The following is a 68,840-nucleotide window of genomic DNA, read 5'->3' as shown; positions in this document are numbered from 1 at the left end:
GATTTGTGGTGATCTTAAATTCGAGGTTTGTAGTAATCCCAAGCTGGGAATCAGGGGATTTTAAGAACGTAAAACCCAAATGTAAAACCCAAGTATAAGGACATTTATTTTTTGGGGTTTCATCATGCTTGAGTTGAGTACATAGTTGCTCCAGTTTAGGTGCTATAGGGTTAGATTCCATATGTTCAATAAATTTGGGTATTACATGGCATGTAATTTCCTCTTAGAAAATATCAGTTGTGATTTTTCTCGCTTTTGTCTTGTAACTCCGTAAAATTTGCAACCCAAGATTTATCAGATTAATCTATAAGTATACTCCGGAGTGAGTATTGTAGAGTTTTGAAATTAGAATTTTAATCTCCCGAACAGTAAACACATGGTTAAAATTTGTGCCTTATACAAATGGTAATATTTTGCATCTCTTGGGTTTTGGGGATCTGGATTCATCCAACCAAAAGAAGAAGGTTCAGTCATTGTCTACTATGTCAAGTAGGATGCTGATCACAAGAGTGAATAGATGTGTCTCTTGACATGGATACTAGAGTTTTAAATTTGAACATGATGATTCAAAGAAAACTCCAAGTTTGGAGCTAATCTAGATATTAGAGGCAAACCATAGTACATTTGTGATTACACTATGTAGATCTTGATGTTGATGCTGGAGTGCTCAGTAGTTATCTTGATCATTTTATATTTGGGCAGGTTGTTGTTGTTGTGCGCACAATTTCCAACAATAATCGCCTTCCTCGTCAAAAGGGTGTGCTAATCCAAAGATATGATCTGAGGAAGAGTGAGTGTTGATTTGGAGTGATCGGACGAATCTCTTAGGTTATGTACTAAGACGGAGTGCTCAGGGGTGGACTCTTCATGCCCACTTGACCTTGTGCCGAATGGGGGTGATAAAACTTATCAAGGGAAAAGTGAGTATATTTTAACTCATATTATGTGTTGACTTCCAATGAGCTCAAATTTAATGGAAGTGTTGTGTATTTTGGGTAAGCGTGAAAGTGTTTTCATGCTATGCTCAAGCATGACAATTGGCTATGAGGTGGATCCACAAAATATTTGGGGCAAGTTCTTGAAGGACTTTGCTATTTTTATTCACACTAAAGTTGAGTCTACGGCTACTATCACGGCCTAGGAGGACTCATAGAGCTAGATACTGAATTGTAGAGTTCGGAGATTGACATTGTTGTTGATTATATTCCATTGAATCAACAAGGATTGGGTGTTGGAATGCCCCAAACTTTGTGTCGTAGTGCCGAAGGTTTTAGGTCAATCTAGATGAGCACTTCATATGAAGTGGTTCAAGCATCTTGTAAAAGATGGCTATATAAATAATCCAACTTGAGAAGAGTATATTCATGGGTACATAATTACTCATAGAGGAGTACAGAGTTAACCAAATCGAGGGAAAGATTTGGTGTTTTAATAGAAAGGGTAAAGTGGACATTGTTCCTCTTTACTTTGCTAGGAAAAAGAATAATTATACACATTTGTGTTTTGTAATATGTTTTGAAGTGCATACAATGACCCGTTATTTTTTGTTGTCGTAAGAGTTGGGTACTATATTGCCACCTATGGGTAGGTAGTGCATTGCCACTATAATGAGGAGGCAACAAAGATTTGTTATATGCCAAACTTCATATTGGTATTAAACATAGATTGGATATTGTGGTATTCATGTCAAAGTGGTCTCAAAGTACAAAGATTGATTTTGTTTGTCTATTAGTGTAAGGTGTGTTGGAGGCATATCTAATCCACATATTGTAGTATATGTATATATAGACTAGGTAAGCAAAGAATTTCTTATTAATAGTAACTTATTTCCCATAATTGAAATGGTTTGCGATATTGTTTCACCTAGCAGAGGTGTCTAGTGAGACCACACTTGTAGAGGTGTTTGGATAGTGCTATTAGCTTTTGGATGTGACCATAAATAGCCCATAAACATGTCCATAAAGACATACTTGGCCGTAGAGACACGGTTGGCCATAGAGACATAGATATGTATTGTCAAGCAACCAAAGTGGTTGGAGGAGTAGACATGTGGATAGGCATGTATCTACTCGTGCGTTGGGAGTGGTACTCTCATTGGTGCACATTACTCTTGATTTTCTAGTAGTGTGTAAACACTATACATCACATAGATGTTGTCTATGTGGAAATCATCTTCGTTGCATTATGTGTAAACTATTTTTGGAAGAACGCAAGAACTTTTGGAGGAGGAAAGTGTAGCTTTCCTGAGACTATGTGTAAGGTCAATTGAACTTTACCACATTATAGAATATTTTGCTAAAGACTTGTAATAGTTACAAAAATTTGTTGAATTAAATTCCATGTAGTTTCTAATCACAAGAGAAAAACTTCTTTGATGTCGTAGAACATATAAAGTAATTTCTTGAATGTTGGAGCACATTCGTTATGAAGTTCTTGAGGATTTGAGAACTTCTGGCATTTACTAAAGGCATGATGTTATTTGATACCTTAGTAATAATTTGTGTTTTATTGACATCTTTCATAGTTATAAGTGGCAACTATGGTTTGGTGTTCCAGATGAAACACGAGTGTTGCGTGTTTCCTTGGTTGTAGGACTTAAGGAAAATATGTTCTATGTGTCTTGCTTTCCTTATCGTAGTACTTAGGGAAGTTACAAGCGTAGATGACCATATGGTCTACACACAGACACTTGTTTACAACTTTTTGAACCATTTTCATGGATAAAAACTCTTCTTGAAGGGAAGAGTACAAAGTTTCTTCTAACTAAAAGATGTGAAATCATCTGAGCTCACTAGGCTCTTTAATATCAAACAATTCTATAAACTATATGGCTTGCCCATAGGAAATTGCCTGTAGGCAAATATAGTGTTGGGTAGAGATAGAAAGTTTGATAGTCATCTTGAAGGAAAATCTTCAAATGTTAAATATCACTCTAAGTAAGAGTGAGGTCAACCATCCATGGATTTTGATGGTGGTCAAACTGAAAACCCAATGAGATTCTAAAGCATACGCTTGTGCATAGATGAATAATCTAGTGAAGAGGAGTACCTCTCACCTTTGGAATCTATTTTTTGTTGTTCATGACTAGATTTACTCCATTTACGTTGTTTTATAAACTCTAGTCTAGATCTCCTATAGGTGTAGAGCTATGCAAGGAGAAGAGTCAACAAGTTGGTAGCGCAGTCTACAAATATTTAGTAGCGCAGTCTACAAATGGTTGGTAGCATAGTTTATAAACTTGAGTTTCAAGAGAGATCTCAAGTACATTTAACTTTTGTGTTAGTGGCATGCAAAAACAAGGGCACGTAGTTTGCCTTAAAGTTCTAGTTGAGAGATCCGAACACAAGGTTTATTGTGTATCAATAAACACTTGTTAAGTGAATAGACTAGAAAAGGTTTCAAGTGAGAAAAACTATATCTTCTTACCAACAACTTTACCCAGGTTGTTTTGCAGTCAAAAACTCTTTAGACGGGGGGGGGAATGTCATGTAGCCTGTAATGGCATGCGCGAGTTGCTCGTTAGCGCAACAGAGCTCGATTGGACACATAGTCCACACACGAAAGCCTATGTGCAAGTGTATCCGGGTTTCAGGGCGGCTGAGGCACCCGGGTCGGAGGACCGTGGGCAGTTGGGCTAGTGTGGGTAGACATGCCACTATGTAAGCTCAGCAGTGTGAACACTTATCTACATTCCTCTATGGTTGGGTGGTGACTAGAGATCTTTCCCCTCTCTGACTATGGTGGTGACTAGAGCTCTTTCCCCTCTTTGGCTATGGTGGTGGCTACGATGATGTAACATTCATCAAGACAAGGCATAGGAGGCCTATGCCATTTTTTAGAAGCCACAAACCCATAGATGAAGAAGATGACCTTGAAGAACCCTTAGAAGGCAAGCATTCTTGTGGTGGGTAAGCCTTACAGAGATTGATGATTCGGGTGACAAAGGAAAATCTTCTGGTAGTATGGTAGAAAAAGAATATCCAAAGGAGAAGGAACTAAACCCAACAATCCTCATCCACAACTACTAGGAATATCCACTTTCCACTCCTCATTATGGAGCTTCTCATCAAAACCAAATCCACCATGAACCCTTGGAATCCATGATCCCACATTCATTAAAACATTTGACAAGTGGCCCAACCTCAATGAGGTACCACTACCAACCACACTAAAAGAGTTCATCGAAGATGATGGGAAGGACCCACATGTGTCCTTGCCCAACTCCCACGTAGGTGAACCAACCACTACCAACCACACTAAAAGAGTTCATCGAAGATGATGGGAAGGACCCACATGTGTCCTTGCCCAACTCCCACGTAGGTGAACCAACCAAAGTGATAATCCATTTTCCCTTAACCACCCACACGACACACCAAAGGATGGTAATTTATTGATAAAAGGGACTACATATAGCTGCAGGTCATCTCGAATACAACCCAAGTGTAGCGTAAGCCTCCTAAATAATCATCAAATGTGGGAGAGTACATGGTTGCACCAAGAGAAGTCCACATCGACCCAAGGCTAATCCCTATCAGAAGGAGGTGGTCTAGGTGTAAGTTCTTGCAAATGGAAGAAAAAGGGCCCATCTATAACTTTCCTTACATTGATGAAACCACACCACACCACCATAGAGACGCGTCAAGGAAAGACTGCATCAACTCAAAGAAAAGGACCCATCTATAACTTTCCTTACATTGATGGACCCATGACTTTCACCACCATTGAGATGTGGCTCCACATGAAAATTTTAAATGATCTCTACTATAGCCATAGTTGCCACATGCTACTTCTTCCAACTTATTATCCCCATTCTTGAGGAGGTGTAGAAGGATCGATTGACAATGAAAGAATGCCTAATCTTTAACCTCAAAGAGAGGTGCCGCAAAAGCTTCATGATCTTGATTCCCCAAAATCAAGATAAATGGTAAATGCCAAAGAATGCAAAAATGAGAGTCGAATAAAGTAGGGAGTTGGAGTTTTCACATGTAGGATAACACACTTGGGTGCACCGGCCCTCATAGCCCATGCACTAATACATTCCTCACAAGGGCTTTGTACTTCACAAGCATATCTTGTATACATAGGCACTCACAATAGCTAGCATGTACACCAAGCCTCATCATCAATAGCAATCCAATGGGGGGCCATGGTGGGTGAAAGCCTCGTCCATGATACTACCCTCTCTTCGATCTTGCATACATAGGCACTCACAATAGCTCGCACATGCACTAAGCCTCATCAACAACCATCCAGGCATATCTCTACATGGGGGCCTTGGTGGACGAAAGTCTGGTCCATAGTACTATCCTCTTTAATTCTGTAGGAACCTCCAAAGATCTTGAAAGAAAACAACTCCTTGTGGTCCTTCACATGACCATTTGCCTCTTCTTTGACTACCCTTCACCATCACAACAAGAACCTCACCACCAAAGGTGTAACATGCAACGAAGTATCCCAATGTCTAGTACCACTATAAGATATGGGAACGAATCATACCTTGTCATGCCAAACAATTGTGGATTGCCAATCAAATGAAGGTGTTCTTGGCGCATGATTTCGCAAAGCAAGCCATGGCCCCTCTTTCGTTGTACAAGTCCAAACACCTCACATCAAGCATTTTTTCCCCACACATCACATGTAGCCTCTGTAGCCAATGCTTCCTAAATCAACGACCAACCAAACTCTATCTCTAGCAGCCCTAGAGTATGTGGGTTGGTCTCTTGACCACTACATCTTTGAGTATCCAACCTCTCTTGAACTGGAAGTATCTTCACCACCCGAGCTTAGTAATGTGAGGATGTGGTCACCATTATGAAGGGGGCTATGTTTACCACTTGTTCAGTTAACATAGCTTTGTCGACCCTTACATAAGGTGCTTTCCCATTTATGCACATGTAACGGAAGCCCATTCCTTGTAAGATGGTGCTCGAATCTATAATGCCTTTGGACATAAGTCATTTTTGACATTATGTAATAGAATACTTGTGAGCTCTTCCTTGCTCGTGTTTTATTCGATTCTTGCATAACTTGATGGATAGGATTCAGTGTAGGCTTCTCCCCCTCACCATGACCTTCCTCTCTACCCTCTTCTTGTGAGAGAGAACCATCGCGGGCAAAGGCTATCCGCTTCTTACCTCCATCTACACAAAGAGAGCTCTACCTTCACTCCCATGGCCATGGAGTCTCCTCCATCTGATATAACAAGGAGAGGATGTGAACGACGGGCTAACACACCCATAAGGGAAGTTGCATTTGCAGCTCTATAGCAAAGTACCAAACGAGACTTGTTTTGGTATAGACTAAGGTAAGCTATTGTCTTAAACAAAACAAAATAATAAACACACCAAACGAGACTGATTTTTGGTATCGGCTAAGGTAAGCTATTATCTGAAACAAAACAAAACAATAAACACACCAAATGAGACTTAATTTTAGCAAAGGCTAAGGTAAGTTATTATCTTAAACAAAACAAAACAATAAATACACCTAATAAATACACACACCACTCTAACCCACACATTGAAACACGCACTTTTGGTGTACACATTAACACACATTCTTGGTGCACACACACCCCCTGCTATTAACAACCCTTCCTATTCAAGCTTATTTCTTAATAACACATAAAAATAAAACAGTATTATAAGTTATAATGTGTGTGTGTGCCCAAAATTTTAACCACCTCTCTTGACATATTAGCATGTTTCTACTCATGTATTAATAATAAAGGAATGGAGACATGCCACACATGCTAATAAGTGGCATGGATCCATTTCCCTATAAGTAGTATAGTTGTGAATTGTGCATATTTTAAGCATAATGATACTTGAATCGGCACAGATCCATTTCCCATTAAGTAGTATAGTTATTAATTATGTGTATTTTAAGCATAATGATACTTAAAGTGGAAGTATCTTACAATGTCTCTGAATGTATTTAAACTTAAGTATCTTGTTTTATACACGACTCTTTTTCCTTTTTTAAAGGTTGTGAGGTAAATGAAATAATTGATGTTACTATGCAAATCCGATGTAGAATGATTTCTTCACTTCTTTGAGCATGATAATATTTGACATCTTCTCAAGACATACAAGAGGGATCAATGCAAAATGATTGATCTCACAATTCATTGTAAATTTACCTGCAACAAAGTACCTTGAGAATCTATAAACAATAATATTACTAGAACTTCTCTAAAAAGAAATTATTTATAAAGTAAGAATTAATATAGCTTTTTAGTATGCTTTAGTAGAGAAATATACATTTAAAGAAATAATATCTGTTATGCAAGCTTACTTGTATAATGGTCATGTGCTCATTTTTATAGCATTACTTATTTTGAGTGTGCTTGTAAAGATGTGCCATTGAAAGTTTACACTATCATGTAAGCTTAAAAAGGAAAAGGACAATAAATTTTGCTAATGTGCTATTAGAGAAAGCTTTTTGTGAAAAAATACCCATAAAAGGAATTGATTGCATGCACTAATATTCACTAGAGAAGAGGGCCAACAGCTGCTCAACTGATATACATTGACATTTACATGCATTATTGTCATTTCTTAAAAAAATATGTTAAAGCAGGCATCATTTGGCTTCCCTTCATGACTATACAATTCATATCTCTTCATTCACAAGCTATCTACATGAAACTCGACCACCTTGACTAGATTGCATTGTTCCATGCATTTGTAGTCTTACCATGAATGACATATAAAAAATTTATTACCAAAGAATTAACGAGTCTCCCTTCTCCCCTCTCTCATGTGAAGATCAAAATAATATTAATACCCCATAGATTTCTATTCCTTGAATAATGACACTTTGATGTAAAAGTGTTTAGTCCCAATCCTGCTATAGTTCCTTCCCACCTACCACTATTATGATCTATATTATTGAAACTCTATGCCCGCTTGACAAGTCACTCTAACAATGAGTAACACTAGCTATACTTGGATTTTTTATTCTACTATATTTTTGTTTTTGTTTTTTTTTGTATGCATATCTTCCATTACATGTTCAAGTGTCCAAATTCTCACAATCTCATTCCATACTTTTGTAATATCTTTAAATCTCATTCCATACTTTTGTAATATCTTTAAATCTCAACAAGATATCTCCCCATTGAAAATGGTGCAAGGTTAGGAAATACGAGATTTCCATTACATGTTCAAGTGCCCAACTTATTCACAATCTCATGCCCATCCTTTTGAGATATTGTTAAATTCTCACCAACTAGATCTCTTTAATGAAAAGGGCAAAACTTATGCTTAAAGGGGTAGAGACTACTATAAAAAGCCATTTCATAATTTATATAGATTTGGGAATTGAGAGACTAAGGTTTCACAAAGACATTTTTCACAATTGTTATTTCATAAGCTAGGCTAGAGAAGGAGGGGGAGGCTTTGTTCTTAGTGATATAACACATTACTTTTCATTATATGATATTTCTAGAAAATGTGTATTGCACACCTAAAGACTTAAGTTTTTTTTGTTGTTGGTGAAAACTTGATATAGCAAAGGGTTTTAATTCCAGGCTATACATGTATCATCACCATCCAATGAGTGAGACTCGTGGTGAATAAGAATTCAAACACACTTTTCCCATCCACTATTTCATTGGATACTTAATCAATTTTAAGAAGTAAGATCACATGCTAATTTTAACCCTTTAAATCAATCATATCAAGTATTCTCGAGAAACCCAAATTTTGGCTCAAAAAGGGAGTCCACACTAGTAATTAAAAATGTAACAAGGATATTCAATGTTGTTACACCTCAAACAAACACAGTCTTATTTTATAAAAAAGAATTACAATAAAATGCAAAAATGTATGTAAATACAATCTTGATTTTAGAAGAAAGAATTACACTACAAGAAGAAATCTAAATTCATATATTAAGGCAAAATATTCATTGGTAAAGCTCTATAAACTACCATTATTATGTAGGGCTATCACATATAACAAATAAAGGATTTTTACTTCATGGCTATGCTAATTTGAAAGATTATAGTTTAGATCGATAGAATATTATTACTTTTTTTAATACATTTTTGAGTATGTGCAAATGATACTTATTGTATTCTATTCTATCAGCTACACAATGACTTGTAAAATTTAGAACACAATTGTCTTTATCAAAAGCTTTGCTGAATCCATAACTAATAGTTTGTGTTTTGGTAAGAGGATAAGGATGGGGATAATGCTCATCGCTTAGTCGATAGGAAATGTAACACTCCAAGAAGTATGAGGAAATATTTCATGAATATGATTAGTATATCTATAAAAAACAAACTTGATGTCTTGATATATAACCATATAGCAGATTTCCTTTCTTCAAATTTGTAAAAAAATTAGGCATATTCTTTTTGCAATTTTGTAAAGTATTGTCATCGTAGTCATGCGTTTTATGTAAGGGCCTGCCAACAAACTAAAAGAGGAAGGAGATCCCAAGCATTGGTGTCTAAGAATAGACATTCACATACAAACATTCATGAAATTCAAAATAGCTGGACATCACTTCAAAGAAATATAATGTGTAAAATGACATCGTTTTGAGAAATAACGTGTGGCTCACTTTTAGAGTTTATAAAACTACTACACTTTTGATGTTGTAGAGAGGTGAAGATTTGAAAGTGGTAAGGAGGATCCAAGATTCTAAAGCTTTGGAAGTTCCTCTCAAACAACTATCCTAACATGAGATCGTTATTTATCATTGTTCGTACTTGGATTGCAAAGGTTTAAGATGTCTTTTAAATGAGCATATTTGGATGGGCCTATGCTTAGGTTTGAAAATTAAAGATGTTTAGGGTAAGAAGCCTGAGAGCATGTTGACGAGAGCATGTTAATGGGTTCCAAAAACAATCCACACCATACCCCATTAATGTTTCAAGAAAAAAAAGCCCAAGAGCATGTTGATGGGTAAGAAGCCTGAGAGCATGTTGATGGGTAAGAAGCACGAGAGCATGCTGATGGGTTCCAAAAACAATACACACCATACCCCATTAATGTTTCAAGAAAAAAAGTATATTCTAGGAATTTTTCATGTGTGTGCATTCTTGATTTGCTAAAAAGCGACACACATTTGGACCTTCTCCATTTTGTTCCCTTCATATGTTACTAAGATAGTTCTCCTTCGATGCAATCAATTGAGGGTCATCGAGGGCCAAAAGCTTAGCTGCCCCACTACGTTGGCCCCTCTACCCTAAAAAGCTTTTGATGAGGTGTACACCTTTCTTTTTTCCTAAGCTATGTAGACCAGGTAACAGATAACTTTGAGACAACAATTGGGATGGAATCTCATGTGATGTAGACTAGGGTAACAGATAACTTTGAGACTACAATTGGGATGGAGTCTCATGTGATGGTATGGTTTGACGCAAAGTCAAGTGGATGGGTTTGGAGACTTCCACAGCACAAAGTTGACTTGCAAGTCAATGAATCTCATGTCTCTTGGGCTACAAGCTTAGCGGTAGCGCCCGCATGACCTTGCAAATCAATGAATCTCATGCCTCTTGGGCTACAAGCTTAGCGATAGCGCCCGCATGACCTTGCAAGTCAATGAAGCTCATGTGATGCCGCCCCAAGGGGGGGGAGAGGAGGTGCGAAGCTCGTGTACATGTAGGCTCATTGTTAATGTCAGATGAAGGGGGGTTGTGTGGCTGGCTTAGGCTGGCTTAGGTGACGCGTGGACAAGTCTGAATTCACACTGGGACTCGTCTGATTTCTGGAAGCCAGCTGCGAGACGCTAATTCACATCTCATTGTCTGACTTGTCGGCCCCCTCCTCCCATCGTTTTGCCTGTGCTGCCTCAATGACGTGCGGGTCCTCCTTGCCCGGTGGAACTCGCGTCCCGCTTTCTATGTGCGAATGTTCTCTCATGCCACAGATCAGCTGCTTCGTACAGTTACAGCGTTGTGCTCTGTATCGGCGAAGCAGACAAACAGCAGCGGGAAAGGAAGCCAAGTGCAGAAGTAGTAGCTTCTGGATATGGTGTTATAGAGTTAACGCAGCCAAACTGAAGCCAACGCGAAGGAGAGAGCATAAAAAATCTTCCGGCTATGGTGTGATTGTGAGCCGGCCATGAAATGGAATAGGTGAAATCGGACGAACTTTCTGGCCATGGCAGACTCGAGGTAGCTTCTTCTGCATCAGTCTCCTGGCTTGTCATCATTCTTTTGAAGCTAGGGTTTCGTCTGGTTGGCCTTCTATAGGATTCCTCTGCTTTGCCATCTCTTTGCACAGTTGATTTTAGGCTTTCATATCCTTTCCCATGATCTCTACATTTCAATCTATATTTCATTTGTGCAAGGATTATTACGTTCGCTTGTTCATTTTACATCCGCTTCGGAGCTGCCACATCTCTTCCCAATCATTCCCTTAAATCATGAACTATATCCTTTGAGATCGCAGTATTTGGCTTGTGTTTCTACTTGCATGTATACCTAGGATGCAATGAGTTTTTTGCAGTAAACAGCACATAACAATGTTTAAGTCGGCACCATTGAAGCAACAATAGCTCCCGTTTCTATCTATCTACTTCATTATGCATGGGCAGCTCCTCCAGGTCCCGTGAGAGGTGAGGTTGCCTCTGAGATGGATGCGGCTGCCGCAGGCTGGGCCTTTAGATGGAAACTGCTGCAAAGCAAACAATTCATGGATGCATTCTAACCTAGTCTCATCAATAAGCACCTCAACAGAAGATTTTGAGGATGAAGAAAGAGGTAATCATGGACAGCCCAGCGCAAACCATTGCTGCTCGGATGAAGCTGGGGAACTAAGTCACGGCTTCATAATTTCCATGAGTGATGGAACAGAACCAGTAAACGGGACACCTTCACACACTCACATGGAAAATAGAGGCAAAGTGCAGGTTTCTGGCACAAATAGTGGCAGCTTCAAGGGGAGATGTTGTGGTAATAGTTGCCACTCAGAATTAGGAGGGCGGGCCTTGCAGTGCACAGATCAAAGCATGAGAAAGGAGCAGAATTCTCATCACGACAGCACCCAAGAGCATTTTAGTGAATATTGCATTTCACTTGTTACCCGGGAAAGTGTGGAAGCTTTAGAATTTGATGTCAGCCAGTGCTATTCACCTGATGAATGGGGCTCTCATGCATCTACAGCTTCTACAGTCTCAGCTTCAGAGTCACCTCTATCATCAGCTTGGCCATCTCCAGGTGTGCTATACTAAGACCTTCTCTTGACTGTGCCTGTTCATTCATATTTATCTTTGAGGATTGAATGTGGTGATCTGAAGCTCTTTTCAGGATCCCATTTAACCACCAATGTTTCCTTCTGATGGATGGACTTTTCTTTTATGTAGTGTTTAGCAGGTGTAGGACAGCACCCGTAGGTGCTTTTAGTAAGCTGGATATGAGTTCTCAAAATTTGTCAAAGTCTCAAATAGAAAAGGGAAAAGGAAAGAAGCTCAATGAAAGTTTGTATCACACACCAAGTCCAGCTGAGAAGTTATCTGAACGCAAAAGGGTAGACATGCTTTGAAGCTGAATTTTTCATCATGCCTCCTCTTTTTCTAATAACTAGTAGGGTTATCAAGTGTATGATGTTTTTACTGGTCATGATGCACTCTATCTACTGCTTATCTGTGTGTTTTCTGAACCTGTTAACAGAAACAGATTATTGAAAATTTTATCAAAATAAAAAATGATGGCACTGTGGAGGTGGATGTTGATCGGAGCACTGAAATTTCACCAACTCTCTTTGATCTGGATGTATCAGATCAAGTAGCTTCCAGCCTAGAGGAAGATTACGAGCACCCCAGGAAGGTCATTCCATCACACTTGAACATCGCCATGCTTATTGTAGGCACAAGAGGGGATGTTCAGCCTTTTGTGGCCATAGGGAAGCGATTACAAGTAAGCATCTTTTCTGTGTAAGCTGTTTTGCTGTAAAAACTGACTTCAGGACTACTTTATGTGAATAATGATTCCTCTTTAACTTGACCACACGTCAATGCCAGTGATCAATGTCCTAAAGTAAGCAGATCTTTTTACTCCTTTACTCACCTTTGATTCCATAAACAATTTCTGTGCAAACATAGTCGCAATCTATCTTTCCCCTGCCTCTTAAGAAAATTCCAATCCAAGTCATAGATAGATACTGGGAAGGGTGATGCAATTTTGATGGTGCAGGCCAGGAGCTACGGCCAGTTGCCAGTGAAGGAAAAACACAAGGCTTTGAGGGTAAAGGCGAAACGCTGCAATGTGGTTGGAGACACTTTACGTGGGGATAAGCCATGAAGAAAAACAGGTTGAGTAGTTCAGTCTTGGTATGAGTGGAGGGATGTAAAGTTTGTGTGATCAATGAAAGTAAGGTATGAGATGCAACCACACCTCCATATGGTTGGCAAGCAGAGCCAAATGATTAATGGTTTCTGGGCGTTTGCTGTAGACAAGGAGGCGGTGAGCTATATTCAATTCTAGTGAATAATGTCACATGCATGAGGTTATAGAAATGTAAGATGCATTTTAGACATTTGGGAGCTAGAATGGGTAGAGGTTTAAAAACTATCTGAGCCTACCAGACTCCAGAGTAATGCACACAAAAGTAGCAATGTGATGCAGTGCCAAGGATGGGGATGTGTCGCTCCAAGGCAACCATTTGGCTTATGAGAGTGTGGGGCTACAGGCAACAGAAAGAGCAAAGGAAGGAGATAAGGCCGATGGGTAGAAACAACCAGTGGAAAACATCAGGTTTGGAATCAGTTTATATTAATGTTCAGTCACACAATAAAGCCAAAACAGGGCCCACCAACCAGGCAGCAGGAGGGAAAATTTGGCATACATAAAAGGCCACCTCACACATTTGGGGAACAATTTTCCCCTGCATTCAGCCCCACAAACAAGTGCACAAAAGCAGATGACATCCTCATGGAACATGCAGGTTTGTATTGCAATCAAATCAGTTCGGAATAAGTACAAGCTGAAAAACGTTTTTTTTCATCATTTTTTAATGGAATGTTTCTTATCCAGTTACAAAGAAGTTGAGGCTAGATGCCGTGACACATGCAATGCTCACAATCGCATTAATAAAATAGTTTCAACAAGAATGATCATTGACAAGAAGAAGATCAAGTAGCAAGTGGCAATCAATCAAGAGGAGAAGATCGACAACAAGATCAGAGATCCGTGATCAGATAATAATGGATCATCATTATTATCATTGACAGTTCTGAAGTTTTTTGAAGATCAAGATTTCCTATGATTTCTGATCATTGATTTTTGAATCTCTGAAAAGGGGAGAATGGAGGCTCTTTGGAGTTGCAAGTGCAAGTGCAAGTGAGAGTAAGAATGCGATAAGCCCTTGAGGAGGCAGATTTGAGACCCCTGGTGGTTGCGATTGGGTCTCTTCAAAGATGGAAGTGTGAGAGAGAGTGAGAGTGAGAGTGAGAGTAAGTCTCCTCTATGGAGGCATATGTGAGTCTCCTCTAAAGACGTGATTGAGGCCCTTTGTGGTTGTGAGATATGCTTGGAGGTGGCTGGGAGGTTCGAGCTCTTCCAAGAGCATAGTTGCATTCGGTACTCGTATGGATTTGAATGATCCGCACAGTACGTTGAGTACCGTCCCATAAGTTCCGTTCAGGTATGGATATAGGTAGCGTGGCATTAATGTTTTTTAAAATTAAAAATCGCTTTAATCCAAGCACCCCATATGCATCATGTTCTGCCCTTTTGTTTCTTGGGTTTCATACTTTTGTGCCATTCGACCTCATGTGTGACGCTGCCCGCTGCAGCGTGCCTGTACCTGCAGATCCTACTCCGTACAGGCATGTGAATCTCTCTCTCTCTCATGGACTTCACTATGCTATAGCCTCTATCTCTCTTGGAATTTTTTTTTCTTTCCTTCAGGACCCTAATTCCCCCAGTTTTCCTAGGACCCTAATTCCCCAAATTTTCCCAGTTTTCCTATTCTCTCAATTTCCCTATTGCCTCAATTTTACCTGATTTCTTCCAATTTTCCTATTCCCCCAATTTCTCATACTCCAAATTTTCCACAATTTTACGGAATGTCCTCCAATTTCCCTACTTCCTCAATTTCCCTCAAATTCCTATGCTCTCAATCTCCCCCAATTTCACTTGATTTCCCCCCGTTTTCCTATTCCTCCCATTTCTCCCAAATGGGCTCCCAATTTTCCTATTCCCCCAATTTCTCCCAAATTCCCAATGCCCTCGATTTTTTTTCAACTTTTTCCAATTATTGTTAAATAATTTATGTTTTATATTTTTTGTTATATATATAATTCCTGGATTCATCTAGGTATATAATTCAGCCGTTTTAGCGGACATGCAGATTTCACATTTTGAATTTTTTGTCTGAGTTGCGACCAGTTGATATTGTGCTTATTCTTTCTATCTTTGGTGGTGCATTTGCCCTATCAACTACTTATTTGCTGTACTAATTCTTTCTATTTGCTACTTCCCTTAGTGCTAGGCTTCATTATGGCCGAGTGTGCCCTGCATTTTCGGAGGTTTGACAAAAACTCAGTACGAAGGCCTTTGTGTGAATATATGCTCATGTGTGTGTGTGTGTGTGGAGTGCGTGTGTGAGAGCATATCTTGATACAGAGTTCTACACCCACTATTGGGCACTGATGACGTTAGTGGGGATGTCGTAGTATCTAGTCCATGCTATGCGTAATGGAGTTGATAGTAATATAGTCTTGTGGGTTGACTACCATGAGTATATAACATGCATATTCTGGGCATGTTCCTGGATTCATCTAGGTATATAATTCAGCCGTATTAGCGGACATGCAGATTTCACATTGTGAATTTTTCGTCCGAGTTGTGGCCAGTTGATATTGTGCTTATTCTTTCTATCTTTGGCGGTGCATTTGCCCTATCAACTACTTACTTATTGTACTAATTCTTTCTATTTGCTACTTCCCTTAGTGCTAGGCTTCATTATGGCTGAGTCTGCCTTGCATCTCCGGAGGTTTGACAGAAACTCAGTACGAAGGCCTATGTGTGAATATATGCTCATGTGTGTGTGTGTGTGTGTGGAGTGCGTGTGTGAGCATATCTTGATACAGAGTTCTACATCCACTATTGGGCACTGATGACGTTAGTGGGGATTTCGTAGTATCTAGTCCATGCTATGCATAATGGAGTTGATAGTTATATAGTCTTGTGGGCTGACTACCATGAGTATATAACATGCACATTCCTAAAAGGTGAATTTGGGCATATTACTGGATTCATCTTTTATATAATTCAGCCATATTAGCGGACATGCAAATTTCACATTGTGAATTTTTCGTCTGAGTTGCGGCTAGTTGATATTGTGCTTATTCTTTCTATCTTTGGCAGTGCATTTGCCCTATCAACTACTTACTTGTTGCACTAATTCTTTCTATTTGCTACTTCCCTTAGTGCTAGGCTTCATTATGGCTGAGTCTGCCTTGCATCTCCGGAGGTTTGATAGAAACTTAGTACGAAGGCCTTTGTGTGAATATATGCTCTTATGTGTGTGTGTGTGTGTGTGTGTGTGTGGAGTGCGTATGTGAGAGCATATCTTGATACAGAGTTCTACACCCAGTATTGGGCACTGATGACGTTAGTGGGGATGTCGTATCTAGTCCATGCTATGTATCATGGAGTTGATAGTTATATAGCCTTGTGGGTTGACTACCATGAGTATATAACATGCACATTCCTAAAAGGTGAATTTGGACATGTCCCTGGATTCATCTAGGTATATAATTCAGCTGTATAAGCGGACATGTAGATTTCACATTGTGAATTTTTCGTCCGAGTTGCGGCCAGTTGATATTGTGCTTATTCTTTCTATCTTTGGCGGTGCATTTGCCCTATTAACTACTTACTTGTTGCACTAATTCTTTCTATTTGCTACTTCCCTTAGTGCTAGGCTTCATTATGGCTGAGTCTGCCTTGCATCTCCGGAGGTTTGATAGAAACTCAGTACGAAGGCCTTTGTGTGAATATATGCTCTTACGTGTGTGTGTGTGTGAGAGAGAGAGCATATCTTGATACAGAGTTCTACACCTAGTATTGGGCATTGACATAGTCACAGGGGACGGAGGGGACGGAGGCTTGGAACGCCGGGACGGCGAAACGGGACGGCGCAGGGACGGGGACGGCAGGGGACGGACGGACGTCCCCCTGGAGGCGTCCCTCACAAGGGACGGTGAAGGGGACGGCAGTAGGAACGGGGACGGCTGTGGGGGACGGCCCTGTGGGGGGACGGCAGGGAGCTATTCCGTGGTTTTTTTTGCCCGTTTCTAGCCGTTTGCGGGGCTGTTTCTAGCCGTTTGGCTTGGCCGTTTGGGGAGGCTTTGAGGCTTGGGCCTTGAGGCTTGGGCCTTGGGCCTTGGGCCTTGGCCCTTGCTCTCTTGCCTTGAGGTTTGGCCTTTAGGCTTGAGCCTTGGGGCCTTGGGCCTTGGCCCTTGAGGCTTGGCCCTTGCCTCTCTCTCTCTCACTTGCCTATCTAATATCTATATAAGAACAAGGCTACAAGGCTACAAGCATGGAGTTTAGGCTTTAGCGTAAACGGCCCTTCGGGCCGGGGGGGAGTGACTCCCCCCCGGACCCCCTGCAGAGAGGGGCTCACGCCCCCCTCCGCACCTTCCCCCAAGTAGGCTGGTGTGAAACTGCGCGCCGCAACGGACCCAAAATTTACAGCCCATATGCAGTAGGTGTATAATAACTCACCGCATATGCATGTAGCCTGGTTGGCAGTGTGCCAACCTTCTCCAGAATCGTCTCAGACTCTCATGCTATCTGGCCACAATCGGCCACCATCCGGTGTTAATATGACTCAAAAGCTTACCATTTTATGTAAATTTGTGCTCATTTTGATGTACTTCCAAAGTAGAATAAGTGTAGAGTAGAAAAACTTTTAAAAAAAGTATTTTTTGAGTGCCGTTCCCTACCCCGTCCCCGTTCCCTACTTATGGCCGTCCCCCGTCCCGTCCCCGTCCCCGTCCCCCGTTACCGTCCCCCGTTCCTTGTGACTATGGGCATTGATGACGTTAGTGGGGATGTCGTAGTATCTAGTCCTTGCTATGCATAATGGAGTTGATAGTTATATAGTCGTGTGTGTTGACTACCATAAGTATATAACATGCACATTCCTAAAAGGTGAATTTGGGCATGTTCCTGGATTCATCTAGGTGTATAATTTAGCCGTATTAGCGGACATGCAGATTTTACATTGTGAATTTTTCGTTTGAGTTGCGGCCAGTTGATATTACGCTTATTCTTTCTATCTTTGGCAGTGCATTTGCCCTATCAACTACTTATTTGTTGTACTAATTCTTTCTATTTGCTACTTTCCTTAGTGCTAGGCTTCATTATGGCTGAGTGCCTTCTTGCATCTCCGGAGGTTTGACAGAAACTCAGTACGAAGGCCTTTGTGTGAATATATGCTCTTATGTGTGTGTGTGTGTATGTGGAGTGTGTGTGTAAGAGCATATCTTGATACAGAGTTCTACAGCCACTATTGGGCACTGATGACGTTAGTGGGGATGTTGTAGTATCTAGTCCATGCTATGCATAATGGAGTTGATAGTTATATAGTCTTGTGGGTTGACTATCATGAGTATATAACATGCACATTCCTAAAAGGTGAATTTGGACATGTTTCTGGATTCATCTAGGTGTGTGTATATATATATGGCTTTGGCGGGACTTTAATGATAAAGGCTTTGGCGAAGTCCTTCGCCATCCTTACAGCTTTAGCCATGGAAACTGGCTTGGCATTCTTGACTAGGGTGTCTAAAGGTTCGTTCATTCCCTAAACGAACCTAGCCATGAGTTGCTCTTTGTCTAGCAGTGGTGAGTACTTGAGGAGAAGAGCAAACGCCTGGTGATATTCTTCAATAGATTTGCTCCCCTGGTTTAACTCTAAGAATTCATTCATCTTGGTTTCTAAAAATCCGAGGGGACAAAATCTCTTCCTTAGATAAGCTTTGAGATCATTCCAGGACGACTGTGTTGGGGTAAAGGCATTATGCCCACCCTTATAGTGTGTACTAGCCCATAAGTTTTATAGTACATAGTACACTTAGTACTTTTAATGTACTAAGTACACTATGTGTACTAGAGCAACAAATATACATGTGTGATAGGGGAGTCACACACTCATCCTGTGAGTTGACTTATCCCCACATGTCTCTCTCTCTCTCTCTCTTCTTCTCTGTGTATGTCTCCCACATGAAACCCTAACTTTGCTGGGCATACAAGTCCTGCAATCTTTGCCACATTCCCCAAGCTGTTTTCTCTTCACGTATGCTGAAAAGTAAAGAGTCTGACACAGACATGATGGTGGATCTTGCCAGCTCATCCATATCTTTCCATTCTTCAGCAGTAAGAGAGTCAGGCATTGACTGTGGCTGCCTATTGCTATGGCAACCACAGGTGAGAGCTCCTCATTGCCTCACATCAAAAAGCTTGAAGGCTTACATAATTATGACATTTGGCAAACCCAGTGCTATAATGTGTTGCTCCAGAAGAAGCAGTACAAGCCCATCAAAGAAAGGGGTGTAATGCCTGCTTCTCTTACTGCTGAAGAATGGGAAGATATGGATGAGCTGGCAAGATCCACCATCATGTTGTCTGTGTTAGAGTCTTTACTTTTCAGCATACGTGAAGAGAAGACAGCTTGGGGAATGTGGCAAAGATTGCAGGACTTGTATGCCCAGCAAAGTGCCTCAAGCAAAGTGTATTGGTTGAAGAAACTCATAGGTCTTCAAATGAAGGAAGGGGCGTCTATGACAGCCCATCTAAATGAGTTTAATGGTGTTGTCAGCTAGGTCATCAATCAAAAGTTGGCAATGGACGATGAGTTCAAAGCCACCTTTCTCTTATGCACTTTGCCAGAGAGTTGGGACACATTCAGGACAGCCACTAGCAATTCAAATGCTATGCTGTCATATGCAGATGTGGAGGGTGCTCTCCTTCAAGAGGAGATGAACAGGAAGAACAACTCTGTTAGAAAGTCCAATGCAATGAATGCACGTGGGAGATCCCAGCAAAGGGATAAAAGCCAAGAACGGGGAAGGAGCAAGTCTTGCTCCAAAAAGGACTTGGAATGCCATTATTGTGGCAAGAAGGGACATATCAAAAAGCAATGCTACAAATGGAAGAATGATCAAAAGGAAAAGGGCAAAGGAAAAGACAAAGCCAAAGATGCAAAGCCAAAGGGCAAAAGTGGAGTCAAGATTGAAGAAGTCAATGTGTCACATGCAGGTGACAGTGAGGATGAAGTCCTATTCACGTCTTCACTTGATGCCCATTCACTCCTTGCAGGAGATGGTCATGGTATGCACTCATGGATCATTGATTCAGGTGCCTCCTTTCATGTCACAGGTTGCAGAGTCTTGTTTGTCAGGTATACTGCTGGCAATGAAGGAGTAGTTTATTTGGGTGGCAACCATGCATGCAAGATTCTTGGCAGCAGAGGTGATGTGAGGCTTGTGTTTTCAGATGGCTCACTGCTTATGCTCCATGATGTCAGGCATGTGCCTGAGATCAAGAAGAACCTGCTTTCTACTGGACAGCTTGATGATGCTGATTATGTTACCACATTTGGTCGTGGAAAGTGGAAGATTAGGAAGGGCTAACTGGTTGTTGCCATAGGCTCTAAGGTGGACACTCTTTACTTCATGCATGCTGGTGTTTGTCACCATGTTAATGTAAATGCAACCGAGCTGTCGGAAATCTCTATGTGGCATAGCCGGTTGGGACACATGAGTGTCAAAGGAATGGAGCAATTGTCTCGTTTTGGTTACTTGCCTTATCTAAAGTTCTCAAGTTTTTAGTTTTGTGAGCATTGTATATATGGCAGGCAACTCCACTGCCCCCACAAGAAAGCTCTTGGACAGAAAGATGCTCAGTTAGAGCTTGTGCATACAGATGTATGTGAGATGTCTCAGCTTTCTTTGGGAGGGGCAAAATATTTTGTGTCCTTTATTGATGATGCCACACGCAAGGTGTGGGTTTATCCTCTTCGTTTGAAGAGTGATACATTCTCAGTGTTTGAGAAGTTTGTTGCTCATGTTGAGAATCAAACTGGCAAAACACTGAAGACTTTGCGTTCCGACAATGGTGGAGAGTATATGTCCAAACAGTTTCAGGACTTTTGTGATGCTAAAGGCATCAAGAGGGAGCTCTCTACTCCTTATGATCCTCCACAAAACGGGACAACAGAGAGGATGAACAGGACCATTCAGGAGAAGGTCCGTTCTATGTTGTCACATGCTGCGTTACCTCATGGTTTTTGGGCTGAAGCTGTTATGACAGCCGTTCATCTTATAAACAGGTCACCTAACACGAGGCTTGGTGGGAAAGTGCCAGAGGAAGTATGGACAGGGAAGCCTCCGTCCTACAAGCACTTGAGAGTGTTTGGCTGCGTTGCGTACGTGCACATACGCAGGGAAATACGCACCAAATTTGATCCTAAGTCTCACAAATGCATATTCCTAGGATATGGTGACAGAGGTGAAATGGGGTATAGACTTTGGGATCCAGTGAATAGAAAGATTATACGCAGCAATGATGTCATTTTTGATGAAACATGCATGTATAAGAAGCCTGCAAGGCAACAGGAGCCTGGCAGAGTCATCTTTGATGATGATGGACATCATGGACAACAACCAAGGGCTGTAAATCAGCCATTACAGCAACAAAACCAGCCCTTAAATGGTGCTGAAAATGGTCCAAATGGACAGTCAGAGATGGCAGAAGATATCCCTATGGATATCCCACAATTAGAGGAGATACCGGGCATGATCTTTCAACCTTATGGCATGGAACAGGAGCCACCAATAGGTGATATGCAGGCTGGACAGCAACCTGCAAATGATGGTCATTGGGTACGGAGGTCCACAAGACCCTCCAGAGCCCCTGACAGGTTTGTTCCAGGGGTTGACTACTTGATGCTCACTGACTGTGGGGAGCCCTCATGTTATAAGGAGGCTTTACAGAGGGCAGACAAGGCTCTTTGGGAGCGTGCTATGAAGTCAGAGATGGATTCTCTGCACAAAAATGGAACATGGAAGTTGGTGCATTTGCCTACAGGCAAGAAGGTTTTGCCATGCAAGTGGGTTTACAGGCATCAAAGTTGCACCTGATGCAAAGCCAAGATATAAAGCCAGGTTAGTGGCTAAGGGCTTCAAGCAAGAATATGGTGTGGACTTTGATAAGATCTTCTCTCCAGTGGTCAAAATGACCACACTTAGAGCTGTATTACCTTTGGTTGCTCATGATGATCTGGATTTGATTCAGATGGATGTGAAGACTGCTTTTCTTCACGGTGATCTCCATGAGGAGATATATATGCAACAGCCAGAGGGTTATGCAGTGAATGGAAAGGAGAAGCTTGTATGCAAGCTGAAAAAGAGTCTTTATGGGCTCAAACAAGCACCAAGGGAATGGTATCATAAATTTGATACATTCATGAAATCCCAAGATTTCAGGAGGAGTGACATAGATCATTGCTTATACACCAAGAAAGCTTTGGATGGCAGTCTATTGATCCTCATCTTGTATGTTGATGATATGTTGATTGCCGGGAAATCTCGTAAAGAGATGGATGTCTTGAAGAAGAGGCTGCATCAGACCTTTGATATGAAGGATTTGGGTGATGCAAATCACATTTTGGGTATGTGGATACTTCGGGACATAAATCAGCATGCGTTGTATTTGTCTCAGAAGGAATACATTGGCAAAATTTTGCAGAGGTTCAATATGGATGGGGGGAAGAAGACTAGTACTCCTTTGCCTCCATATGTGAAACTCAGTGCTATGGACAACCCACAATCAGATAGTGGTAGGGCTGATATGGCCAAGATTCCGTATGCTTCAGCTTGTGGCAGTCTCATGTATGCCATGGTTGCTACCAGGCCAGACATTGCATTTGCAGTGGGAGTAGTTTCTAGATACATGGCCAACCCTGGCAAGAAGCATTGGGAAGCAGTGAAAGGTGTCATGAGATACCTGAAGGGCACACACGATATGTGCATATGCTTTGGCAAACAGGATGCATTAGTGCATGGTTACACGGATTCGGATTATGCCGGTCATCCAGATAACCGGAAGTCTACTACCGGTTATGTTTTACATTCACAGGAGGTGCTGTGTCATGGATATCCAGGATGCAGAAGTGCACTGCCTTATCTACTACAGAGGCAGAGTATATTGCAGCCCCCACAGAGGCTTGCAAGGAGGCATTATGGCTATCTCGGTTAGTGGTTGATTTGGGTTATACAGGGAATATTCCATTGTTGCATTGTGACAGTCAGAGTGCCATCCAGCTGGCAAAGAACCCTGTCTTTCATGCAAAGACGAAGCATGTGGATGTGAAGTATCACTTCATCAGAGAGGTGATAGAGAACAAGCAGATTCAGCTTGTCAAAATTCATACGGATGACAACCCGGCTGATCTGTTGACAAAGAGTTTGCCTCCTGGTTGGTGTCGCAATGGTTTCTCCATGCCACCCTGGCTGTTTCCACAATCTACATATATATATATATATATATATATATATATATATATATATATATATATATATATATATATATATAATAACGTACTTAAAGTGCTTACTCAATGCATACTTTGCGTACTCGTATCATACCGCACTGTATCTAAGAGTGGTTAACCACCTTGTCCGAGAGTGCATTGTTCCTTTTCTCTTTATATTGGAAGGTCAACTGACTCTTGATGTGATTTGAATTGAGGCTTCAACAAGTGCGTGATATTTGCAAACTTTAAATTTCGATGTGTAATTTGCAATATTTGAGTTTCAAACCAAATGTCACTGTAGTGCATGTTTTGCCTCGGGGGAAACCCTAACCGTAATTTTCAAGATTGTCGGTATGAAGATCTATTCGCGTCATCGCAAAGAGCGCATTGAGAGGAGTAACTTTGTCTCTTACAGCATCTTCAAATTAAAGAACCCTAACCCTAATTTTCAATTTTGTCGGAATGAAGATGTGTTCTCGTCATGTTGAAGAGGTCATTGAGAGGAGCAACTTTGTTTCTTACAGAGTCTTCAAATTCAAAGTGGTTCGAGAGATTTTTAGGAGGATGGCTTTTTGCATAAAAAGTCAATGCTTTTTAAAAGCAAGTTACTTTTTAAAAGTGCTTTTCAAAAGCAAAACTTGCTTTAAAGCAAGCGTAAGTTGGCTCTATATAAGTGAGGCATGGGGAAGGGCTCTAGTCATAACCACAACGTGGGTTTGAGAGGAGGCGGCCAAGGAAGCCTTGACTCGCGGGGGCCTTGGGCGCTAGTGCGTGTGCGGGAGTGCTCCTACCTGAGGATACTTGGAGCGAGACCGATGAAGTTGTAACCAACTTCGTGAAGAGTAAAGAAATACTAGTGGGGACGCTAGAGCAGTTTGGGGCCACCACTTCTCTTGTGTAGGAGCAATCTAGCTCCCTCTGTCTACATTCTCTCTCTATTTTCTATCTCCTCAAGTTAAAGTGATAACTGTCTTTATGTATTCCTTCTGAGACAAATACAACACATGCTGATTTCTGTCCCGAAGTATCCACATACCCAAGATGTGATTTGCATCACCCAAATCCTTCATATCAAAGGTTTGGTGCAGCCTCTGCTTCAAGGTATCCATCTCCTTACGAGATTTCCCGGCAATCAACATATCATCAACATACAAGATGAGGATCAATAGACTGCCATCCAAAGCTTTCTTGGTGTACACGCAGTGATCTATGTCACTTCTCCTGAATTTCTGTGATTTCATGAATGTATCAAATTTATGATACCATTCTCTTGGTGCCTGTTTGAGCCCATAAAGACTCTTTTTCAGCTTGCATACAAGCTTCTCCTTTCCACTCACTGCATAACCCTCTGGCTGTTGCATATATATCTCCTCGTGGAGATCACCGTGAAGAAAAGCAGTCTTCACATCCATCTGAATCAAGTCCAGATCATCATGCGCAACCAAAGCCAACACAGCTCTAAGTGTGGTCATTTTGACCACTGGAGAGAAGATCTCATCAAAGTCCACACCATATTCCTGCTTGAAGCCCTTAGCCACTAACCTGGCTTTGTATCTTGGCTTTGCATCTGGTGCAACTTTGAGCCTGTAAACCCACTTGCATGGCAAAACCTTCTTGCCTGCAGGCAAATGCACCAACTTCCATGTTCCATTTTTGTGCAGAGAATCCATCTCTGACTTCATGGCACGCTCCCAAAGAGCCTTGTCTGCCCTCTGTAAAGCCTCCTTATAACATGAGGGCTCCCCACAGTCAGTAAGCATCAAGTAGTCAACCCCTGGAACAAACCTGTCAGGGGCTCTGGAGGGTCTAGTGGACCTCCGTACCCAATGACCATCATTTGCAGGTTGCTGTCCAGCCTGCATATCACCCATTGGTGGCTCCTGTTCCATGCCATAAGGCTGAAATATCATGCCCGGTATCTCCTCTAAATGTGGTATATCCATAGGGATATCTTCTGCCATATCTGGCTGTCCATTTGGACCATTTTCAGCACCATTTAAGGGCTGGTTTTCCTGCTGTAATGGCTGATTTACAGCCCTTGGTTGTTGTCCATGATGTCCATCATCATCAAAGATGACTCTGCTAGGCTCCTGTTGCCTTGCAGGCTCCTTATACATGCATGTTTCATCAAAAATGACATCATTGCTGAGTATAATCTTTCTATTCACGGGATCCCAAAGTCTATACCCCATTTCACCTCTGTCACCATATCTTAGGAATATGCATTTGTGAGACTTAGGATCAAGTTTGGTGCGCATTTCCCTGCGTATGTGCACGTACGCAACGCAACCAAACACTCTCAAGTGCTTGTATGACGGAGGCTTCCCTGTCCATACTTCCTCTGGCACTTTCCCACCAAGCCTCGTGTTAGGTGACCTGTTTATAAGGTGAACGGCTGTCATAACAGCTTCAGCCCAAAAACCATGAGGTAATGCAGCATGTGACAACATAGAACGGACCTTCTCCTGAATGGTCCTGTTCATCCTCTCTGCTGTCCCGTTTTGTGGAGGATCATAAGGAGTAGAGAGCTCCCTCTTGATGCCTTTAGCATCACAAAAGTCCTGAAACTGTTTGGACATATACTCTCCCCCATTGTCCGAACGCAAAGCCTTCAGTGTTTTGCCAGTTTGATTCTCAACATGAGCAACAAACTTCTGAAACACTGAGTATGTATCACTCTTCAAACGAAGAGGATAAACCCACACCTTACGTGTGGCATCATCAATAAAAGACACAAAGTATTTTGCCCCTCCCAAAGAAAGCTGTATGCACAAGCTCTAACTGAGCATCTTTTTGTCCAAGAGCTTTCTTGTGGGGGCACTGTAGTTGCCTACCATATATACAATGCTCACAAAACTGAAAACTTTAAAACTTTAGAGAAGGCAAGTAACCCAAACGAGACAATTGCTCCATTCCTTTGACACTCATGTGTCCCAACCGGCTATGCCACATAGAGATTTCCGGCAGCTCGGTTGCATTTACATTAGCATGGTGACAAACACCTGCATGCATGAAATAAAGAGTGTCCACCTTAGAGCCTCTGGCAACAACCAGTGAGCCCTTACTAATCTTCCACTTTCCACGACCAAATGTGGTAACATAATCAGCATCATCAAGCTGTCCAGTAGAAAGCAGATTCTTCTTGATCTCAGGCACATGCCTGACATCATGGAGCATAAGCTGTGAGCCATCTGAAAACACAAGCCTGACATCACCTCTGCCAAGAATCTTGCATGCATGGTTATCACCCAAATAAACCACTCCTTCATTGCCAGCAGTATACCTGACAAACAAGTCTCTGCAACCTGTGACATGAAAGGAGGCACCTGAATCAATGATCCATGAGTGCATACCATGACCACCTGTAAGAAGTGAATGGGCATCAAGTGAAGACGTAAATAGGACCTCATCCTCACTGCCACCTGCATGTGACACATTGATTTCTTCAATCTTGACTCCACTTTTGCCCTTTGGCTTTACATCTTTGGCTTCATCTTTCTCTTTGTCTTTGCCTTTTCCCTTTTCCTTTTGATCATTTTTCCATTTGTAGCATTGCTTTTTAATGTGTCCCTTCTTGCCACAATAATGGCATTCCAAATCCTTTTTGGAGCGAGACTTGCTCCTTCCCCGTTCTTGGCTTTTTTCCCTTTGCTGGGATCTCCCACGTGCATTCATTGCATTGGACTTTCCAACAGAGTTGTTTTTCCTGTTCATCTCTTCTTGTAGAAGAGCACCCTCAACATCTGCATATGACAGCATAGCATGCGAATTGCTAGTGGCTGTCCTGAATGTGTCCCAACTCTCTGGTAAAGTGCATAACAGAAAAGTGGCTTTGAACTCATCGTCCATTGCCAACTTTTGATTAATGACCTGGCTGACAATACCATTAAACTCATTTAGATGGGTTGTCATAGACGCCCCTTCCTTCTTCTGAAGACCTATGAGTTTCTTCAACCAATACACTTTGCTTGAGGCACTTTGTTGGGCATACAAGTCCTGCAATCTCTGCCACATTCCCCAAGCTGTCTTCTCTCACGAATGCTGAAAAGTAATGAATCTGACACAGACAACATGATAGTAGATCTTGCCAGCTCATCTATATCTTCCCACTCTTGAGCAGTAAGAGAAGCGGGCATTACACCCCTTTCTTTGATAGGCTTGTGCTGCTTTTTCTGGAGCAACACATTGTAGCACTGGGTTTGCCAAATATCATAATTATGCGAGCCTTCAAGCTTCTTGATGTGAAGCAATGAAGAGCTCTCACCTGTGGTTGCCACCATAGCAATATGCAACCTGTCAATGCCTGACTCCCTGCAAAATGTGCAAACACTGCACCAAAAGCACACAAAGTGCTCACAGTTGTTCTCCCAAGCTTTATCTCCCACTGCGGAAGCACAAATGCAACTTTTCTCCCACTTTATGTGATGAAATCACCAAAATCTGGTTGCTGCAGATTTTGGACAGCACCTTAAATGTGCTCTATTGCCCTTCCAAAGTACTGTACAGCAGTACCAAGTGCTCACCAATGATGTACCAAACCTGTACCGGCAAGTATAGGAGTTGAAATTGAACCTTTCCCTCACTCAAATCAGTGTACAGCCATGCCAAAACTTGCACAAAGCTGTGCCAAATCTGTACCAGCAGGTACAGTAGCAATAAATGCTCTCCTGGCTGTCCAAATGAGTGAAAATCAGACTTTTACAGTCCCGTACACTGCATACAACAGTCCCGAACAGAAATTGGGCAAAAGCCCCTTGACTGCAAGCTGATTTTTGAGGATTCAAGGCATAAATGTCTTGCCTGCTGCTTTGCCAAGCTCAACAAGCATACAAACTTGAAAAGCCCCTTGATTTAAGATCAATTTCTGATCATACATGGTACATTGACGCACATGAAGGCATCCAGAGTGTTCACGATGCTTCCCTTTGGCCACATATACATCCAAATAATGAAAGCCCCTTGATTTACAGGCACATTGAGTGCTTGTAAGGCATCAACACATTATCCACAGCATCAAATGCGATTGCCTGCATGCAAATCAATCCAATCGGCACAAAAGCCCCTTGATTTGCACTGCAATTTGCTGCAAATTTGCCCAAATGTGCGATTTCTCACATCATACAGCATGTATGAATGCTTAATTGCACAATTACATCAAAAGCCCCAAATTTCGACATCCAATTTCTTGCAAATTGATCGTGATTGTGACCAATTTCTTGCAAATTGATCCTGATTGTGACCAATGTCACCCAATTTTGCCAATTTTGCTCACAAATTGAGCAATTGGGCACCTGTACTTGCTCAATTGTTGATTGTACTTGCTCAATTGCAAATCCCAAAAAAAATTTGAGGAAAATACCTTGTAATTTCTGATTTTTCTTCAATTTGCAGGCTGAATTTTGTTGTTGCAAATTTGGTGCTGCTGCAGAAATCTGATGCTCTGATGCTCCTGCAGCTGTAGCTGATGCACGGGCTTCTGTTGAATGTGCTGTTGACGGGCACCGGGGTTCTGCTCGCACTGGGCTTCTGCTTGCGGGTGGCTAATCACCCGATGGAGCTGCTCCTTTTTCACACCAGGCAGAGGCAGCGAAGGCGAGCGTGCATTCATAGGCGAGCGTGCATTCATTCGTGCCCAGCCAGCAGCGCAGGCTGGCTACTAGGCGCCCTCCTTCGCACGGCGCCCGACCCAAAAAAAAAACAAACGCTGCGTGTTCGTTTGTTGACGCCGCCTCCTACTGCTTCGCCTGAATGCGCTGGCCTACGCCTTCGCTTGTGTTTCCGCCTGGTTCTGGTTCTGGTTCGCAGCGTGGCTGCATCTGCTGGGCAGCGTGGCTGTGCCTGGGCAGCAGCTGAGCAGCCCACGCCTTCTTGCCTGGCGCCCTGCCCTCTGTGCAGTACTGTGCGTTGCTCAGCACTCTCTTTCCTTACAAGAAGCTCAAATCTCAAACGTTGCTGCGCTTCACTGCCAGCTCGACTGTGTGCTCCAGTTGAAGGCTCTAATACCAGTTGAATGGGAGAAAGAAGAATTAGGGTTAGGTTAATTCATGTGGGAGACATACACAAAGAGAACAAGGGAGAGAGAGAGAGAGAGTTGTGGAGATAAGTCAACTCATGATATGAGCGTGTGACTCCCCTATCACACATGTATATTGCACTAGTACACATAGTGCACTTAGTACATTAAAAGTACTAAGTGTACTATGTACTATAACTTATGGGCTTGTACACACTATAAGGGTGGGCATAACGCCTTTACCCCAACAGAAGGCCGGTTTCAAGGGTCCATTGCCGGGATCACGTCAACTTTCTCAAGGGGCAAAGCTCGTGGTCAGCTCGTGGTCGTTTGCACAAAAGCATGACGGAAAGAGACGAGAAAGAAGCCAAAGAAGAGAATTGATTTCTCTTGGGAAAAAGCAAAGAGAATTCACGTGGACCAAAGACACATGAAGATGCACAGTGAAGGCTTGTGTTGGCATGTGAAGATCAGCCATGAGCATTCGAGTGGGTAAAAGTCAAAAAGCAGGCTTGTTTTGACCAAAAAGCTAAGTTTAGAGAGTCAAAAAGTGGATCAAAGTGTATAGAAAGGTCGACTACGTTAGGGGAATGGTGTGCATGTGGTTTGGAACAACTTAAGGCATGACTCGATGGACAAGGGTGTCCAATGATGGATCAATGTTGTGGGAAAGCATGGGCTGATTTTGGCTTGGTTTTGAAAAGCAAAAAGTCTGCAAAAGCTGCGTTTTGTGCTTTCTTGGTTGGAAAAGTTGCTTTTTCTCAAGGCTTGATGAGAAGTGCTTTTGGCGGCATGTTGGAGGGCAAGATAATGGCCTGTTAGAGGGGCGAATCAGTGTCCAAAAAGTAGGATTGGAGGGACAGCAAGAGGTGCCAAACAAGTGTGCTTATCAGTGTTTCCAGAGGGGAACTTTATGGGCTGATCAAGGCCAAAAGGTACTTTGATGTAGGTGAAGAAGCCATGAGAGAAGGCAACTTCAGGGAGGTTTCAAAGGTTTGGTAGGTATCAAGGGAGATTTTATTGCAAAACACGTAGAAAGCTAAGTGGACAGTACACCAACATGGTCAAGCAATGGCGTTTGACACCGATGATTGGATTTTGTAGAGCTTTCAAAAGAAAACTACGAGGTAAAGTTTCACGTCAATATTTGGTGAAGTTCAGGAACTATTCACTTGGGCAGCGAAGTGGATGGAGGAGGGTGACTTACCAGATTTTGCAACTTTATCTTGTTGGTTTTGGTTTGGAGCCTACCATGGAAAGTGCTCACATAGGTTTAGCAGCAAAGTGTGGGTCTTGAGCATTACCTTATGCCCAAGAGGGGGTTCCTCCACTCCTTTGTCAAAGATGCACTCAGATGGGATCTAGGAGTCGCTTGGTGATCTCGTTTGGTTTATCCGAGGTAATAAGGGCTGATAGTACATCTACTAGCGGGACTTCTATGATATGTGTACTAGTCACATGGTTTATGGTATCTTTTGACTTGGGTATGGTTGGAAAAACATTGGGACGCTAATCTTTACCATATGGTCTTGGATGTACTCATATTCGGGTATGGAAATATTTGTACATGTGGAGCATCTTGCATGAATATGTTTGTGATGATACTACGAATCATGGATCTTGTGGGATGGCCATATTTTGGAGCAGTTGGGACATCATTTGGAGACATGTATATTGCATGGAGTGGATGCTTGGTTTTTGATGACACTTGTTTTGTGTATATCTTTCTTTGTGGTGTTCTGTTTCAAGCTGGCAGAACTTGGATGTTCCGGTTGCACTATGGAGCGCAATCGAGAATCCCGTCAATATAGGACATGTAACTCTTCTTCTCTCTGAGAAACATTTATGTCCTCGGAAACAACATTAGGGAATCTCTTCTTTATATTTCTCACTTCTCCCTTGTTGAGCTTTCCTCTGGCCTGACTTTCCACTATATTAAATATTCTAAGTACTTAGTAAGTGGAGTATGTCTGGTTCTCCTATGGGAATCTTGTCAATATAGGACATGTAACTCTTCTTTTCTCTAAGAAATGTTTACATCATTAGGGAATCTCTTCTTTAAATTCCTTACCTTCTCCCAAGTTGAGCTCTTCTCTGGCCTAGCTTTCCGCTATATTCTGAGTAACCTAGTATGTTCCTCACAACAAGAATCTTTTCTGGCTCATGTGGGAAACTAGATGACTCTATAAACTGAACAAGGGCTTCATTATCTACTAGATTATCTCTGTCGCTAAGTTCTCTTATCAAGTGACTTATGTGAAGAAACATTGGATGCACTCGTACATTCCTTTGGTAGGCTTAATCAATAGGCAACCTCACCTATCTTTCTAAGCACCATGAATGGATTACAATACGTAGGAGATAGCTTAGGGCATTTGCTTGTCTTCAAGGTTTCAAAAGTATCAGGTACCTTTAAAAAGGATTTATTATCTTTAGTAAACTCTATGCTTCTTCGGTGTAAGCTTACATAGCTTCTTGCTCTGTCTTTTGCCTTCTTAATGCTATTTGAAGCTAGCTTAACATTTGGTTGGTTATACCCTTTTCTTCTCTAACCCTATGGCTACTGGAGCTTTAGGCTGAAATTCATATATCAACATAAATAATTGTAGCTGAATGCTTTGCATTGTTATAGGAAAACTCGAATATTATATATATTCCTCTCAATGAATTTGCCTCGGTAAAATGGGGTGTTCCCGTGCCGAAAATAGGGAAAATTCACCTAAAAATTTGGCAAGACATGGGCTGGTCCGAATTCTCCTGCAACAAACTTCCCATAAGTATCATGGGCTTCAATGGGAAAAGGAGAAAAGCCAAGCCTTGCTTTATAAAAAACCACTAATCAAAGGGTTGCTTCCCCCCCCCCCCTCTCGTGTTTAATTAAAAATAACAAGGACGTATGCATTTCCCTAGCCGCACACCCACGTCCTTTTTTGAAAAAAATAGAACTTCTTTACGCATGCTTTTTTCCCCTCTTGTGTTGATGTACGGATACGCTTCTCGACTATGGAAGTGCATATAGGTACTCGACTGCGACTACATACAGACCGTGTTAGCAGTAGAGGTGATGTGTTTCTGCATGGAAACCCTAGATGCCTGCACATTGCCACCTCATCAATACGGGCAGTTGTGCCTGGCCCTGTAGTCACGTGTACGGTGTGCTCCGGGCATTTGTACAGCCTAGAGCGCATGTAGGACCTCTATAGGCCAGCCCAACTGTATTGAACCCACTGAGGTCGAGAAGGAGGAGGTTGAAGGCATAGAAAAATATTACTTTGAGGAGCAAATGGCCAAACTTTGGGCCGACTTGCAGGCTGATATGTAGCAATTGTGGGATCAGGTGTCACTCTCACAGAGGGTAGTTCTTGGATCAGCCCCTACTCTAGGTATGGTTGCAGTCACACCGTCTTTCATGTTGGACGCTTTTGCGAGCGAGAAGGAGTGGACATAGAGGTTGTAGAGTCCTGGCGCAACCGGTGGAATGTACACTTTGAGTTTTAACCTTTCCCAGATACCCAGAAGATTTAGATGGTGAGGGGTCTCCTGAAGGGGAAGGCTCTTAACTGGTAGAGAGAACTCGGAGATAAACCTACTACTTGGGTAGATCTTGAGGCACAATTTCGTGATGAGTTCCTCAGGCTGAGGACAAGCTTATGTTGTGGCCAAGTTTGCGGACTTGGACATGTGCAATGTGTCATTTGACACGCATTTATAGAGGTTTAGGGAATTGCAGTCTTGAGTAGGGCACATGGATGCTATTACTTTATGTGGATTCTTTATCCGTGGTCTTGCTTGAGATCACAAACTCTAGGTGAGAAATAATCATAGCAGGACGCTTGAGGATGCCATTAAGTATGCTAGAATTATGAGGAGACCATGGCTAGTTAGAATCAGAAACAGGTCTCTCAGAAATCTCTCACTCCAAGCAGTTTCGAGTAGGGTTCCCAACGTAAATGTAAGTTTAGGCTTCATAGAATTAAAATCTTGCCGATGTCTTCCCTGTTGAATTGCCTTATGGTTTACCGCTAGTAGATCGGTAGATCATGAGATTGATTTGGTTCCAGGGTCTTAGCCTGTGAGTATAGCACCTTAGAGGATGAGCTAGCTCAAAGAGGAAGAGATTGCCTGACAGTTGTCGGAATATCTCCAGATGAGATGGATACACGAGTAAATCTCCTTGGGGAGCTCTAGTGCTTTTGAAGCACAAAAAAGGGTGGTACTTGATGGATGTGTGTGAATTATAAAAAGTTGAATAAGGTTACAATAAAGACTATGTATCCTCTTCCCCGAGTGGATGATTTCATAGATAGGTTGCAAGTTGCTCCCTATTTTATGAAGATTGACCTTTGTAATGGTTATCACCAGATATGTATATACAAGGAGGATGTCTTTAAGACAGGTTGTTGTACGCGATATGGCCATCACGAGTTTCTCATATTACCTTTTGGTCTCATGAATGCTCCTGCTACATTTTAGCAGACAATGAATGATCGCTTTCGAGATTATTTAGGGAAATTCGTTGTAGTGTTCTTAGATGATATTTTAGTTTATAGTTGTACCCTCTAGGAGCATGTTGAGTATCTCAGGGTAGTTTTGGGATTCTGAGACACGGGATTGACTGTATGCTAAACTCTCGAAGTGTTCTTCTGTAAGGAGCTCACATACCTAGGTAATTAGATTTCTCGGGATCGTATGAGCATTGATCTTGAGCGGATCCAAAAGGTGTTGGATTGGCCAATTCCTGGGAGAGTGAGGCAACTTTGGGCATTCTTGGGATTCATTGTCTTTCTTAAAAAGTCAGTGAAGCATTATTCGAATTTGACTATTCCTTTCACAAGGACGGGATGTAAGTCCAATAGTCCTATTACCTAGAATGAGAGGCTTTACTAGTCTTTTCAGACTCTCAAGCTTAAGGTGAAAGTGGCAGGGAGCTCCATAGTTTTAGACTACGACTCAAGGGTCGTACCACTTGTGAGGGTGGCCGGTAGTCAAAATTGGATCCGGAATGAATTATTGTTTTGGAATGATAGAATTTGTGTACCAGATTGTGTTGAGAGATTAGGAGGAAGATTCTTCACGAATGTCATGACTCTCCTACAACAGGTCATCCGAGTGTACAATGGACTCATGATTTAGTAAAACAGATGTTTTACTGGACTAGAATGAAGGTGGAAGTCTAGGACTATGTGGTGAAGTGTCATCAATGTCAGGTGAATAAGGCTGAACATCTTAGAGCTGGAGGGTTGCTACATCCTCTAGAGGTCCCTTTTGGGAAGTGGGAATGTATTTCCATGGATTTTATTGTTGGGTTACGACGCACCAGCAGAGGGCATGATGCTATCTAAGTGGTGGTCAAGAGGTTGGCAAAGATGGCAAGCCTACAAGGTCAATCGTGAGAGCAATTGATTTGCCTCAGTAGTTTGTTGAGCAATTGTTCAGATTGTATGGGTTACCTTGTGACATAGTGAGTTACAAGGACTCGAAGTTTTCTGGACACTACTGGCAACTAGTTTTTCAGAAATTGGAGATTACACTAAGTATGAGCTCCTTTGATCATCCTCAATCCAATGGCTAGACAAAGGGTGTGAATCGGGTCTGGAGGATATGCTTTGCGCATATGTCTCTAGGTGACCATCTAATTAGGAGAGAGATCCTGATGGTCGACTTTTCCTACAATAGTGCTAAACATTTGGCTATTGGTTATGGTCCGTTTATGCTGATGTACGGCTATCAACCTAGATCTCCAATAACTCTATCAAGACTTAAGGGTATAAAGATTAATGCGGCTAGGGATTTCTTAGTCGATATGTAGGAGATGCTAGTCAGTGCTCAGGAATATATTAGGAGTGCTTAGGATAGAGCACGATTTTATGTTGATAGGAAGCGTTCGCTTCCAAGGGAATACTTGTTTATCTACGCCGTACGGATACCCAAGAGTTCTAAAACATTGCGGACAGGGAAGGTTGGGAAGTTGTCCCCTAGGTACTGTGGACCTTATTGGATCTTGAAAAGGTTTGGTGAGGTGGCTTATAAATTAGAATTGCCTCCTAATGTAAGTGGAACACATGCAAGTGGCTGACCAGCAAATGCACATATATAAGGAAGTACCATGTTAACTCATTTCTCATCTCACTCCCTTTGGAGTTTGGTCATAGTTAGCATTAGTAGTAGTCAGTAGGCCTTTTGGGTCAGAATACATGTAAGCTCTTTTATGTACATAATACAATATATTGGAAAACCTATGTCTCTCTCTCTTCTCTCATCATCTTGCATCAAGGTTCCTACAGGGTGCTTAAGGGCCGTGATTAACCGCATCAAGGCTTCCGCTATGTCACATTGGCATCAGAGCATGAGGTTCAGCCACATCACCAAGCATTGCAGGTTCCACAACTTCACATCAGAGTAAGTAAACTCCCCATACTTGGACCAGTAGTAATTCCTTGATTAGTAGCCACACGCACCCTAGCTTCTGTTAGAAGTCATCTCCTGTCTTTATCAGACACCAGGGCCTCTGTTGTGGGTGTGCCCGCCATGTATAGGTGTTTTATCATTTTCCCTCACTCGTATTTTTTTCCCATTTTTTCCTATTTTCTAGGGTGTGGGAGGCAATGTAGGACCTGTCGGCTGTACCAGATGCTGGCCGACTGGTCACAGGCAGTCCCAGTTGCTCTCTGTTTGCTGGCCGACTGCACACGTGTGATGGCCGACTATGATATGTTCACCGATTGCTGTATTTTCTGGTCATGGGCATTTCATGTCCAGTCGGCTGTCCATCTACTGGCCGACTGCACTCATGGGGCCATATAAAATGGCCCCATGCCCCCCCCACCTATTGTATTCAGTTTTCATTGCAGGGTCTTGTGTATAGAGAGGAGCTACACGCCTATCTCTCTCCTTCTCTTGTGCTGTCTATTTTCTGCACTCTACTTGCTCTTGTGATCTCAGATTTTGTTATCATCTCCGCTGCGTATTTTGACACGGTATCAGAGCCCTAGGCTCTTGAAAGATCTTGGGAGTTTTCTGAGCAAGAGGGGGATTGTTGCATTGCTGATTGGTGGACTGTTTTGGACTGTTCGGGAAGAGAAGTAGCAAGAGGAAGGCGAGCTAAGTAGCTGGACAGCCACTTGCAGGTTTAGAGTTTTTTTTTTCCCACCGAGCCACCCTTTTCAGTTACATCCCCGCGATGGTTGATAGAGATGGCTGAGAAGCATGTGAAGATCCCAGCTCTCCCCACGTTCCCAGTAGACCGTCAGTTGGATGGGAACAATTACGGCATCTGGAAGGTGATGATGGAGTCTGTGCTGGAGTCATATGACCTTGCTGATTTCATTGTTATCGGGGTTCCACGGCCGGAAGCAGAGAGAGGGGAGTTACTGTCAATGAAGAAGGACGGCGAGACACATGCACAAATGTGGGATCATGTCAACGCCAGGGTCCGGTCATTTACCTTCCTCAAGTGCACACCACAAGTAATCAATCACGTAAAGCATATGACGCTGGCTAGAGGCATATGGCAGCACTTGGCTTCTCTTTATAACAAGGTATCGCCCATGAAGAGGATTTCCTTGGAAGTGCAGATGTGGGTTATGAACCCTGCAAAGTCGTCGACGATGCGGGAGCACATTAACAAGTTGCCAGGCCCTTCAGCAGGAAGTCCTCCAGGCTGGGAAGGAGATATTATCAGAAGATATGGCCATTACTTTGTTGTCCCACTTACCTGCTCAGTATTCTGCTTTCTACTCCTCTTTGATTACTAGTGGCAGGCTCAGCACCATTACCTGGGAGGAGCTTGTGCCTATGGTCCTAGACTAGGAGGAACGTTTCACGAACCCTCCTCACAGCGGAGGTTCAGAGGCCTTAGTTGGCCAACGGCCGAAAGGCCGGAATAACAACAAGGGCAATGGGAAGGCTTCACCGGAGAAGTCTTCTGAGAAGAAGCCTGAAACAGAACAAGAGAAACTGAAGGCCGAGCGGTTTTGCAATGATTGTGGCGAGAAAGGCCACTACTAGAGGAAGTGTCCTAAGCGGACTAGGAAGAGTGCTGATTTTCCAGCCTCAGCTGCAAAGACTCCTGCATTTGTGCACTTAGAGATGATGGACTCCGATGCTTCATCGTCTTCGAGCAAGGAGGCAGTTGGCTTCACCGCAAAGGATACCCAGGAATGGATTCTTGACAGTGGTGCTTCCAGGCACATGACTCCGTCCCGTGACTTCTTTCTGGATCTGAAATGGCAGTCAGGTCGCATTTTCATTGGCGACAACTCCACCATTCCGATTCACAGTGAGGGCCGAATGGAGATTATTCCCGACGGCAAGGGGGGCAAGCATGCCTCCCGTGTTCTTTATGTCCTTGCTCTTGGTTTTCATCTTCTGTTAGTGCATGAAGTATGCAAGACTGGCTTTCGGGTGGAATTTGAGGAGCATTCAGTTGCTCTACGGGACTGTGAGACTGGCCAGGTTGTTTGGGAAGGCGGTGTGGAGAATGGTATCTACAAGCTCTCTGCACTCTCCTCAGTGACAGGTTCTCAGGTCAAAGATTTGTGGCACTTTCGTTTTGGCCACTTAAATGTGGAGGCACTGCGGCGAGCTTTCCAGGACCAGATGGTGGTTGGCTTGCCAGATGTTAGTAGCAGGCAAGGACGTTGCAGTTCTTGCATACGTGGTAAGCAGCACAGGGAATCCCTTCCGAAGCAGGCTTCCAGGCGGGCTTCAAAACCATTGGAGTTGATTCACACTGACTTGTGTGACACCATCAGTGGGAGGATCTCTCTATTTTATGCTGCTTGTTGATGATTGTACCAAATTCACGTGGGTCTACTTTCTTTCACAGAAGAACCAAGCTTTTGCACGGTTCAAGGATTGGCACGTGATGGTGGAAAAAGAGTCTGGATTGCAAGTAAAGACTCTCAGGGTTGACAAAGGGGGTGAATTCTCCTCGAATGTATTTCTCAGATTTTGTGCAGATCATGGCATCAAGAGGGAACCGGCTAATACAGGATCGCCTTCAGAGAATGGAGTTGTCGAACGCAAAAACAGGACAGTGGTGGAGATGGCGAGGACCATGCTGGAGCATCGTGATCTTCCTCGTCCACTTTGGGGAGAGACTGTGGCAACGGCTGTCCATACTCTCAACCGGTCTCCAACGACTTCACTACCTAATATGACTCCGTTTGAGGCATATTTTGGCAGGAAACCTGATGCCTCGCACTTCCGTGTTTTTGGGAGTGATGCATATGTACATATTCCGAAGAAGTAGAGGGTGAAGCTTGACTCCAAATCCTGCAAGCTTATATTTGTGGGGTATAATTCTCTTCCCAAGGGATACAGATTGTATGATCCAGATAGGAATGAGATTGTTGTCAGCCGGGATGTGGTTTTTGATGAGCATGTTCCAATATCCACTGTGGAGGAGCCGCCACTTCTTGGAGATCCAGAAGAGTCTGATGATGATTCCGAGACTACTGCTCGAGTTGATTCACCTCAGTCAGTACAGGAGGTTGAGCTCGCAGCTGGAGTAGAGCCCCCGTAACAGCAAGAGGCTCCACGATCTGTTCGAGTACCCAAGTGGTTGTTGGACACCCTTCGGGAGTCAATGTCATGGAGTTACCCTCCGAGTGGACCACAGAGAGGACGGCCCTCGAAGATCGCACAGAGTCCGCGACAAACGCAATACAGCGGAGCTTCTTCAAGTAAACTATGCTTTGATGTCTCGTATTATGCGGGACAAGGAGCCCACTTCCGTTAAGGAAGCCCTTTCACAGGATACTTGGAGGAAAGCCATGCAGATGGAACTTGATGCCATCGAGAAGAACAAAACATGGGAGTTGGTACTGAGGCCGTCGAAACGGTCCGTCATTGGTGTCAAATGGGTCTTTAAGACCAAATATGCGTCAAATGGGTCGGTGGACAAACACAAAGCCAGACTTGTGGCTAAAGGTTATGCTCAACGGCCAGGCATCGACTATGAGGATACCTTTGCACCGACAGCACGGATGACCACGATTCGGACCGTTCTTGCCCTTGCTTCTTCTCAGAGGTGGCCAGTGTATCAAATGGATAAGTAGCCATTGCTGACTCAACAGACATCATGTTATTCCTGTTGGAACGAGATTGTTCTTCACTGAGCAAGAGAGTCACAAGGTTATCAAAAGTGACCGCATTAGGTGCATTGCCAGCCAACAACCACAAAGTGGTGCCAAATGTCTGATAAGAGTCAGGCAAGTTGCGCAAAACCGTCTGAACAAGATAGCTATCTGTCAAAACCTCGTCAATGTTAATGAGTTGCTCTCGTAGGTCCTTCACAGGTACTGATCGATAGAGTTACCTTCAAGCATGTGGTCAGTCTCAAGCTTGCCCCGAAGGTAAGCTACACGAGCCTCATTGCGACCTGAATACAATGCCGCCAAGGTATCCCAAGCACCCTTTGCAGTGGTGCAAGATCGAATGTGCGGAATGATATGCCTGCGGCACGAGAGAGCAATCAATGCATGGGCCTGAGCATCCCTAGCATCCCAAGTACGCTGCTGCTGAGTAGGAGGAAGACGAGGAGGTGGACCTGCAAGGGGATGAGTGGGAATCACTTCACCTTCCGCTGGAGCAAGTGCAAGAGGACGCTCCTCAGTGCCATCCACATACAACCATACATTTTTGGCAACCAAAACATGACGCATCATATAAGACCACATAGGGTAGTTGTCCCCATTGAGCTTGTCCTCTTGAGATAGCATTCCAAAGAGGTCATTATTACTATTGGCCATGATAGGACATCAAATCTGTCACAAGTCACTACGAGTATCCAATGTCCAGCAAAACCATAAGAATGCGGGAGATAAATAGCAGGATAACCAATGGGCTGAAAGGGAACTCCTTCACTAGGAGAGATACATATGCATGTCCCAAATCTGCAAGTGTACTGCACGATGATGCAAATCTGTCAAAGTGTCCACAATGGCATACATATATTGCAGCAAACCACAAATGTATACATGTGCCGTGAAAAACACAATCAGCTAACACCTGTAAGAGCTGCAAGTGCTCAAATCCTGGCAGATGAAATGTAAATTGGTCGAATGCTCCAAAAATGGGCTCAATGTAGAAAAGCCCTAATTTTTAGGCAACCAATAAGACCACATCTGAACCAGATCTGCACCTGTAAATCTGCTAATGCGATTGTCACCTGTACCAAGTGCCCCAATGCTCAAAAATTGGGGGAAATGTCCCAATGCCAACCAAATGTGCCTATAATACCCAAAAATTGGGTGAAATGTCCCAATGCCAACCAAATGTAACTGTAATACCCAAAAATTTGGGGGAAATGCTCCAATGCTAACTAAATGTACATGCAATACCCAAAATTGCCTGCAAATAGTGCCAATTTTTACAAAATAGTGCCAATTTTTGCAATATCCCCAAATTTGTAGTGCAATTATGCACCAAATATGCTGAAATCAATGCCAATGTGTGTCAATGTTGCAATTGCAAGCTCAATGGTGAAAAGCCCCAAATTTCAACAGGCAATTTGTGCAATTTTAGGTCAAAAATTTGCAATTTTGAGCTCAATGTTGAAAAGCCCCGAAAATAATGTTGTGTATTTAGCAATTTCTGAGTATTTGAAAAAAAAACAAATTGCAAAAATACCCCAAATTGTGAGCAGCTACAATCGTGCAGGTAGATCTGAGGCAGGGGCATGCAGATCTGACAGATCTGAGGCAAGAGCGTGCAGATCTGAAGCGGCAGTACAGGGCGGCGCCAGCTAGGTGAAATGGTCGGTGTAGTGTACGGGCTGCAGCAGGCGGCGACGGGTACAGTTGGCGCACACAGAGGGCGGCGCAGATCTAAGGGTGAAATTGAAGGCGGCGACGGCGGGCAAGCGGCGCAGATCTGTGAGATCTGGGCGCAAGCGGCTGCTATACCGTCGAGGGCGATGCGGACCTGACAGGCGGCGAACTACAACGGACCTGAAGGCAGCTACGGCTCATGACGGTGGCGGTGGCTGTGAGGGCGACTACAGAGGCGGCAGCAGGGCAGCGGTGCACAGCAGTAGTGTACGGTATAGGCGGCGTCGTACAACAGCAGGTCGTGAGCAGCCGGGCAGTACAGGTCGGGAACAGCAAGGGAGAGAAGAACACGACTGTTTTTTTTTAAATTTTAATAATAAGAGAGAGTGTGGTGTGTAAAGTGTGCAATAGGTTGTAGCAAGGGGCAAACCCTAACTCTAATGTTTGGGAGCAACAGGGTGTAACCCTAACCCTAACCAGGCTCTGATACCAATGTTGGGTAGGAGGGAAGCTAGCATGCGCACGCGCGCGCGCACGCACACACACACACACACACGCACACGCACACACGCACAGAGAAACGTGAGTGCTGGAAAAGATGTACTCAATAATGATATGAAATGAAAGTACAAGTGAGTACTAAAAGGCCTAGGGCAAAGTGCCCAACACATATAAGTGTGTTCACACGGGAAAAAACCTGTGTCCAGTCACAGGGAAAAAGTGCCCGTTGAGTAAGCTGGGTTCACACCTGAACTAGCCGGGAGTGGACATGACCAACATTGGATCGCTTGACAAAAATGTCTAGATTTTTCCCGACACGGAAGACCATTACAGCTACGTCATTAGCAAGGCAATTTATCGAGCAATTGTTTAGACAGTACGGGTATAGTACTAAGCATACGAGTACAGGTTTTAGTCCTTTTATGCTTATGTATGGTTTTCAACCTAGATCACCTATTACCGTGGGATTTTCAGGGCTTCAACATGATGCAGCACGTAATTTTCTGCAAGATATGCAAGAAATGTTACAAGTTGCGAAGGAATCTATTAGAAGTGCACAGGACAGAGACAAATTTTATTCTAATAGACATCGTTCACCCAGAGAGTTCTCTGAAGGAACGATGGTTTATTTGCGAGTTCCGAAAGATTCCGAGACTTTACAGATAGGTTGATCTCCGAAATTATCCCCTAGATACAGTGGACTATTTCGTATTACACGACGGATTGGTTCAATTGCATATGAACTGGATTTGCTTCTCATGTGAAAGTTCATCCCATATTTCATGTCAGTAGACTTAAGGAAGTACTGGGTGGAACAGACGAGTTAGTTACTCCTCAAGAAATCATAGATGTCGAGGACATGACATTGCCATTCCACTTATGATCAAATGCTTAACCGGAGGTTTTACGTGGGGTGTGCTCTGGTGGTATGGGACGCTAGAGTGTATTCTCATATATGATTTCCCGAGGCTTTGCGGGTTTCTTCTGTGGGATACTCTATGCTTGGGCATAGTTAATCTTTGGTAACTGTGAGGAGAAATGCTAGTTCCTGAATGACAACAGGACAAGGGACTCTCCTGGTTGTCTGAGCATGGCATGTTACCCGTAGGGTGATTGCTTACATACTCTCTTTTGATGGCCAAGTAATATTGATGCATCGAAATTGTCATGAGAGAGAGGAGTTTGGAACTTCTCAGTCTAGGACTAAGTGCCTAAGACCAGGTTGCGTGTCCAAGATTTAGGCGCTTATCTTGTTCTATATTGACCTTATAATGGTCAGAGACACTCTAGTGTGGACGGATGTGCCACGGGGTTATTTTGATTCCAAGATTTTGGAGTGACGTGAAATCCCACTTGTTCGAAGTCCTATAGCTGTAGACATGTTAGGGGTGGATTATGTTTAAAGCATGGCCAAACCTCTCTTAGCAAGATGTGGCTTATCTACAAATATAAACATCATAAGTAGTCGCTGTGCAAGCATGTACAAGCCTTTTTGCTCATGGAGAGGCCTTTGTGCATATGGGCAAGGTCTTAATGAGCATGAACAGACTTTTCTGTGCATGGGTAGGGCTTTTTGCCCAATTCTAAGCATGAGAAGCCTTATATTAGAATGTGCATGGCCAAGCCTCTCTTAGCAAGTATGTTCTGCAACCCTTCTACGCATGGACACTTTACAAGCATGTAAATAACGTGAGCACTCTCTCTTGAGCATGGAAAGCCCTATGTGAGTATGTGGAGAACACATGTAACCATGCTTGTAAACTCCAGTGTGGAAACTACCTCTTATTGGCTAGGCACCAGTTCACACTCATGTATGATGACGACCAATTTTTGTCTTTTGCCTTCTAGTTTAGTGTAGACCAAGCTTGAGCTCCATTGAAGAAATTGGCAGACTTTTAACCCTATAACATTTCCATTAAATTAAAGAAATCTTTAGAGGACACCTCTTTAATTTCAATATGACAATCTTTGGCTCTCCATGTGTTAGTAGATTGTGGAGTTCTTTGACTCAAAAGCTCTTTTAGATGCATGTTGATTGGTCTTCATTAAATAGCATTTTGGTGTTTATCCAGGAAAAAGGGCACCGTGTAAGGCTGGCCACACATGCAAATTTTCGGAATTTTGTCATGTCAAATGGTCTTGAGTTTTATCCATTGGGAGGAGATCCAAAAGTTCTTGCTGGATGTAAGTTTGCTCCATCACTATGATATCCTTTTTTGGCCATGGCTTTGCTAGCAAACCTGGCACATCCAAATATTATGCCCTACATACACATTTTCTCTCACAATCGTCTTTGCATAGTTTCATGTGAAATTTAAGCATTGTAGGCTGCATAATGTCAATTATTCTTTTTATCTATCGGATGTGACTCTGGTTGACTATGATTTTCACTTTTTTTTTTCACAGATATGGTGAAGAACAAGGGGTTTTTACCTTCAGGACCAGCTGAGATTTCTATTCAGAAGAAGCAGTTGAAAGCGATCATGAACTCCTTGCTGCCTGCCTGTACCAAGTCCGACGGCGAGTCTGGTGTTCCCTTCAAGGCTAATGCAATAATTGCAAATCCACCTGCATATGGTGCTCAAACTTTTCTGAACGTTTTACTGCTTGTAGGGGCATCCTTTTGTTTGCTAGATAAGAGTTCTAATTTGTTCCTTTTTAGGAAATTTGTTCGTTTTCTTGTAGTGTAAGATTGTTTCAAGGTCGGGTCTTATTTGTGTTACTGACTTGACTACTGGAATTACTTGATTACATAGAGAGGATAAAATGTCCCCCAGCCCTTGGTTAGTGAAACTTGCAGGTCCCAACGAGAATGCCTCTGTTTTTTTGTGTACATGTTCACGTTGGCTGAAAAAAGCCGCTGCCCCCCCCCCCCCCCCCCCCCCCCGGCCGCCCCCCCCCCCCCCCCCAGACCTGGCCCCGGTCCCAGCCCCTAATATCTTCCATGCCCTTTCCCGTTTCACTCCTTCCGTCCCAATACTGCAATACCTCAACCAAAAGTCTGCCATTTGTTGTAAGCCCTAAAATGAAAGAAGCGGTATAGGGATATGTTAAAATAGGAGGAGTGGAGTATGGGTGCAGCTTCTCTCATAAGTGCCTCTTACAAGATATTTGACTCTCCCATGGCGTCATTTGTTGAGATGGGCATTCGATCTGAGCCCCTCTATGCAGAGTGGCAAGTTTCCCTTGTTAGGATGTGGTTGTAGTAACTCCTATGAATTGAGGCTTGGACTTGAGAAAACTCACTGGTGATGATGCACAAAGAAGATGCCTGTCCATGAGCTGCTGTCCGTGAGCTGGCATGCACCTTTGACAGCCCACGAGCAGAACGAGGCTGCCCATAAGGTGGACGTCTGACAAAAAGTGATATCCCAGGTTTTGAACCCCTCTCCTTATGCTTCCTGCGTTAGCTCTTAACCACTTGGCGTACAGCTACATGTTGGAATGTACGTGAACCCAAATAACAATGTTTCTGAACAATGTGTATGCGCACACACGTGTGCATGTGTGTGAGTGTGTGTGTGTGTGATGTATTTATGTACATATAGGTCTGTATTGGTTCCTTATTGAATGCTGGCAAGCTAATTGGCAACATTTGGTGTGTGCAGGGCATGTTCATGTGGCAGAATATCTTGATGTTCCCTTGCATATATTCTTCACTATGCCTTGGACGTAAGATCCCAAACCTTGATCTGAAAATTGTCTCAGGATATGCCCATGTTGCAAAGTAGCATGACACATTGTTTTTCACTATTTCCTAATAATTTACTTGACTGATAACATCCAATTTGTGGTTATAATTGTAGCTTTTTTACATATTGCTATGTCTACGGGTTTTCTTTTTGTGTGATTTTTCAGACCGACTAATGAATTTCCGCATCCATTAGCACGTGTCAAGCAGCATGCTGGCTACAGGGTGAGTAATGTTTATCAAAATGTATAGCTTTACATGATATTTGGATGCTTTTGCAAGTCTTCTTCCTCTTTGTTACAAGGACTCAGACAAGAAAGTCCTTTGCAGATCTCATATCTCGTGGTTGACTCACTGATGTGGTGGGGCATGAGAGGCCTTATCAATGAGTTCAGGATTAAAGAACTGAAATTAAATCCCATGACCTATTTCAATATGAACCAAGGTTCAATTGCGCATTTGCCAACTGGCTACATTTGGAGTCCACATCTTGTTCCGAAGCCAAAAGGTATGATATATTCCTCTTAAACAATTTCTTCCGTTTTCTAGCTTTTTATTTATAGTGATATGTATATGTTGTTTTATTCTTAAATGTTTTTTTTCCCATTTATGTAACCATGAAGCATGATGTACAATCTTTTGATGATGTTTTAGTAGTTGTGTGTCTTTTTTGGGGTTTATGTCTCAAGACATTGGTACAATGATGTTGTTGTATGTTTCTTGCAGACTGGGGACCTAGAGTGGATGTGGTTGGATTTTGCTTCTTAAGCTTGGCTAATGATTATACACCACCAGATGCACTTGTGAAGTGGCTTGCAGCTGGTGAAAGACCCATTTATGTGGGGTTTGGTAGCCTTGTAATTTTCTAACTTTTCAAACGACATGGTCATATTCTCTGGATTAAAGTTTGTATTGAGAACGCTTTGCAGTTGAGAGGTGCTCACTTTCGGTGCTCACTTTTGGGTTTGTGTTAAGAGTGATTCTTATGTATTGAAGTTACCTCCCTGTAGCACCACCCAGTCACCCTAGGCTGTCAAGTGTTAATGGTCTTGCAAGTATTGTGACTAATGGCTATTAAGTGGAGCAAGGGGGGCGCGGGGGTGAGTTAGGGTTACAAATCATCTAAGTTTAGGGCTGAAGAATAAGAGTTGTAGGTAAGAGGTGGTTGGGTTAGCTATGGCTGAGATCCCCTTGCGAATGAGGCTTCCACTCTTTATAGTGAAGTGGAGAACTCTTTCTTTACAATGATTGGCTGATGAGAAAACCCTAGCCCAATGATTGGGCTCTCACACCCAGCCAATAATATTGCTTTTAATCCTTTTCATACTTGATCGCCCTTATTACATTTTAAGGCAAGCTAAGGGCTCGACTTAAATTAAAAGCAAGGGGCTTATCCCTCATTACTTTCGCGGTGGTTCTCATTAAGCAATTGCTCTCTTGACAATCAAGCACACAGTCCGAGTGTGTTCCTGATTGTAACTTACAGATGGTCTGAGGGCAATTGTATTGCCTTTGCAGTAAGATGCACATCTATGGATCAATTATGATCCTTGGATCCATCCCAAAATCTTGTATCCTACCATGGCAAGATAAGAGACCTGCAATCACACGTGTTAGCCATTTCATGCACAAAACAATACACGTTAAAAACGGTTTTATTGCCAAGTAGTAAGTATCAAGTTACATGAATTGTAACAATCACATTGTAACTTACCTTGGTAGAATGTAGGAAGTATCAAGTTACATGAATTGTAACAATCGCATTGTAAATTACCTTGGTAGGATGTAGTGTGGAGAGTCATCAATTCAGCCCTCTGATTATTGTTGTATGTATTGGTGTTCAAACTGTAACACATGGCAGCCAGTTGAAGATCCAGGAAAAATGACGGAAATAATTGTCCAGGCCTTGCGTGAGACTAATCAGAGGGGTATCATTGACAAAGGATGGGGTGGGCTTGGACATTGTAAGTATCTCTTAGCTTTTGAGGTTCCTTTTGTTCTGTTGCTCTATGCCAATTTGATGGTAGTAGCAGCTGCTGCAGATTTGAAAAGGTGTCAATTCATTGGGTTTTTATGTCCTCATGCTGCAGTAAAAGAGACTCCTGACTTCGTGTTTCTTCTGGAGAACTGTCCGCATGATTGGTTGTTTCCTCAGTGTGGTGCTGTGGTAAGTGTCAACAAGCGTCTGTTGCATGGTCTGCTTTATATGTTGGAGAATATGCCGAGGGTTTGTCAAAGTACTGGTGGTGTGCTGCCGGGCCCTTGCCTGAGTGGCTTTTGTATCATGCTACCCAACAGGCGGCGTGGGTTCATACCCCCAATGCCTCTCTCTCTCTCTCTCTCTCTCTCTCTCTCTCTCTCTCTCCCCCCAAATGCATGCATTCATGCTGCGCGAGTCAAAAAATCATTGATTATGAAGTTGTCACATGTTTTTTTTACATGCTTTTTTTTAAATTATTAATTTCTCAAGTTTTTGTTATAAATTACTTCTCATGTTTTTAAAAACCTTAAATTTTTAAAAAATCATCATGCTTTTTGACACATTTAGTTCCTTCGGGAGTCTGCATGGACATGTGGAGTCATGGGGGCCATGTCGACTGCCCCTGTGCGACTCAAACCTGAGATGTTGAGTTCAGTGAGGTCTGAATGAGAATTCTGAGATGTCAAGTGCAGCAACCTCTTTCTCTCTTCTAGTTTTTTGGCTCTCACAGATGTTTTCTCATCCGGGTGAATGAAGTAGCCTGTATAGCTGAAGATCACATTGCATAAGGGTCACAAATCACCGTAATGAAATTACAGATTTGACCTTGACAATTTCCTGAAAAAAGATGCAATATGCAGAGGTTAAGTAAGACTCCTATCCTTCTCTACGAACACTGGTGTAAAGGTTTAAGTCTAAGAGCTCCTGCCAAGTGTGGATGGGTTACCCACGAACAAAAAAAGGGAAGAGGCGAGGGTAGCGAACTGACCAAGGGACCTACTGCTGGAACAAAGATGAGCTGTTGTATAGGGCAGGTTAGGATGGGTGTCTGTCCTCTCTCATGTGTTTGACATGGAGGCTTGGTCGGCTGTGGGTTGGAATGAAAATATTCGGCTATAATTGTGGACATAAAAGATTAGCCTGGGCATGTCAGAGAGGAATTCATGTCAGTGTAGGTCTGCCCAATACCGGGTATGGAGTTAGCTGGGCTGGTCAATGGTAGAGGATGTACGTTGAGCACCAGGGCTTCAAGTGAAGGAGCTCACGTTTGATGTACTTTCAAATTTTGGCACTGCCATCCCATGGACCTCGGTCATACAATTGTGCATAAAATAAAATAACTGTGACCACCCTTGTCCACCTATTGAGCACTCTGGAGTACCGCGCGCACATAGCACCCAGACATGCGAAATTCTTGAATGCATGAATGTCTTTCTACTTGATCATGTAGAATGTATGTTACGTAAGGTATAAAGTGCGACTGGATTTTTACTCAATTATCATTCATTCTCTGTTAGAACATGTTCCAAATATCAACATATGCATGTGTGATCAGCTAATAACAAGTGTTTGTGTAATGGCTTGTTACAGATCCATCATGGTGGTGCTGGCACAACAGCTGCAGGGCTAAAAGCTGGGGTAATGATGTGTTTTAGATCTATTTTCTTTGTATGTCTTGTACACAAATGTGTTGGTGCGCGTGTGTGCGCACGTGTGCATACATCAGCAGACTCGGGTTCTGTTGTGGAATGTTGTTCTTTTTAAGATAGCTGTTGATGATTGCCTCGTTTTGCAGTTCTATTGTGGAATGTTGCAGTTCTTTATTAAGTAAGATGCTGATGATGGCTTCTTGTTTTTGCAGTGTCCGACCACCATTGTCCCATTTTTTGGGGACCAGCCATTCTGGGGCGAGAGGGTCCATGCAAAAGGTGTCGGGCCACCACCAATTCCTGTACAGCAATTCTCATTGGAGAGACTTGTGCATGCAATCAACTTCATGCTGGACGCAGAGGTACCAGTCAGAAACTTCATTGAGAGCACAATGCGTGGCTGCTTTTTCTTTACACAAATGTGGGGGTTTGTGGAATGTGATGTGATGCTGTCTGTTGCTGGGGTGATAGAAGCGTAAATGTTTTGCAGGTGAAGCAGAGAGCTCTTGAGCTTGCTAAGCAGATGGAGGAAGAGGATGGCGTTGAAGAAGCTGTTGATGCCTTTTACAGACATTGGGTGACAAGGTCGCCTCAAACTTCAACTGCTGCAGAGCCACCAAGCTTTTTTCAAGCCATTCTGATCTGGTTGCAAAGACTGTGGTGCCTACCATGCTGTATAGAGTAAAATGGCTACAACAATAGAAGAAGCATGTCGCTCTTATTGGTGTGTACTTGGGTGAAGAGCCAGCATGTGCTTCCTTACTGCTGGCAAAGCTTCGCGCAGTCTGGGTTTACGCATGTATCAACTATAGTTTTAGGAATGCCTTGATTTGTTTGTGAATATTATTGGGGGTCTAGAAGGTAGAGGGAAGAGCTTTCTGTACATAGGTCTACGAGCTCTTGATTTTGTAAGAGATAGTGTCTATTAATTATTCTTTTGGAGAGACGCATTGGCAAATGCAGCTCATAGTACGAACAATAAGAGTGGGCACTATAGCGTAGCCATGGGCATTGTGCTTGGGTCTGTAAGTTTTCAAGAGTAATATTTACCATCAATTCAAATTGTACTATGGGTATTTATGCCTGGCTATATCCTGGTAAATAAATAAACGTACCAAACTGTCCTATAGTCTTGTGGCCACGTGTAAGCGTATGAAATGACACCTCGTTTGAAAGCTAGGGAAGTTCAATCAGAGTAAGAAACTAGAACGAATTCTTGAGTGAATATGAGAGACAAATCTTGATAGTGTGGAACTTGGAAGAATATTTTGTCCAGTGTTACGTAATATGTAACTTTAGAAATTGAAATTTTATTTGAGTACTTTGGTCATATGAGATCTATTTTTTGGAACTTTGATTTGAGCAGTACTTGAGCATATGAGGGGTGTTTTTGTTTTTTTGTAACTTTTATATTTCATTTTGCAAATGGATTTTCTAAAAAACGCACTAATAATATTTGTGTATATCTACAGATTAATATCCATGAACATGAATGGCTTGTTGAGTACCCACTAGGACGAGAAAGTCTCGTTCACTTATTCCATGCAATCAAAGGCACTAAGCAGGTTACTTGAGCTCCCACAAATCACTACCCAAGTAGCCTTGCCTTGTCAATTACCTTAACCAAATAACAATCGTAATTCAAGGCTCTTGACATGCCTTAACAACCCTTGCCAAACTCTCAAGCCTCGTCACATGGGCAAGAAACATGTTGTCAACTAGAGAGGGGTGCCATCATGGAAGCATCATGACCTTGATTTCCAAGACAAGGGGTGAGGGATAAATATCGAAGAAAGGGAGTCAAAGAAAAGCAATAAAGGGAGTTGAAAGTAGGAGTGTTGAGAGGAAAAATGCTAAATATAAGAAAGCAATGTGCTATAGGAGCCTAAACAGTTGGAGAAGTCCATATGTCACGAGCAAATACTTCCATCCTAAATCCCCTTGAATAGGGAGGAAGAACAAGAAAAATGTTAAGGAAATTAGTGCAAGGAGATCCAAACAAAGCAAACTTGAGTTGGTGCAAACATTGAAGAAAACAACACAATAAGGAAAGAAGAAGTATTTGGAACCAAGAGATGGAGAATTGCCAAGATTCTAAGGATAACACTTACATTGAAGAATGATTACATTGGATTCATTGGACACACCACTTGCTCACATGGCTCCATTAGGAGAAATATGGACTCTCCATTTTGCCTCTTAATAAGGGGTTTCTCTCACTTTTCTTTCTCTAGAAAAAGATTCTAAAATAATATTATAATATTAGCTCTTGTAGAATCAAGGAGATCTCTTTATATTGTTTTTAATAGAGATTCACCTATTATTTTATTGTAGTACTGTCTCATCTCCAAAGTTAGGACCACCTGTCCTCAAAATTCTCAAATCTGAAATAATAATATTCTATTTGATCTAAAAACGTGAAACATCTAAGATGTGACACTCTTAAATGTCCACTTGACTTTTAAGCTTCTAAATCCTTCCAAATAGATTCCATTTACGTATTTCAAAATGGAAAAAGTCAAAACAGAATAACTTGATATAGATATCAGATTTTCGAATTTCTTTTTACCCACGCTTATCTCTATGCTCTAAGAGTGTGACTGTTAATTTTTGTCATTTTTCATTAAGTATACAGGGGTTTATGAATTTTTTCTTCATTTAGAGACTTCTCTAGATTTTTTAGAATAAGAAAAGTAGGGTTTTCAGTTTACGGTGATTTTAATTTACCATGATGAGATATTGCTTTAGGTTTTTTCACTTTTCCTCCTTTGTACATAGAAAATCCAAATCTGTGTTTATTTTCTTTAGTAGGTATGCTCAAGAGCTCCTAAACCACATTAATGAGTTTAGATATTCTCAATCATGGGGTTTCTTCTCTTCTGTAGCAGAGAAATTGAAGGGTAGGTTGATTATTGGGTGCCATTTAGTTGGAATCACATATTTATCTTTCCCTTCAATCATCTTTCTGTTCATCAATTTCTGCAAAAGAATCAAGAACAAGAGAGCAATGGAAGTATGATCATTATTATTATCTGTTATATTGTTTTGTTATGGTTTAATTTTATCTGAGTTATTATGTTTTTTTTTCTATTAATGTTAATCTTGTTATTCTAAATGTGATTTAGTCATGTGTGAAATAGAAGATAATAGTTGAGTTTAATGATATTATTTCTGTGCTATTTGGATTGTTTTGTTATGATTTAATATTGTCTGAGCTATTTTGTTTTCTTTTTTATTTTGACCATCTTATTGTTCTAAATGTGATTTAGTCATATGTAAAATAGCATATAATAGTTGAGTTTAAGGATGCTATTTTTGTGTTATTTAGATTGTTTATTAGTGATTTTCTGAGTGATTTAGTCATGTGTAAAATAGCAGATAATAGTTGAGTTTAAGGATGCTATTTTTGTGTTATTTAGATTGTTTATTAGTGATTTTCTGAGTGAAAGAAGTGTGTGAAATATAATTGTTGATTAATAGTTATGATTTGGTTTTAAGATATATTGAAGCCTATATTTTATGTTCAATAATATTAATTTTCATTTATGATGTTATTGTTGTGTTATTTGGGTGAAATAAGTGTGTTATTTTGATTACATGTTATGATTTAGTTTTAAATTATATTGAAGTTATATCTGGTTAAAGTTGTGTTCAATAATGTTATTTCTGGTTATATTTTTGAAGTTGTACAAATGTATAAAAGCTACTTTTTTGTTAATAGTTGTATTTTGTTGGCAAAGCTAATTTTTGGTTAATAGCTGTGTTTTGTCCAAATGTTTATTTCAGGATGCAGGCCGGAATGAGAAGAGAGACATTCACTTTCAATGGGAGGCTGAGTACGCACCGCTACAAAAGAGAACGACAACAAGTAGAAAGTAACCAGAGATAATGTAACAAGAAAGAAATGTAGGGAAAAAAACATGTCGATCTTTGCGTTGAGGGATGTATTTATCCACCCGATCCAATTATCCAAACACCTCCATAATTTAGTGGGCTTACATATTTTATTAAGTATGTGTGTGAAGGTAATGCAGGGTTATTGGGATACACTAGGAGGCTAGCAATGCTTCCTCATAGTGTTTACTTATCTGTTCAGCGCACCATGATGGGCATGGATGCAAGGATTAAGGAGCTCATAAAATTACTAAGTGAAAAGGAGAGAGAGAATTAGAGTTTGCAAGATGCGATGTATGTTATGGAAAATGCGGTGCATGTTGTCGAGGTAGACAATGCAGAACTACATTGCAAAATGCAGGGTTTGGAGAAGGACAACAAAAAGATGGCAGCAATGCTTTCAAAGACTGTTGTTGCTGGACACTCAAACGAAAACCAAACAAGCACGTAAGCGGGTGAGGTTGCTCAAACCACTTCATGAGTTGACTAGAGGGAGTGGGCAATACAATCAGCGGGTCTATGCACAATGTGCAAACATGAAGAATATGTTTTCCAACCCAAGTGAAGAGGTTGATGATGCAATTGCAAAGATCTTAAGCAAAGGTATGGTGAAGTATGCATTGAAAAATCCCAAATTCAAAACCATTGGTGATGATGTTGCAAGAGTACGCTTGAAGGAGGTAAGCAATACCTTTACAGTTACAGATGCTCAAGGCATATGTGACAAGGTAGGGATTAGCTCCGAATCCTATGCTATGATTTATAAGCAATTGGATGCAAGGTTTAAGGTTATTCTTACAAGAGACGGGTGGTGCTTATCCCTAAATTGTTCCATGTAAAAAGCAGGCAGCACGAAAAGATCGTAATGCAAAAGTCTTAGACACGATTGGTGAGCCAATGCGTTTTGAACATACACAAATGCTTAAGTCTGGATCAAAGGAAGAGCTCTTCAAATTGCATGTAGACAATAACTTTGTATTGAATGTATGCAAGCTACAAGCAACAATGGTAAAGTTCTACAACATGTCCATCGAAGAGTGCAGAGGTAAGCTTCAATTTGTTTTGAAGCTTCATGAGAGTGAAGTCGTTAAGGGCCAAAAGCTTGAACGTGTTATCTTGACACTAATGAATAGGGCGTTGGATCCCAGCATCAATTCAAAACATCGTTAAGGGCTAAAAGCTTGAACGTGTTATCTTGACACTAATGACTAGGGCGTTGGATCCCAACATCAATTCAAAACATCCAAAATATTTTAGTGTGTAATCAATTCAAAACATCAAAAATATTTCAGTGTGCAATCAGAGAATGAAATATGGCGGCTTGCTGCATTTGAGATACCAAAGGATGACCATGAAGTACTTAAGATTTTTTTAAAAACTTAACAGAGATACCAGATATTGTACGACGACAAAACAATGGTGAAGTTCTGCATGTCGATGGATTTGGTGAATACAAGGTAGAATGGCATCTTGCTGGTGATTTGAAAACATTGAAATGTATGTTTGGTGTTTCAAATTCAGCATCAGCTGAGTTCCCTTGCTTATATTACATGCAATCCAGGAAGAAAGGCAATGATGGGAAGAAACAATGGATTGTAAGGACAGGACAACGTGGTGCTCCAACACGTGACTAGTGTGTTCAAAGGAATGGAATGTTGGTGCCATTAGATCCTAAGTGGGATCCTATTTTAGAAATACCCTTAACAAGGGTCCACTTTTGCACCTTGCATTGCATAGTAAGGATAATAGAGAAGTTGGTGTTTGAGTACGTGTGTTTTGCCTACAAGATGCAGTTTGCTTTAGATACTGATGCAACATGCAAGAAGGTAGAACAAGTCTTGTCTGATGTTGGATTGTGCTGGGGCTAAGTAGAAATAAAAAAGGACGAAAAAAGTAAGGAAAGAGTGAAAATTTGCCATGCAAACCGTGGTTTGGGAAAGTGAAGGCTAGGAAATTCTTCTCCACCACGAGATGAAGATGGTAAGCTGGTTGTAAAACAACCAGAGAAGTACAAAGCATGGAAAAAACTACACATGGCTGTCCCTGATTGGAGCGATGGGGGACAGGCAGATAGCAAAGGCAAATGTGTGGATTGCACTTGATAAATTGGCACCACTTTTACAAAAGATGACATTCAATTCTGATGATGCCAATGCATTTAAAGAGGCAATTGTACACTTTCATAACTCAATGACAACAGATGCATGGACTTCAAATTGCATTACACACTATATGGTCAGAGTGGTCTCCATTTCATTTTTACAATTAAATTGTGAATGTAATATTTTGAGTTTAATTGTGGATCTTGTGTTTTTGAATGCAGCACATACTTGAGGCTCATGGTCCATACTTTGCTGAACAAGGAAGTTTGGCGATATGCTCCACACACAAGGCATGGAGCGATCTCATTGGCAAGCTCGATGCGGATTCCAAAAAGCATCGGCACATGGAGGACAAATTAATAAACTCCAAATCCAATGATACAGAAACTGGTCGTAGGGCAATATATGAAGTGAGGAAAACAAGGTATGAAAATAGCATGGCCAAAGAACATCATGCAGAATGGTTGACAACCCAAGAGAGAGTTGGTAGCAAATGCAAATATCGATAAAATTATAATTATGAAATAACATTTTATGTTTATGAGAGTATTAGAGCAATCCAATGTTTTGAAGAAATAGGTGTTTACTAAAGTCAACATGGACAACTTTTTAAAAATAAGTGTTTACTAAAGTCAACATGGATAACTTTTTGATAGTGTTGATGTTTGTTAAAAGTAAATGTCAATAACTTATAGTAAGTTCCATTTATAAATAAAGGCACTTCTTTCATTTTTCTCCATTTCTCTCCATTCCTTCTCGCTTGTGAGTATGGCGCGTATTAAGCAAAGAGCAAACAAGATGCCTTCCAAGACACCGGTTCATTCATTCGGATCTAGTGAACGTATTGACACCGACAATGATGAAGGTCAAGCTCCTCCCACTGCTCAAGCTAGGAAAGCTGCTCCAGCTAGAAATGCTTATCCACCTATGCATAAGAAGAGAAGATGGAGACCAGGCACCGCCGCTCTTCGTGAAATTAGGAGGTTCTAGAGAAGAGTGCTGAGTTAATTATACCCAAGGCGTCTTTCTCGAGGTTGGTGCGAGAAATACTGTAAGATTTACAAAGGGGAAAGCACTACAGGTCCTTTTCAAGAGATCAAGCGTATAATGTGGAGCGATGGTCAGCCCAAGCATTGCTTGCTCTTCAAGAGGCGGCTGAAAGTTACTTGGTGGATCTCATGCATGATGGTCAGCTGTTAGCCATCCATGCCCGGTGCATCACACTCAAACCCTCAGATCTCACTCTTGTTCATAGGATTCATATAACAATAGTGATGCATTCAATCTTAACTATGACATGGTTTGAAGAGCTGTGTAAATGCTTGTGTATCATTTTGTGTTTTCACGTTTTCCTTCAGTTCTACTCAGCTAATTGTACTTTATGCAATGTACCGGATTTGGATATTATAAGTTTCCTTGTTTCCAATGTTGTGTGTCGGACTTACCTATTGATTTGAATATTTTGAGTTTTCTTCATTTCTAATGTCAGTGTATATTCTTATAGTTTCGTGGAAAAAGTTTTGAAGTGCATGTGCATGTGTAGGAAAAATTGACGCATGGTGTGCATAGATCATAATGGGCTAAAATTTGTTATGTGCATAGATCATGTGGCTTACATCATGAGCATGCATGTGCATGTGCAAGCAAGTCCATGTGCATGTGCAAGTGCTATTTTTTACGATAATATTTTTTTCCCAGCAAAAATTGATGCATGGTGTGCAGTGATCAGAATGGGTTGAAATTTATTATATGCATAGATCATATACTTTACATGTTATAGATAAAATATCACCCCTATCAAAGGCTTGTAGGGCCCTTGTCCTAAGGCTTGCGTGTAGAGGTCTTCTTTTTTTAATACCAAGTCTATACACGAGCGAGCCTTAGGACAAGGACACTACAGAACTCTGATGGGGTTGATATTTTATCTAGGAGGTGTTACATGATACTTACATGTATACATAAAATAAGAGCTCATTTTGATAAGGAAAACTATTTTTAAAAATTAAAAAGTATAAAATTGATGTGTTGAGTTAATTTAGAAATATATATAAATTTTCATCTATATTTATGGAAGTAACCCTCATTTCACCTCATTTCTCATCTTTCATTTCTCTCTCACCTCCAAGAGCAGGGCTCGCACCAAGAAAACTGCTAGGAGAGTTCGGCCCCTCGAGGTGGTGGGACGTGGAGTACCCCCCATCCAACCACCACAACAGCAACATCGCAAGTGTAGGTGGAAGCCTGGCACTATGGCTCTCCACCATGAGATTAGGAAATACCAAAATATGGTGAACCTACTCATATCGAAGCTCTCCTTCCAACATGTGGTGCGAGAGATCATGCAGGATCTGCAATGCAGTCGTGATAGGAGGTTCTGGGCTCACGTAGCATCAAGCCCACTACCTACACGGTGGACATCTTGAGCTTTGGAGGCACTCCAGGAGGCTGCGGAGGCATACACAATGGACATTTTTGGTGACACAGTCTTAGCAGCTGTCCATGCGAAGAGGGTCACCATCACTGAAAAGGACATGCAGTTGGTGCAACGCATGCGACGCTGGAGAGATTCTCTAGGCTAAGATCTTTAGTTTTATTTTTTTAATCTCCCATGATTGTAATTCTCAAAAGCTATGTAAAGCTCGATGTATATTTAAATTTTTTTTCTCTTATCTTGTGTTGCAAATAAGTCTCTTTTAATTTAAGTTTATATAATTTGTTGATTTATATGCATCTTCCAATGGATACAATTTTTATTTGAGTTACGTGTGTAATTTTAATTTATTTGCTTGAGTCAACTAATAAAATACATTACAAGACACATATCAAACAAAAAACTCTGTAACCCAAATTTCCATTCATAGCATAAAAAATTACATGGTCGTCAAAACATAGTCATCAAAGTTACATAATTATCATAGCTATATCCTAGGCTTCTTTACTACCAGGCTCTCTAGACTCTAAAGCCGCCTTGATGGCTAGGATCAAAACACGGAACCCTTTAAGATCTGCCTTGATGACGGTGGGATCCTGTACCCCCGCAACAATGCCACGGGCCACCACAAAAAAAAAAGCCCCTGACCTTTGAGTCGAGAATAAGTAAAGTAACTTTGAGCGTCAAAGTAGAACAACTTTTTCCAAACTTGATTTAGTCGGAAATAACTTTGAATGTAGTACCCTTTGTAAGTGCTTTGATCTTCAAAAAGTTCTCCACATACCCTGGAGAGCAAGTCTTGTGGAAGACTATCACATCATTGACAAGTTTGCCAATGTACTCCTTGAGTATAGGGTCCTGAACCCTTGCTTGGCCCCTAGATCTTCCACTTTGCCTCGATGCAAGTTCATCAAGATACACAATTTCCTGCAAAATAAAATTGATGTTAGCATCGATCATGCAATGCATGGGAGAGGATGATTTTTTTTTTATAGAATAGCCCCAAATTTGATATTTAGGGCCTCTAGGGCATTTAGACCCGACATGTATGATCCCATGCCCATCAGAGGTTGGGAAGTGCCATGTTTGAAGGTTGGTGTGGGAAGCCCTGATTTTTTCAGATTCAGGGCTTCCCACACACGAACCTTCGGACAGGGCACTTCCCAGCCTCCTCTGATGGGCATGGGATCATACATGTGGGGTCTACATGCCCTAGAGGCCCTATATATCAATTTTGGAGAGCAACTGGTAAAAGGAGATACCTTTTCTGCTTCATCCAGCTCCTTCTACAAGGATGCATCTAGATCTCCTGGAATGGGTCTGCCATCGTCTCGCTGGACCTTAGGTGTCGCATGCTATGGTTGAGGTCCAAAGAGTTCATTCTGCAAGCGCTCGAACTCTTCATCTGTCAAGAGCTCTCTGCGGTATCAACGATAGGGTTTAGAGTGGTCTCCTCTAGCTCTGTGTTTATGTATTCTACTAGAGGGAGATCCTGGATGTCATCATCCTCTGGCTCTTGAACATCAGAGTTCAAGATGTAAATAGCAAAAGCAATATCCTGCTCAATGAGATCGAGTGGGATGTGCTCTTCATAGGAGGTTGGGACAGCGGTAGTGCGAAAATATTGTCCGACATGAGCTAGCTCTGTTCACTGCCTTCTTGTGGTTGGATCCACTCTTCATGCTGAAGAGGAACTCCAAAGGAATCCAACTCAAGGTGGAATTTGGGATAGAGTAGGTGACGTCATCCATTGCATCGCAAAATACAGCTACTATAGCAAGGTAGAGATGACAGCCTTGAGGTCTAAACTCTTGCAAAACCTAGGGTAGATTTGGTCCCCAAGGTGAGCATAGCGAGTGCTGCTAATCCATACGACAAAAGTAGGGGAGGCGGCCATGATAGGGGGAGAGCTAGCACACAAAGGGAGAGCTAGAAAATGGATAGTATAAATGAGTTTGATCTATAACTTATACTCATATTTATACTTATACTTAAATTTATAATATTTTTAATAAATTTATACTTGTGTTTATTATATTACTTACAAATATCTATAAACTTATATTTATTTTTATACCTTATGTTTATACTTTAGTAAATAAAGGATATTTTATTAAAATATAATAAATAATAAATCATACTTCTATTTCACGTTACATTATATTATCATTATCATTATATTATATTATTATTTACACTTAAATATATACTTAAAGTTATATTTATTTTTAAACTTATATCTATAGACTTAAAAATTGATGACACTTCGTTAAAATATGACAAATCATTAAAACATATTTATATTTCTAGCATAATTAATTATATTATTATTTACAGTTAAATATTTACTTATATTTATATTTACGTTTATACTTACTTATACTTATCATTATTTTCTTATATATTAAAGAGTTTGAAACACATTAGACTTTAAAAACCACAACACTTTATGAAAATGAAGAAAATTAAATTTACAACACTTTTAGAGAAACAACTTCTTATATTCACTTGGAAGAATAAGAATTACATTGACTCCACAATCTGAAGAAGGATGTGTGGAGCAACACACTGGTTGCATGTTTTGCAATGTTTACTTCGACTCCCAACCTTCCTACCATCTAACTTAAAATAGAAATTACAAGGGGGATTATTGGACATAAGTTGGATTTCCTGTCTTAGAAAACTAAGGGGCCAATGAATCTCTACATTAATGCTAAAAGGGTCATGACCCTCCCAAAGAATAACCACATCAATGAGTGCTGAATGCGTGCCATTTTGCATGTCTTGGTCTAAGCTGAGCCACTCCCCTTCTTGTAGAAGTCGCCACCTCCTATACTTGAAGCGAATGCACAAAGTTTGTCTTGTAAATGAAGTACCTATCACATAAAAAACAAACAACAACCAACATAAAAACGTAAAATCAACAATTAACAATCAACAATCAACAATCAGTGTCTTGCAATGAAGTACTTATGAATAAAAACCATCAACAATCAATCGAAGTACAATCTTACCTAAGATAACATCTGACATAGTAATTCTGCACTCAATGATATCATCCTGTGAGTTCTCTTGAAATGCCATGACTTACCCAGTAACTGAGTCATCCAATCCTCACATGGGCAATTGCATTGATAAGTAATCTTAGTTTTCTTAACTACTTCACAGGATCCAAACAAATGTGCAAACAAACCAAATGGTACAAACAAACTTATATGCACATCTCTAGAGTCTGTGGGGATGGTTTCATGATGGCAGCATGAACATCAGTTTTTATCTTTACCCTATATGCTTCTCACATGTCTAAGCTAGGATTATACCATTCCTGGCTATCTGGTTGTTGCAAGATCAAGGTGTCCAGTTTTGTCCAGTTTATGCTGGACTGGGACAATTCTTGGACAATAAATTTGGGGGAGAAAGGTACATCAAACGAGATCAAGAAACTAATAGAAAATACACATACACTCAAATTTACCCCCAATATAACTTAAATTAATACAAATTAGTCCAATTTATCAAAATTAACCAAAAATATGATAAAACAATTAAAAAATGATCTTTCCATACTTAGAGTGATCTAATTTTTTTTCCATAGATGCACCAATACAAGTACACTAGTTCCCTATAGGTTTTAGATGATTTACATCAAAAATGTAATTTTACTAATTAGATTATTAGTATTTGCAGGCCTTCTGATAGCCTGGAAGAATTTTAGAAAAGAGATCATTAAAAATCGAACCATTGGATTTGCAATTTTGACTAACCACCACATTCTACCAATGTCTCACTATCTACCACTCTTTTGATCTACAAGATTATGCATTTTTAAGTGGTAGTTATTGTGGGTGCAAAAAGTGGCATATATTATAACACTTTAAAGACCTTGAAATATTTAAAGAAAATAGACAAATAGCTTAAAAATTTCTCAAAAAATCAAGTTAAGCTCTATATTATGTGAAGATCTAAGATGCAAAGTGGAAATCTCATATGAGTTTATATGTGAAAGATATTAGCATTTTATGGAACCAGCCCAGATTTGGGACATGGTGTATATATTGAGCTTGTACCTAAGGAAATGAGGACTTTTAACTATCTAATGCTTAATTAGATTATGCAACTATATTCCCAACTTTGCATGTGACGTTCCAACAAAAGAACTTGAAAGGAAATTCCTTCATTAGCTAGGAGAGATTGGCCACTGAAGGTAAATAAATGCCTGTTTTTTCACTATTTACAAGGTGCCTGAGTGGACAAAACTGGGCACCCTGATCCTGCAACCACCTTAGACAACGGTGGTAGTGGAATATACTCCAAACTATGTCTCTTCACATCATACATTGAATCATAAAAGTAAACATTCGCGTTAATACACGCGATTTTTAGGAAATAGCCGCGTTAATACACGCAATTTTTAGGAAATAGCCGCGTCAATACACGCGATTTTTATACTTTCATTAAAAACATATTATGATTTTGTGTTTTCTGGTTTGTACATAGGATGTCATCAACCTCTTCAAGCAGTTCTGGGGAAGATGAGACAATGCGTCATCGTAATCGCGATGTGTGGTTGGGACAACGGATCAAATGTATGTGTAATCGATGTCAAGGATGCATTGTACGAGCACGTCGAATTACCTTGAATCACATCTCCATGTATGGAGAATGGAATCAAACAGGTTTAGAGGTGAGTAGATGTAAATTGATGGTATTCAAATGACTCATGGTATCCAAATTAAATTAATAGAGTTGTAATATATAAACTCTAATTGAAGCAGGATGCAGTACCACACCCTAACATGGTACCCTACGCGCGACGAGAGCACGCAAAGCGTCGACGAGATGATGCTGGAGCTTCGGGATCTACTGTCAGAGATGAGTGGGAAAGGGATGACAATAGCCCTGCACCCCACGAAGTTGTGGAAGAGGAGGTGCTTGATGATATGGTGCAGAATCTTTTTAAGGATGATCCCAAAGGTATGGACAACGATGATATGGAACAAGAGCATCTTTACAAGGCTTCATCGACACCGGTGTTTGAAGGGTGCACATTCTCTGTTTTACGTGCTTCACTTGAACTACTCAATATACAAACAGTTTATGGATGGAGCAATGCAAGTCTTGACGCATTATTGAAGTCAGCATTCTAACTTAAAAATTTGAATTAGTGGTTTAAGGTTTAGGATTTAAGACTAATTATAATTGATGATATTGGATGCAGGCTATTATCAAACATGCTTCCAAAGGAAAATAGACTACCCACCTTAAGAGACATAGTGAGGCGCTATGTGACATCTCTTGGAGGATTGGATTATGATCGCATACATGCATGCGTCAATGATTGCATTCTCTTTCGTGGGACGCATAAGGAGGCTCGACATTGTCCCACTTGTGGTGAAGCAAGGTATAGAACAGATATGAAGAGTTTTGATGTACCTCGTAAAGTCTTGCGACACTTTCCTATAATTCCTCGCATCAAACACATGTTCAAGTGTAAATCCATAGCAGAGCTCATGTCATGGCATTCCTCACATCGATCGGATGATGGCATGTGGAGAATTCCCGCAGACACTCCTGCTTGGAAGCATATTGAAGATGAGTGGCCCAGCTTTAAAACAGAGCCCAGAAACTTGAGACTTGGCCTAGGTATGGATGGAGTGAATCCATTTGGTTTCAAAAGCACCGCATACAGCGTGTGGCCAATTGTGTTGGTGAATTACAACCTTCCACCATCAATGGCGATCAAGAAGGGACATCTTATGTTATCCCTTCTAATTCCAGGGAAACATAAAGTCAAGCATATGGATGTTTATCTTGAACCATTGATTGATGAGTTGGAGGAACTATGGAGAGGTGTTGCGGTGGTGGACATTAGTAGGCCTCCCTCCTCTCGACACTTCGACTTAAAAGCAGTGTTGATGTGGACAATGCATGACTTTCCTTGATACAGCGATTGTTCTGGTAAGAATTCTAATTACCTCTCTACTCTATTACTATTGGCTATATATATTAATTATACATATTGACTTTATTATTCTAACTTTTATTTATATTTTAACAAGTTTGAAAACATCGGGTAAACATGCATGTCCTGTTTGTGGCCCTTCGTTAGTACATGAGTATGCTGACGGTTTGTGTAAGACCATATTCGATAATCATCATCGATTTCTCCCCTCAGATCATCCTAAATATGTTGCTAGTAAGAGTAACATTCCTCCACAAACACTTTGTGCAAAAGATTGGAAGCGTATTTGGGAGTCTACAACTATTCTTCCTCCAGATGGCATGAACAGGTATAGTAATGTTTTTTCAATCTTGTTTTGTGTAGTCTCTAATTGGATTAAAGGTCACATAGAGCAATCCCTTGTGTAGGTACTCCATTTTTTTTCGGCTGCCATATTGGACCCATCTTAAGATCAACCATCTTCTTGATCCCATGCACATCTTCAAGAATGTGGGATCTGGTATTTGGGAACATATTATTGGTAAACGAGACAATGTTAGCGTACGTGAGGACTTGCGGGTCGCAGGACGTATGCGTCAAGCTTGGCCACGAGAGGTGGGTGGGCACGTTCGTCTTTCGCCTGCACCATGGATTATATCAAAGAAAGAGGAGAAGCAGGTAAAGCAAGCCATCACCACTTTGCGTACTCCCACTGGATGCATGAGATCATTGAAGGGAGCCTTTACAACCACTAAGAAAAGAGGCGTTGAGCAACTATATGGGTTGAAGTCCCACGATTGGCACAAGATGCTTCAAGTAAGTGTTTTCCAAGTCTTGTACGTTGAAATTAAATTTTGTAATGCCATAAACCATACATACATGTGCTCTTATGTGCGCAGTTCATACTATCTACTAGCATCGACCATTGTGCAAATAAGAGTTTGAAAAAATGTATTTATAAGATGGGCGAGCTTGTGAGGTATGTAAAACCCATGTCAAATCACCCTTCATTATACCTTGCAAAATGAACGTGCATGAGGTATAACGTACTGATCCAGCCACGTTGGATGATGCGCGTGTTATGGCAGTGGAGGTGGTTTGTTTGGTAGAGGAGACTTTTCCGCGAACCATTCTCACAAGTCAACTACATCTCATTGTGCATTTAGTGGACGAAATCGCTTTATGTGGTACTGTGCATGCACGTTGGATGTTCTTCCTAGAGCGCTTCATGAAGACCTTAAAAGACTTTGTGAGGCAAAGTGCAAGGCCTGAAGGAAGCATGGCCGAGGGTTGGTTGATACAAGAGTCTCTTGTATATATTTTAGAATTTCTTGGTCAGGTGGACAGCTCTTTGCCACGACTATGGAGCAATGAAGAGGACTTGAGGATGACCTCTATTGTGCCTCAAGGAAAAGGACAGAGTAAAGTAATTGACAGAACATTGATTGATGATCTCAATTTCACTTGTATCCTTAATAGTGATGTGATGAGCAGATGGGTTACAAGATATGAGGATGCAAAGACAAAAAGGCAAGCAGAAAGAGCTCTCTTTCGGAGGCAACATGGCTCTCGGAAGGCGTACCCTAAGCATCTAGCAACACTTCCGAATGATATCCATGTTGATTGGTTACATGAGGAAATGGAGAGAGCAGAGAGCGACGAGGGGCTGCATATCACGGCGGAAGAATGGGAGTATGTACGAGGATGCATGTTAAAGGTACATAGAACTAATGTTTTGCATTAGTTGTAAGTGATTTGCTTTTAATATTTATTCACATTGCTTACACAAATATTGCTTCTATTTTGGTCCAGTGCACTATGTTCAATGCTATATGGTGTGAAGGCAAGCATTTTCGAACACAAAGAATTGATGAAAAGAGAAATACACAAGATTACGGTGTCATTAGTAGCTTTGAGGGAGCTAATGGAAAAATGGATGATTATTGTGGCATAATCCAAGACATATTTAGGCTTGACTTTCGTCGCTTCTTTGTGTATGTTTTGGATGTCAAATGGCAAATGAACGTGGTGGAAAAAGGGCCTGATGCAACGATAAAACGCCATGCAAGTGGATATGTAACTATTGACTCTACAAAGTTTTGGCAAACAAAGAAAGATAGGCTCGTATTGCCACAACAATGTGAGCAGGTATACATTTTTTTACTAATGTGTTTCATGTACATATATATCTAAGCTCGCGTACCCCTTGACTTTTGATATGCTAATTAATTATTGTACTATGTGTATTTGAGTAGGTTATCTATCTACCAATGGTGCATGACATTAAATGGTGGTGCGTCATCCCTATTGCACCACGTTCCAAAGTGATGTATAATACATTCACTGATATGGAGCATATGGAGGATGTAACAAGCCGCAATGAAGATGATGTCGAACCTGCCATTGAAGATGTTGTGATCGATGATCAAGAAATAAGAGATGATCATGATAATGAGGATGAGCATGCCATTTCTCATGATCATGAGAATGACCCTACCATTGAGGATGATGGTGATGTTGATGAGGATGATCAGGACATCGATACCATTATCAATGGAGTACAGAATATCGATAGTGGAATAAATTTAATCATAGCCTTACAAATTGATCAAATGGATATTGATGTTGATCGTTTGGCAAGGATGGATCTTATTGAAGATGAGATCGAACCCTAACCAATCCGTCACTGTACGTTCTAAATTGATGACATTTCTATCATCTCATATGCATGATTCATTTTTGAATATATTTCATTGTTGTAAATGCATGTAGTGGGATTGTGTAATGATGTATACTGTAATGTACTATGAGATGGTTTAAAGAAAATAGTTTTTAATTTTGTAAAGGAATTCGGTTTTTCTTCAGTTTTTCTTTACCATGCGTGTATTAATCCATGTATAGTGGCGTGTATTAATCCGTGTATGAAAGCGTGTATTAATTCGTGTATATTAGCGTGTATAGATGCGTGTATTACTGCGTGTATATAAACGCGTTTATACACGCGTTGATAAATGCAAATATACACGCGAACTTAAATGATAAAATACACGCGCCCGATTCTATTCAAATACAGGCGCGACCGGGTGGTTGCAAGATGAGGTTATCTAGTTTCATGGCGTGGGCGCCCTTGGCTTTAGCTGAAAAACAGGCATTTTTTCAAGAAGAATAGCCAATCTCTCATAGTTAGCCAAGGAGTTTCACTTCAAGGTCTTCTAATGAAACATCATATGCAAAGTTGGGCACCTAAAACTATAATCTGATCGAATATCCAATAATTGCAAATCCCCTTTTCTTTGGGAACCAAGTTTGTATACAGGCCCTGTCCTAGGTTTAGACAGGTATAGTGAATGTGAGTAAATTGCCTATAACTTTTACATTATTACTCATACGATGTTCCCACTTTGCATTTCACAAATACAAATAACATAGAGCTTAACTTGATTTATCGAGTAATTTTTGATGTGTTCTACTATTTTCTATATTATTTAAAAGATATTAGAATTGTTAAAAAACATACTATTTTATCCTCCCACCACATCTACCATTTAAAATGCTCAAATTGTATGGATCTAATGATGATTAGATTGGGAAAGATTAGTATAATGTGGGTATAAGATAAAATTACAAATCTAACGGTTTGATTTTTGTAGATTTACTTTGGAAAATTTATTATGACTGTTAGAGGCCCATTAAATCAATAGTAATTTAATTCTAGAAAATTAAATATTGAATCTTTCAATCTAAAAACTCATGGGATCAATACTCTTGTTGCCATGAATTTATCAAAAAAAATTTGGCTTGATTTGAGTATGGGAAGGTCCATTTTCAATCCTCCCAAGTGAAAATTCCCATATTGTGTCCACTCTCCCCTTTTCAAGTCTAAAACCAATCCTAGTTAGGTTTGGAAATCTAGGCTTGGTAAACTTCACAGCTTAGGTTTCATTCCATGTGTGAGGCTTGGGTAGGCCCAAACCTTATACATGCATGCCACTTTATGTCCACGTGAGCATCGAGAGGATCCACATAAGCAGCTTGCCACCTCAGCTTGCCACCTCCACCCTCCATGTCAACATGGTCAACCTAGTTGACTCCCCACCTCATCATCCTAGTCATCATTAATGCCACATCATCTTGCCACCTTTGCATGCCACCTCGCACATGGTGACATGGCATGCCACATCATGGAATTGCCACATCAACCATAATAGTGCCACATGTCAAGAGAATGCCACGTGTCATGCACGCTTGTGACACGTGGCATCTCCTTCCCACCTCCCCTCTTTTTTCAAAAACATATTTTTGGAAAAGTTAATTTAGTAATTTAGAGAAATAGAATATAGAAATTTAAATAATAAAATATATATAACTTATTAAATAAAAGAATTTAAAATCACTAATTTAAAAGGATTATATTTTGGGATTAGATCAATAAAAATATTATTAAAGATCATATTATTAATTTTAAAAAAATAAATTTTTTATTTTTATATTTCTTGAAAATTTTTTATGTAGAATAAACCTTTGAATAAAATATGAAAAAAATACTTTATTTAAAAAAAGCAGTTATATAATTATAAAATAAAAGATTTCTTTAAAGATATATTTATATATATTTATATATCTGGTAATGATAAATATTTAGACTTGTTAATAAATATTATAAATAATATTAATTTTTAAGTGGATAATAGTTTATCTTTAAATATCTTTATGTTTATCTTAGTTATCCAATCAATCTTAGATAGGAAATCCAGTGAGATTTGAAGTGGATAACCTATTTTTCCTATATAATCACACATCTCTAGTACTATCCCACACTTATCTGTAGTACTATCCCATCATTGAGCCCTTATAATATTTTCTCTCTTAGCTTCCTTGAGAATGGGTTCTCAAAGCCGTAGGAGTCGGAAACGTGATAGGACTAGACTCCCCCCCATCCACCAAGTTCAAGAGGAGGAGAGGAGAAGGGTAGCTCGTGAGAGAAAGAGAGAGTGGAGAGCACGTCAACGAGCAACACCTTCCGTTGGCGATGATCCAAGCCTTGCTCCTCCTCTTCCACTTCCTCTCCCTTCGCCCTCTTCCCCCCCACTACCCCTTAGTTTAGATAATCCACATGAACCCGCCCTTCTTGAGTCCTCTCTTCTACAAGAACCCACCCCCCCTCCTTTGGGCGCCCTTCGTGTGGATAGGAAAGAACTATCAAAGTCAGGGGCACATCGTCGTGCCCATGCAATCTTCCAATCCTATTTCAAAGACCTCACGTCTTCATCACAGGCATGTGTGCTTGATGCTTTGATTGATCTGCCCAACATGGCCAACCTGCAGGGCGCTTTCCGACATTGGAGGTCGAAGAGAG

General features: G+C 41.3%; 1 protein-coding gene across 1 annotated transcript; it reads left to right on the top strand.

Annotated features, from left to right (window-relative positions):
- Window positions 1-10,705: 10,705 nt before the first annotated feature.
- Window positions 10,706-50,180, top strand: LOC147640373 (sterol 3-beta-glucosyltransferase UGT80A2-like). The gene is made up of 14 exons (XM_086779926.1): window positions 10,706-12,178; window positions 12,325-12,488; window positions 12,632-12,877; window positions 43,868-43,979; window positions 44,202-44,372; window positions 45,404-45,467; window positions 45,654-45,711; window positions 45,817-45,994; window positions 46,213-46,343; window positions 47,348-47,450; window positions 47,577-47,653; window positions 49,058-49,105; window positions 49,329-49,478; window positions 49,607-50,180. Exons 1-14 carry the CDS (start codon window positions 11,599-11,601, stop codon window positions 49,799-49,801), a joined length of 2,277 nt encoding a protein of 758 aa, XP_086636052.1. The 5' UTR covers window positions 10,706-11,598; the 3' UTR covers window positions 49,802-50,180.
- The last annotated feature ends 18,660 nt before the right edge of the window (window positions 50,181-68,840 follow it).

The sequence above is a fragment of the Cibotium barometz genome, chromosome 3, assembly GCF_041138505.1.
Source record: "Cibotium barometz isolate CiBa-2024 chromosome 3, ASM4113850v1, whole genome shotgun sequence".
In the NCBI taxonomy this organism is placed as follows: domain Eukaryota; kingdom Viridiplantae; phylum Streptophyta; class Polypodiopsida; order Cyatheales; family Cibotiaceae; genus Cibotium; species Cibotium barometz.
The sequence above is the reverse complement of the archived record's forward strand: the minus strand, read 5'-3'. Positions and strand labels throughout refer to the sequence as shown.

Excerpts from the sequence above, each read along its gene's own strand:
- LOC147640373 (XM_086779926.1), top strand. The coding sequence starts at position 11,599 with ATGCGGCTGCCGCAGGCTGGGCCTTTAGATGGAAACTGCTGCAAAGCA. Across the intron at positions 12,179-12,324 it reads ATCAGCTTGGCCATCTCCAG|TGTTTAGCAGGTGTAGGACA; the intron begins GTGTGCTATACT and ends TCTTTTATGTAG. Across the intron at positions 45,995-46,212 it reads TCTTGTTCCGAAGCCAAAAG|ACTGGGGACCTAGAGTGGAT; the intron begins GTATGATATATT and ends TGTTTCTTGCAG.